At 35.2% G+C, this 72,089-nt stretch overlaps 4 protein-coding genes and 3 pseudogenes across 5 annotated transcripts in view; 2 read left to right on the forward strand and 5 right to left on the reverse strand.

The window, feature by feature from the left end:
* LOC147392328 (G-type lectin S-receptor-like serine/threonine-protein kinase SD2-5) overlaps positions 1–2,730 on the reverse strand; it is a 2,956-nt gene extending 226 nt beyond the window's left edge. Inside the window, exon 1 of the mRNA XM_086459408.1 lies at positions 1–2,730. This exon is cut by the window's left edge and continues 226 nt beyond it. Within this exon, the coding sequence (XP_086315534.1) occupies positions 13–2,580 (2,568 nt within the window). The 5' untranslated portion in view covers positions 2,581–2,730 and the 3' untranslated portion in view covers positions 1–12.
* A 3,949-nt stretch (positions 2,731–6,679) lies between these two features.
* Positions 6,680–9,547, reverse strand: LOC147392329 (G-type lectin S-receptor-like serine/threonine-protein kinase SD2-5). The gene has a single exon (XM_086460304.1). The coding sequence runs from the start codon at positions 9,471–9,473 to the stop codon at positions 6,897–6,899; it is 2,577 nt and encodes an 858-aa protein (XP_086316430.1). The 5' UTR covers positions 9,474–9,547; the 3' UTR covers positions 6,680–6,896.
* A 9,140-nt stretch (positions 9,548–18,687) lies between these two features.
* Positions 18,688–21,342, reverse strand: LOC147392330 (putative receptor-like protein kinase At5g20050). Of its 2 annotated transcripts, none has more exons than XM_086417397.1 (2): positions 20,837–21,342; positions 18,688–20,491 (listed from the first exon to the last, which is right to left on the reverse strand). In XM_086417397.1, the coding sequence occupies exons 1-2, from the start codon at positions 21,312–21,314 to the stop codon at positions 18,696–18,698; spliced, it is 2,274 nt and encodes a 757-aa protein (XP_086273523.1). In that variant the 5' UTR covers positions 21,315–21,342; the 3' UTR covers positions 18,688–18,695. The 2 variants fall into 2 exon arrangements, with proteins under 2 accessions (XP_086273523.1, XP_086273524.1); XM_086417398.1 differs by having other exon boundaries at positions 18,688–20,732; positions 20,837–20,965.
* A 16,846-nt stretch (positions 21,343–38,188) lies between these two features.
* Positions 38,189–38,554, forward strand: LOC147392331 (G-type lectin S-receptor-like serine/threonine-protein kinase SD2-5 pseudogene; annotated as a pseudogene).
* A 777-nt stretch (positions 38,555–39,331) lies between these two features.
* On the reverse strand, positions 39,332–41,875 carry LOC147392332 (G-type lectin S-receptor-like serine/threonine-protein kinase SD2-5; annotated as a pseudogene).
* Positions 41,876–53,133: 11,258 nt separating this feature from the next.
* Positions 53,134–54,932, forward strand: LOC147392333 (G-type lectin S-receptor-like serine/threonine-protein kinase SD2-5 pseudogene; annotated as a pseudogene).
* LOC147392334 (G-type lectin S-receptor-like serine/threonine-protein kinase SD2-5) lies at positions 54,799–57,674 on the reverse strand. The gene has a single exon (XM_086460180.1). It carries the CDS (start codon positions 57,495–57,497, stop codon positions 54,963–54,965), a length of 2,535 nt encoding a protein of 844 aa, XP_086316306.1. The 5' UTR covers positions 57,498–57,674; the 3' UTR covers positions 54,799–54,962.
* Positions 57,675–72,089: the final 14,415 nt, after the last annotated feature.

Raw genomic sequence — 72,089 nt, forward strand, 5'->3', positions numbered from 1 at the left:
AGTCCCTTTTTTTCATCTTGGACCGGATAGGATCGATGCAGACTGTGAAGTTAAAGCACTTGAATCAGATTCTCTTGCAGCTGCCACTGGTGGCAAAGTCAAGAAGGTAAAATCGGAGATAGGCTCCATAACCATTTCACCTTCTAAAACCTTCACCACCATTGACATGGATGGTCTTCTATTGCAATCATCCTGTAAACACCAAATGGCAATCCTTATCATCTTGACAGCTTCTTCTACATGTTGCATTTCATCGCTGTGTTTGTCTACTATATCAGACAATTGGTCTTCTTCTGCCTTCTTCTTCACTATATGAAGTAGCAATTCATTTTCTTCAGGTTGTGAGTAATCCAAATTCTTCCGCCCACAAATAATTTCCAGGACGACAACACCAAAGCTATATACGTCAACTTTCTCTGTAATCCTTCTATTCAACCACCACTCAGGGGCTAAGTAGCCTCGTGTTCCCCTCATTGTAGTCATCACATGGCTTTGATCCCTGTCAATCAACCTAGCTAGCCCAAAATCAGAAATCTTAGCACTGAAGTTGTCATCGAGGAGGATATTTTGAGGTTTAATATCCAGATGAGCTATTCTCATTCGACAACCCTCGTGGAGATATGCTATGCCTTTGGCTATATCAAGGATGATCTTTTGTCTGGTTTGCCAATCAAGAATGGGATCTTGATCTTTGCGGAAGATCCATTTATCCAAGGACCCATTGCACAAATACTCATAAGCTAAAAGTCTATGAGATTTCTCGGCACAGAATCCAACAAATCTTACCAATTTGAAATGGTGAATGCTGCCTATCGTCTTGACCTCTGCAAGAAATTCCTTTCTTCCTTGGCCAATATGATCCAAGCGCTTTACTGCAATTTTGGTTCCACAGTCGAGAATTCCTTCGAAAACAGATCCAAATCCTCCTCCTCCAATCCATTTGTGGAAATTTGCCGTGGCCGACTTCAAATCTTCATAAGAGAATCTCCTGGGCATTCCAGATACTTGAACTAACAAATCATCCTCCTCTCCCCCCTCTGCATCATTTTCCTTGGCTTCTTCCTCCACAATTTTTCTCTTACGAAAAATTACAAACCATATGCTAAAGACGAGGAAAGAAGCAAATAACGTTCCAAGAACAGAACCCAAAATAATTTTCATCCGACCATCCTTCTTTCTTGATGGTACTGATGGACTATTCTTCTGTGGTGCAACTGAGGACCTCTGTACCTTTAAAAATGTGGTGTAATTATACTTAACGATGTCCTCTCTGTTGTACATTAAAGAAAAGATCTGGGAAGGTAAGGAGCAATTACCATTTGAGACATTCCCATGGTGCCGGAACAGAGCCGCTTTGCAAGAACAATTGTTCAAACAGGCATTTTTGCAGCTCTGGACATCCGTGTTTCTAAGAATTGAACGAAAACTGAAATAAGAAACATGAACAAGCTCTAAAAAATCATGAAGCTGGGGAGATTCACAAGACAACGGGTTCATTTCGACACATCCAAGACTTGGTGTCGTAAAATTTAATTGCCTGAAATAGCTTGGATCGTTATCCGTTCCAATAGGACAACTACATTGTCCATTTGAGCAAATCCCATAACTTCCACAGGCTGTGGGATATGCACAGTCACCTAACCTGCTTGTCAAGATGTCGTCGACGACAATCATCCCACACGGATTCGCCTCATCCCATTGATAAACTCTTAGATGCCCATCTGAATCCAACTTTATATACCGAAAACAATCATTTGTATGAGTGGAATAATTCACTGAAATTAGACTGCTCGATTCTCTCTCGAAAATATCAAGCCTCACAGCTTTGAAAGAAACAGATTTTTCACCATGCCCAAAGACTCTACCATACATTTGAGGGGGACTAGACTCTATAAAAGCATACAACCCATCCTCCAGAACAGAAAGATAATATGAACCAAAAGTTAAATTTGATATGGAAACACTGGAAATTAGACGTTGCCCGACCTTCAACTTCTGCCCTGGAAGCCAAGTGTCGGTTGGGTGATCTAAAGATTGCCAAACAATTGAGTTCTTTGTATCAAAAAGCACAAGATTACCAGTTTCAGTGATCTTCATACCTGCAACAAACTTGTTGGATGTGTTGGTGGACCAAATTGGAGAATTATCTGCATCTCTCAAGACCAAATCTCCATCTAAGGTGAGTTGAAGTGTGGAGTTCTGTTTCACAGGTTTGTATCTATTTGCAGACCAGAGGATTCGAGGGAAACTTTCCACCGTGAAGGTAGAACGAGAGGATAATACAGAAATAAAGGTGACTAGAAAGAAGGAATCAAGAGTTCCATTGGTGAAGAAACCACAACCCATTGAAGGAAATTTGTTTTCAATGTTGATGTTATTGGTAAGGATTGGCATCAATCGAAACCCATTGCGATTTTGTGTCTTTAAAGGGTCGAGAGTCCATGTAGTAGTGAGGTTTGCAGTGGAATAATCACCATGAATGGCATGAATTAAGAAAGGAAAAGATGAAAGAAGGAGAGGGTGAAGTACACATTTGAAGGATTTAGTTTCCATGGTTGTTTCTGCTACAATTGAAGCCATTAATGAGTTGGTTGTTCGAAAGGTTTAAAAAGAGATTGAGAGAAAGAACCCTTCTTACTTCCCGTTCTACATTTCCTTCGTTGGACATTAGAATTAGATTCAACACTGCGCTTACGTGGCAGACCACAGATTTCTTTCCTCCGCGTACTGTTGCGGCAATGCAGGAGGAAAATATTGCTCATTGCATGAAGATACGACTGATTTTGGAAGAAAATCAACTTAACCGTAGAATTGTGAGAATCGCATTAAATCGATATGACTGATTTTGAAGAAAGAGGAATTTCAAATGTTCACCAATTGTTCTTTTGACTTCAGTCTTTTCTAATGGACTAATGAGATATGACCTCATCACCCTTGTATTCAATCTGAAATCTAAAACACTTTTAGTTCTCTTCTCAGAACCAATTGTATATAGTCTCATGCGTAAAAAAATGTTATCCTAGATGTCAATCTTAAAATTAATCTACTTTAATCTTTAAATCTAAAGAATAAGATAATTATTTTTTTTTTTTTTTGTAATAAAAGATGATGTGATATTTTGATAGAAAATTTTAGGATCTTTTACAAGGGATTAAGAAAATATTCAAAACAATGGATTGAACATGAGGTTCAAAGTAATTTAGTTAAGTCGAAGAACTTGAAAATGACTGATTTTATAAATAAAAATGATTGATTTTTTGGCTATAGGTTGAATATGAAGGTATTTAGGTTGTCGTTTTAGTCTTTTTGGAGGGGGCATTGAACTTTTTTTTCCACATTTCCTTTTGAGAGTTGCTATTACAACATTAACTTTTACTAATACCTCACCAGCTGCATGTAATTCTTTGGTGATTTATATAAGAATTGGTGTGGCAATAGTAACTCTCTTTCTTTTTTGGTTTGACCATGTTGAGGATACTAATTTTTTTAAATTTCCAATATCAAATGTAGGGCTGAAATGGATTGATAGTCCCACGGATTATCAAGAAAAATTGATCCTTCGTTTTGCACTCATAGATAACGTGTCTCAGACGTATCATGTCCCTCTTTTTCTATGGGCCCTCAGAATTAAAGATTGATATTTTTCAATCTAACCCTCATTTATGTGGGCCCCCAGTGATTGCTACACTTATATATCCATTCCATGCAATTATAAAGGAAAAAATAAGAAGAAGAAAATATCATAGGAGACCAAGTTAAAAGGGCAAAATTAGTTGTGATGGTCAAACACAGTTGCCACTTCAACCATTATTAGATATGTTAGAGTTTGCCCGTGTCATAGGGTTAAGGAGGTGAAGAGGAATGACAATAAAGTTGGTCAAAAATGTTTGGTGTCCCGTCATAGTAAAGAATGGTAACTACAGTACACTTTTTAGTTGAAATTTAAAATACTTTGAACGCCTAACTAAGTCATGCACACAGCCCAATGCATTTATTCTTTAAACAAAGTATGCCACATAGACGTGGACACCGTACTTGATCTCTAATAGAAAAGAGTCGCCATTCAGTAGAGTGTCTCATTTTTGTGCAAAAGAACGGTATTTACATGGCATGTTTTTTATTGAAGAATAAACACATTGGGCTCTGTGCAAGGCTTGACTATGAGTTGAGGTGTTTTAAATTCCAATTGAAGAGTGCCACATAGACATTGTTCCTATTTTATAGGAACGGGATACTATATTGGATCAAGTAATTGTTTGCTCACAGCATTGTAAGCAAATTTACTAACAGACCAACACTGTTGACATGTGGCGTTGATGACGTAAATAATAAAATGGAAATTTCTCTCTCGAAATCACACATCCATTGCACAGAAATGTATATTTTTAGATTTCAAATCTTAAAAAGTATTGTGAGATTCACATGGATTATCATATTGGCAATTGAACGCCACAACCTTCTAGATTTCATGATAATAAAAAAAATGAGCTTCATTGATGGTATTGAAAATAGACGACTACTAAGCACCCAAATTTAAAATTAAAATACAACAATAAAAATTTGTATTGGATCATATTTTTGAATGTGACAAGATGATCTTATTAGGAAATTTCGGTCTTTTAGCATGGGCAGGAGAGAGAAAATTTCTCTTATCATTGCTTATGACTTCAGTGCCACATGTCAAAACAGTGTTGGTTTGTGAGCAAATTTACTCACAGCGTAGTGAGCAAACAATCATTTGTGTTGGATCCTGATGAGTCTTTAAAAAAGGCTAGCACTAAATTTCTTGTCCAAGGCTTTGATGAGAATGATGTCTACATTGGCTATTGATACATTTTGTAGAGCCTAACATTACTGATCTATAGGCAGATAGTGTTAATCAAGCCACTGCTTCCATGAGTTAATATGGTATGATAATTCTAAGAGTCATGATAATATGACTTGCCAAATGGCATACTCAAATGACTTCATGACGTGGATAAGCTTGGGTACCGTAGATCTGAATGCCTTGAGATACATGATTGTACTTCTCCATATAAAAAAGTGTATCCCGAGGCATTCATATCTATGGTGCCGGAGCTTGTCCATGTCATGGAGTCATTTAAGTATGCCACCAAACTGAGTCATATTATCAAGACTCTAATTCTAATTTGTTAGGGGTATTTATAATTATTTTCTGTAAAAGAAAATTATAACTTTTTCCCTTTTTGAATGTAGTGAAATTGACGTGGCTCTGTAACTTTTTAGGGAAAATTACTTAAAGTACCCTCGTGGAAGGGTTTCTTTCTAAATAGTCCCTAAGTTTTGCATGTTAGCATGACAAGACATTTAGTATGCTTTTCTTAATGGTCCCTCTCGTACTATTGAGTTCATAATTTTTACCATTGAACTCGACACTTCTTTATTTACTGGTGAGTTCAAATTTTTTACTGCCGAACTCACCACTATTTACTATCGAGTTCACCATTTTTTAAAATAAAAAGTGGTGAACTCGACATTGATAAAACCCACCCATTTTCAATTTTTAAGTTTTTCTAACTAAAATACATCAAAAGTTGATCACTTTTTTGTAAAATTTTCATCAACATCTCTATATATATTTTTGTTTGCCGATTTTTTTTGTTAATTTGTAAATAACTTTTGATGGGGTTAGAAGTTTCAGGTCGGGCTGATTTTTTTGTGAGGATAAGCATATCGCCATAGAGATCATCCTCACAAAAAATCAGACAAATCTGAAATTTTTAAGTCATATAGGACAAATTTTGTCTCCCAACGTTGTCTCCCTATGATTGTTTGCCGATCACTACCTTATATATAAATATATATATATATATATATATATATATATATATATATATATATATATATATATATATTCAATTTATAGGAGAAGGAAAGACTTTTTCAATTTTAGGTTCAACAAAAAATCAACTACATCCAAAAACCTCCTCGATGATTTAATGGTGAACATATTATCTTACAGATTTTGATGCACTTTTCGATTGGGTTTAGACTTTAGAACTAGGAAATACTAACCTCCCATGCCCAAAAAAATCCCTCACAAAGTACTTTGTTGTGTAGAATTCGTCCTAGGGCAGCAAGGGGAATATCCTTAGACCCCCACTAGGTCTAAATTTTTCTTGTAAAGCCGAGAGATGATACCAAAAGCAATAAAACATTTGAGTCTTTTTATCATGCATACCTCAAATCCAAGTACAATTTATAGATACTCTCCTTCAACAGAGGATCCGCTCCATAACAAAGATGATGAAAATGTGTAGTTTCTTGGAACGTCCTTCTGGCCTTAGTCAAGATTTTAGGTTTCTCGATTTCTTTCATAAATCACTATCATGGACCCAAGTAACCTATAATAATGTCTCAAGACAAAAAATCTATATTGTGATATTGCAAAAATCAAATGCCTATATTATACAAGTATCGTATGTATCATACTATTTTTCTTATTATAGACTTTGAACTGTACCGAGTCTAAATAAATATCAAGCCTTACCTAATTCATGGATATTTAAAAATGTTTCAAACAAATAACTGACTTATGAGTTCAAGCATACTAATGGTGCTGTATAATGCCTAGCCTAAAAGAATTGCAAAAGAAAGAAGAACAAGAGCTACTCCTGGCTTTTGAAAATAAATGAATGATGGAGTATCCCATTGAACATCACAAGAAGACCATCAAACATAGCCATATAAGCTTCAATATAGTAGGTTTACATTACAGAAAAATACAACAAACTAAATGGCTAATAATAACCATAAGAAGTACTAATCTCCAAACATAAGCAAACAAAGAACAACAACAACAAAAAAGAAAAAGAAAAGAAAAGAAAAGAAGCTAGCTATACCATGGGGGACACATATTTGATAGTCCCTTTTTTTCATCTTGGACCGGATAGGATCGATGCAGACTGTGAAGTTAAAGCACTTGAATCAGCTTCTCTAGCAGCTGCCACTGTTGGCAAAGTCAAGAAGGAAAAGTCGGAGATAGGCTCCATTACGATTTCACCTTCTAAAACCTTCACCACCATTGACATGGATGGTCTTCTATTGCAATCATCCTGTAAACACCAAATGGCAATCCTTATCATCTGGACAGCTTCTTCTACGTGTCGTTTCATTTCATCACTGCGTTTGTCTACTATATCAGACAATTGGTCTTCTTCTGCCTTCTTCTTCACTATATGAAGTAGCAATTCATTTTCTTCAGGTTGTGAGTAATCCAAATTCTTCCGCCCACAAATAATTTCCAGGATGACAACACCAAAGCTATATACGTCAACTTTCTCTGTGATCCTTCTGCTCAACCACCACTCAGGGGCTAAATAGCCTCGTGTTCCCCTCAATGTAGTCATCACATGGCTTTGATCCCTGTCGATCAACCTAGCTAGCCCAAAATCAGAAATCTTAGCACTGAAGTTGTCATCGAGGAGGATATTTTGAGGTTTTATATCCAAATGAGCTATTCTCATTCGACAACCCTCATGGAGATATGCTATTCCTTTAGCAATATCAAGGATGATCTTTCGCCTGGTTTGCCAATCAAGAGTGGGATCTTGGTCTTTGTGAAAGATCCATTTATCCAAGGACCCATTGCACATGTACTCATAAGCTAAAAGTCTATGAGATTTCTCGGCACAGAATCCAACAAATTTTACCAATTTGACATGGTGAATGCTGCCTATTGTCCTGACCTCTGCTAGGAATTCCTTTCTTCCTTGGCCAATATGATCCAAGCGTTTTACTGCAAGTTGGGTCCCACAGTCGAGAATTCCTTCAAAAACAGATCCAAATCCTCCTCCTCCAAGCCGCTTGTGGAAATTCCCCGTGGCAGACTTCAAATCTTCATAAGAGAATCTCCTTGGCATTCCAGGTACTTGAACTAACAAATCATCCTCCTCTTCCCCCTCTGCATCATTTTCCTTAGCTTCTTCCTCTACAATTTTTCTGTTACGAAAAATTACAAACCATATGCTAAAAACAAGGAAAGAAGCAAATAATGTTCCAAGAACTGAACCAAAAATAATTTTCATCCGACCATCTTTCTTTCTTGATGGTACTGATGGACTATTATTCTGTGGTGCAACCGAAGGATTGAGACTTGGTGCAACAGAGGACCTCTGCACCTTTACAAATGTGGTGGAATTATAGCCAGTGATGTCCGCTCTATTGGTCATTAGAGACAAGAGCTGGGATGGTAAGGAACAATTGCCAATTAAGGTATTCCCATGGTACCAGAACAGAGCCGCTTCGCAAGAACAGTTGTTCAAACAGGCATTCTTGCATCTCTGAACATCAGTGTTTATAAGAATTGTGTCAAATTTGAAATAAGAAACATCGCTGAGCTCGAGAAAATGATGGTGCTGAGGAGATTCACAAGACAACTGGGTCATTTCCACACATCCAAGAGTTGGTGCCGTAGAATTTAACTGCCTAAAATAGCTTGGATCTCCATCTATTCCAATAGGACAACTACATTTTCCATTTGAGCAAATCCCATAATTTCCACATACTGCGGGATAATCACAATTACCTAAACTGCCTGTCAAGATGTCATCAACCACATTAGGCATACGCTGATCCCATAGATAAGCTCTTAGATGCCCATCTGAATCCAACTTCATATACTGAAACTTATCATTTGTATGAGCGGAATACTTCACTGAAATTAGATTGCTCGATTCTCCCTCGATAATATCAAGCGTCACAGCTTTGAAAGATGCAGATTTTTTTCCAGGACGAATGACTCTACGATACATTTGAGGGGGACTAGACTGTATAAAAGCATACAACCCATCATCCAAAACAGAAAGATAATACAAACCCGAAGTTAAATTCGATATGGAAACACTGGAAATTAGCGTTTGCCCGACCTTCAACTTCTGCTCAGGAAACCAAGTGTCGGTCGGGTGATCTAAAGATTGCCAAACAATTGAGTTATATGTATCAAAAAGCACAAGATTACCATTTTCAGTGAGGTTCATACCTTTAACAAATTGATTGGATGTGTTGGTGGACCAAACTAAAGAATTATCTACATCTCTCAAGACCAAATCTCCATCTGAGGTGAGTTGAAGTGTGGAGTTATGTTTCACAGGTTTGTCTCTATTTGCAGACCAGAGGACTTGAGGGTCACTTGCACCAGAGAAGAAAGGACTTTCCGAACCAGAGACAAAAATGACTAGAAAGAAGGAATCAAGAGCTCCATTGGCGAAGAAACCAAAACCAATTGTAGGAAAACCGGTGTTATTGATAAGGACTGGCATCCAATTAGACCCCCTGAGAAAGAATGATTCATTAGGGTCGAGAGTCCATGTGGTAGAGAGGTTTGCAGTGGGATAATAGCCATCAATGGCACGAATTAAGAAAGGAAAAGATGAAAGAAGGAGAAGGAGAAGTTGAAGTGCCCATTTCAAGGATTTAGTGTCCATGTTTGTTTCTCCTACAATTGAAGCCATTAGACTGATCAGAAAAGAATCCTTCTAATTTCCGGTTCAGTCGGTCAATCAGTGAACATTGTCTGAAACTTGTATTTTTTTTCTTTCTAATTCGTTAATTGGATGGTATTTCCGCTGTAATTAACCAATGAATTATGGTCCTTGCACATGCCACGTCAGTGAGTTAGTTGGGGGAGTTTAGTTATAAAATCATTATTCTTTCATGTAATCTTGGATGCCCATCCCATGAAGCCTTAGGATCGTAGTTTTGAAAAGAATAATGATTTTCTCACACCCGCTCTTACATATCCTCCCATCACAAAATTATAATTCATTTGCCTCGGGATATGCAAAATCATAAATCTTTTTCTAGAATATCCTGAGACAAATGATTTATTGTTCTGTCATGGGGGCATATGTCAAAAGGTGGTGTCAAAAAATTAGGCATTAATCTCTTGAATTGTGGCTACCGTGGCATGCATTGAGTCTGGGAGGAAAACTTCATTCCTCCTCCACGAGTGCATAAGATCTGGACTCACTTTTCAACAGAGTCATGATAATCTGATGCTCCCCACCCCCTGCGACATACCTTACTTTTTCATCACAAAATCGTAAATCATTTCCTCAGGATACACAAAAAAGATTTATGATTCTACATATCTCAAGGCAAATGATCTACGATTTTGTAATAGGGGGTGTATGTCAGAGGGGGGCTGTCAGAAAATCATTATTCTTTCAAATTTTCCTTGAATTGTGGCATGCATTGAAGCGTGGGAGGAGGATTTCCCTCCTCCACCCTAGGTGCATACAATGTTGACTCTTGAAAATTTGGGAATGCCCTCAATAAACATGGGTTCATGTGATTAGTCCATCGAAGATTCTATGAATTTCCAGACTAACTTTTCTATGAGCAAAATGTTTTTCATAGTTTCAAATCTTGGTTGGATGGGTTGATTCCACTCCAATTCAATTGGAATTTCATTCTATTATATAAAAGAATATTGAATTCCACATGGATAACAAAATAGATCATTTAGATTTCTAATACTAAATTTCTATATTTTAAAGAAAAAATTACTCAAAGGACCCTGGTGGAGGGCGTTATTTCAAATTAATCCCCAAGTTTCAGGACTTCTCTTAATAGTCTCTTTAGTAAAATTTTCTTTTGTAATCAGTCCATGAAGCCCATTCACTACATTTCTCATGATTGAATGTCTTAACTCCTTAATCTTCGTTGTTTTCGTAAAAAAAATAAATAATAATAAATAGATTTTCAACATCCCAATCAAATTTCGGAGACTCCATATCATCAGAAAGTATTTAAGAAGGAAGAAATCATTTCCAAGAGTTTTTCAAACTTTTTGAAGACGTGTATAAAAAATTAGGATTTTTTCAATTTGTTTGATTCATTTTTAGACAAAAATGGATCAAGGGTGGTTCTTTTAGTTTGAAATCATCTAGACAAGTCGTTTATCTCAAGTTTTATCGAGTTTTCCATATATTCTATTTGGAAAAGCTCAAAAAACAAAGACAACTGGATTTTACCACAGTTAAAAAATTGTTGAAATTTATAATAAAAAAGTGGTGAGCTCGACAATAATTTAAAAGTGGTGAGCTCAACAATAAAAATTGGTGAGTTCGCCAATAATGAGGGACCATTAAAAAATAACATGTTCACTAAATCAACTACCAAGCTATTCCCAAAACTTAATGATTATTGAGAAAGAAATCCTTCGGTCAGGTCCTGTAAGTAATTTTCCCTATTTTAAATGTGTCCTCTTAGAGGTATGGTTAATATGTAAATTAATGTCATAAAAATACCCTTGCTAGTTGGGCTAGACGTCAACACCCTCTAACAAAAAATAAAAATATATACAAAAATAAAATAAAATATATTTTTAGATTGTATCCATGGAGAAACAATTCATGGAGATGATGCATAATTGTACAATAACTGCAATCACTTTTGCACTCTTTGACTCATGAATTTTCGTCCCAATTATTTCAAACTACAATGCATTGAGCATGTATGCTATAGACATACTCAAAGGTGTCAGATGCCACTTGGACGTCCATAGACGTACATAACATATATATAATTGAGTCCCCCTATCCTTCCTAACTTCACGGTCACTAAGAGTCCTGAGGCTCATCTCCTGGCATCCAAAAAAATGATCTAATGCTTCAAGATTGTAGAGGACGGAATTCTATGAATTAAAAAAAAAAAAAAAAAATCCAAACATAAGGTTATTTTTCATCGTGGGATTTCATTTTTAAGTTTGGGAGTTATGTGGAAATTCGATAACCATCTATTTTCAAAACCTAAGATTTAGTTCAAAAGAAATTGTTTTTCAAATTTTTTTATTTTCTTTTAGATCTGAGTTTTTTTTATGAAACTTAAGAGGGGTGTGGTGTTGGATATCTGATGTGGTAATCCATTTGAGCAAAATGACCCTTGGTAAGGCTCAAAATCTTACTATGTTAGTAAGGAAAGGGTTTCACTATATAATTTGGAGGGGCCATTTAACTTTGTTTTTTTTCTTTTTCCTTTTTTCAAATTTTCTTTTGTTCTTTTATTCTTTTTCTATATATTTTTCCTTTTTGGAGCATGTGATGCTAATTTCCTGAAAAATTGCAATATCAAATGCGTGCATCAAGAGTAGGGCAAAAATGGGAAGCTATCCCCACGGATTGTCAAGAAAAATGGATCCTAGGAAATCTTTGTGATGGCCCATGCAAAGTTTAAAATTGATGTTATATTCTTGTTGGACTTAAGTTTTGCACTTGTAAATACCTAGTCTCGTATCATGTCTCCATCATTTTCTATGGGCCCTCGTAGAATGGAAGATTAAGTTGTTTCAATCTAACTCTCATTTCCGTGGGTCCTCACTGATTGCTACGCTTTTCCATTCCATGCAATTATAAAGGGGGGAAATAAAAAAATAATCAACAATGACCAAATTAAACGGCAAAAGCAATTGTGATGGTCAGACACGCGTGCCACTTCAATGCATTACTAGATATACTAGAGTTTGTTTGCCCGTGTTGTAGAGTTAAAGAGATGAAGCAACCCATCATAAAATGGGAATGTTGTCTTTGTTGCACTCTTTAGTTGGTGTTTACAACACCTTGGGTTCCTAACCTAGTCATGCACGCAATCCAATGCATTTATTCTTCAATCAAAGTGTGCCATGTAGACACCATTCCTAAAGATAGGAATGGGACACCGTACTCGATCTCTACTCTAGTAGAAAAGAGTCATCATCCAGAACATTGTCCTGTTCCTGTACAAAAAAACAGTCTCTATATGGCATGTTTTGAGTGAAGAGTACACATTGGGCTCCATGCACAGCTTGATTAGGAGCTGAGGTGTTTAAAACTCCAATTAAAAAGTGCCACATAGACATCGTTCCTATTTTATAGGAACAGGACACCATTTTGGATCCTGAATCGCTAGAAAATGCTAGCACTAAATTTCTTATCTAAGGCTTTGATGAGAATGACGTCAGCATTGGCTATTGTTACATTTTATTGAGCTTGATTAGGAGCTGAGGTGTTAATCAAGCCACAGCTTCCACAAGTTGAGTTGTAGTATATATGATGATAATTCTGATTTGTTAGCGGTATTTATAATTATTTTCTATCAAATCAAAATCATAATTTTTTTCCACTTTTGAACCTAGTGAAATTGATGTTGCTATGTAATTTTATATGATAGATGCTTTTCACATAAATTCATGTATTATAGTTGATTTTTCTTGTTAGTCCTCTTCAATTAATTTCACATCCTATGATTGTAGGTTGGAGATTTTTCAAGAGATATTCCATCTGATTTATTTGTCATCCAATGAAAAGAATCCTGTTAGTCAATGAGTCTGATGGGGCATTGGATATGAGAAAAAAAATGCATTGATGATGGTATACCTCAAGTCTTCGTAGGATTTCTCCTTTCTTTACTCTTAAGATATGTTTGATTGCATGAAAAATAAGGAAAAATTGAAGTTCCGTAAAAAATGATAATTTTTCAGTGTTTGACGTATCAAAAAACTTTAAATTTACATGGAAAACGATTTGCCAATACCCCCGATTTTCCTCTATTAGTGATAAATTATTATTTTCTTACTCCCCCCCTCCATTGAAAAATGACTTGCTGACATATGACAAATTCACACGGCAAATCAAACAAAATCAATATTCATTTTATAAATAAAATCATAATTTTATTTATAAAATAATTATTTAAATTGTTAAAAATTAATTATTTTTATCAAAAAAGTTTAAAATTATCTAAATCAATCCATCTTTTTATAAATTTCTGATTGAATAATTAATTTTAAATTATATCAATATTTCTTTTATAAAAGAAGTTAGAAAGTTGCTATTGGCACCCCAAATTTTCTTGATTACACCATAAATAGTAGAACAAGTGTTTATAATGTTGAGATTATAATTTTAGCCAAATCTTTGTAATGTTTAAAGAATGTGTTTTAATCTTTAAATGGGGTATGATAAATAATTTAAGAAATTGGAGTGAAATATCGTGTCCCTCTTTTTCTATGGGCCCTTTGAATTGAAGATTGACATTTTTCAATCTAACACTCATTTATGTGGGCCCCAATGATTGCTACACTTACATATCCATTCCATGCAATTATAACGGGAAAAATAAGAAGAAGAAGAAAATATCATAGATGACCAAGTTAAAAGGCAAAATTAGTTGTGATGGTCAAACACGGTTGCCACTTCAACCCATTATTAGATATGCTAGAGTTTGCCCGTGTCATTGGGTTAAGGAGGTGAAGAGGAACGATAATAAAATTAGCCAGAAAGGAATTATTAGAAAGACTCAGGATATAACATGGTGTCCTGTCCTAGCAAAATCAGAATGGTAACTACATGACACTTTTTAGTTGAAATTTAAAGTACCTTGGGCTCCTAATCAAGTCATGCACACAGCCCAATGCATTTATTCTTTAAACAAAGTATGTCACATAGACGCCATCCCTATCTATAGGAACGGGACACACTACTTGATCTCTAGTAGAAAAGAGTCGCCATTGAGTAGAGTGTCTCGTTCTTGTACAAAAGAATGGTATTTACATGGCATGTTTTTTATTGAAGAATAAACACATTGAGCTGAGATTCCAATTGAAGAGTGCCACATAAACATTGTTCCTATTTTATAGGAACGGGACACTATTGGATCAAGTAATTGTTTGCTCACAGCATTGTGAGCAACTTTGCTAACAGACCAACACTATTGACATGTGGTGTTGATAATGTAAATAATAAAATGGAAATTTCTCTTTCCTAACCACACATCCATTGCTTAGAAATCTTTATTTTTAGATTTCAAATCTTAAAAAGTATTGTGGGATTCACATGAATTATCATATTGGCAATTGAACGCCACAACCTTCTAGATTTCATGATAAAAAAAATTTCAAGCTTCATTAATGGTGTTGAAAATCGACGGCTACCAAGCACCCAAATTTAAATTTAAAATTAAAATACAGCAGTAAAAATTTGTATTGAATCATATTTTTGAATGTGACAAGATGATCTTATTAGGAAATTTCGGTCTTTTAGCATGGGCAGGAGAGAGAAAAATCATCTTATCATTGCTTATGACTTTAGTGCCACATGTCAAAACGGTGTTGGTCTGTGAGCAAACAATCACTCGTGTTGGATTCTGATGAGTCTTTAAAAAAGGCTAGCACTAAATTTCTTGTCTAAGGCTTTGACGAGAATGATGTATACATTGGCTATTGATACATTTTGTGGAGCCTGACGGTACTGATCTATAGGCAGGTAGTCTTAATCAAGCCACTACTTCCATGAGTTAATATGGTATGATAATTCTAAGAGTCCTGATAATATGACTTGCCAGATGGCATACTCAAATGACTTCATAACGTGGGTAAGCTCGAGTATTGTAGATCTGAATGCCTTGGGATACATGATTGCACTTCTCCATATAAAAAATGTGTATCCCGAGGCATTCATATCTATGGTGCCGGAGCTTGTGCACGTCATGGAGTCATTTAAGTATGCCACCTGACTGAGTCATATTATCAAGACTCTAATTCGAATTTGTTAAAGGTATTTATAATTATTTTCTGTAAAAGAAAAATTATAACTTTTTCCCTTTTTGAATATAGTAAAATTGATGTGGCTCTGTAACTTTTTAGGGAAAATTACTTAAAGGACCCTCGTGGAAGGATTTCTTTCTAAATAGTCCTTAAGTTTTGCATGTTAGCATGACAAGACATTTAGTAGGCTTTTCTTAATGGTCATTCTCGTACTATTGAGTTCATAATTTTTACCGTAGAACTCGACACTTTTTTATTTACTGGTGAGTTCAAATTTTTTACTGTCGAACTCACCACTATTTACTATCAAGTTCACCATTTTTTTAAATAAAAAGTGGTGAACTCGACATTAGTAAAACCCACCCATTTTCAATTTTTGAGTTTTTCTGACTAAAATACATGGAAAGATAGACTAAAAACTTGAGACAATGACTTATTTAAATGATTTCAACCCAAAAGAACTATTATTGATCGATTTTCATGAAAAAATCTTAGTTTTTTACATGCATCTTCAAAATGTTCGAAAAATCCTTTGAAAATGGTTTGTTCTTCTTTCTTAAATCCTTTTTTACGGAGTGTAATCTCCAAAATTTGATTGAGATGTCAAGAATCCAATTTTTGAAATGACAAAGATAAGTTCAAGCGGTTAGGTCATTCAATCGTGAGAAATGTGGGAGATGAGGTCTAGGGATCATTTAAAAAGAAAAAAAGTTTATTAAATATCCTGCCAAGCAACTATTGAAAACTTAGGGAATATTTAGAAAGAAGTCATTCCATGAGTGGTCCTTTAAGTAATTTTCCCAATTTTTTATGATGTAAGGTTTTCACATAAATTCATAATTATTTTCTATCAAAGAAAAATTATAATGTTTTTCCCTTTTGAACATAGGGAAATTGATGTGGCTCTATAATTTTTTATGATGTAAGGTTTTAACTATTCATGTCTTATAGGTGATTTTTCTTGTTCGTTCTCTTCAATTAATCTCACATCCTAAGATTGTAGGTTGGAGATTTTCCAAAAGATATTCTATCAAATAATTTTTTCTTTAAGTCCAATTACAATATTATTATTATTATTATTATTATTATTATTTTGATGAAGTTCCCAACCATGGCCCGACGACTAGGAGGGCAAAGAACATGCCTCTTGTAACACTATATCTCATCCAAATCCCATGGGTACATACAATGAACCCCACAAACCACATGTACATGGGGGGGGGGGGGGGGGGGGGGGGGGGGGGGGGGAAGTAGATTCTTTGTAGCACACAGCTCAGAATTAGTCATTTAAAAAACCTCCATATTCGTTATCATTCACGTTTTGGTAATTAAAATGAACAGTGACCTAGAATCGTAAATTCATCAAAAGTTGATCACTTTTTTGTAAAATTTTCATCAACATCTCTATATATATTTTTATTTGCTGATTTTTTTTGTTAATTTGTAAATAACTTTAGATGGGGTTAGAAGTTTCAAGTTGGGCTGATTTTTTTGTGAGGATAAGCACTCACCATAGAGATCATCCTCACAAAAAAACAGCCAAATTTAAAACTTTTAAGTCATATAGGATAAATTTTGTCTCCCAACATTGTCTCCCTATGATTGTTTGCCGAACACTACCTTATATATATATATATATATAAGTCAAGATCAAGGGATATGAAAAAACATATATAAAAATAATGTAACATTAATAAATTTTTAAAATATGGGTTAGAAGTTTCTGATTGAGCTGATTTTTTGTGAAAATAATCTCTATGATGGGAAGATCATCCGAAAAAGAAAAAAAAATCAATCAAATCTGAAACTTCTAACCTCATTAAAAGTGATTTAGAATGTGGACTATCGATTTTTTGCCAATTTTTTGTCAACAATTTGAAAATCACTTTTGATGGAATTAAAAGTTTCAGATTGAGCTGATTTTTTGTGAGAATGATCTTCTCATCATAGTGACCATCCTCGCAAAAAATCAGCTCAATCCAAAACCTCTAACCCATATTTTGAAAAACCATTGTTTTTATATATGTTCCTTGAACTGCCCCATATATATATATATATATTCAATTTATCAGAGAAGGAAAGACTTTTTCAATTTTAGGTTCAAGGAAAAATCAACTACATCCCCATACTTCCTTGATGATTTAATAGTGAACATATTATCTTACAGATTTTGATGCACTTTTCGATTGGGTTTAGACTTTAAAGCTAGGAATTACTAACCTCCCATGCCAAAAAAAATCCCTAACAAAGTACTTTGTTATGTAGAATTCGTCCTAGGGCAGCAAGGGGAATATCCTTAGACCCCCACTAGGTCTAAATTTTTCTTGTAAAGCCAAGAGTATAAGAGATGATACCAAAAGGAATAAAACGTTTAAGAGTCTATACCTCAAATCCAAGTAAAATTTATAGATACTCCCCTTCAACGGATGGATTTTGTTGTGTTTGCTGAGGGGCGCTCTCTCAATCCTTTACCGACACTATAGGAAACTACTGGAATAAAGAACTACAGACTACAGAGGATCCGCTCCATAACCAAGATCATGAAAATGAGTAGTTTCTTGGAACGTTCTTCTGGCCTTAGTCAAGAATTTAGGTTTCTCGATTTCTTTCATAAATTATCTATCATGGACCCAACTCACCTATAATAATGTCTCAAGACAAAAAATCTATATTGTGATATTGCAAAAATCAAATGGCTATATTATACAATTATCGTATGTATCATACTATTTTTCTTATTATAGACTTTTAACTGTACCTGGTCCAAATAAATCTCAAGCCTCACCTAATTCATGGGTATTTAAAAATGTTTCAAACAAATAACTGACTTATGAGTTTAAGCATACTAATGGTGCTATATAATGCCTAGCCTAAATGAATTGCAAAAGAAAAAAGAACAAGAGCTACTCAAGCTTTTGAAAACAAATGAATGATGGAGTATCCCATTGAACATCACAAGAAGACCATCAAACATAACCATATAAGCTTCAAATATAGTAAGTTTACATTACAGAAAAATACAACAAACTAAATGGCTAATAACAACCCAAAAGAAGTACCAATTTCCGAACATAAACAACGACAACAACAACCACCAAAAATAAAAAAAAAACAAAAAAATGAAAAAACAAAAAAAGGAAAAGAAAAGAAGCTAGCTACCATGGGGGACACATATCTGATAGTCCCTTTTTTTCATCTTGGACCAGATAGGATTGATGCAGACTGAAGTTGAAGCACTTGAATTGGCTTCTCTTGCAGCTGCCACTGGTGGCAAAGTCAAGAAGGTAAAGTCGGAGATAGGCTCCATAACCATTTCACCTTCTAAAACCTTCACCACCATTGACATGGATGGTCTTCTATTGCAATCATCCTGTAAACACCAAATGGCAATCCTCATCATCTTGACAGCTTCTTCTACATGTCGTTGCATTTCTTCACTGTGTTTGTCGACTATATCAGATAATTGGTCTTCTTCTGCCTTCTTCTTCACAATATGAAGTAGCAATTCATTTTCTTCAGGTTGTGAGTAATCCAAATTCTTCCGCCCACAAATAATTTCCAGGACAACACCACCAAAGCTATATACGTCAACTTTCTCTGTAATCCTTCTGTTCAACCACCACTCAGGGGCCAAATAGCCTCGTGTTCCCCTCATTGTAGTCATCACAGGGCTTTGATCCCTGTCGATCAACCTAGCTAGCCCAAAATCAGAAATCTTAGCACTGAAGTTGTCATCGAGGAGGATATTTTGAGGTTTAATATCCAAATGAGCTATTCTCCTTCGACTACCCTCGTGGAGATATGCTATTCCTTTCGCTATATCAAGGATGATCTTTCGCCTGGTTTGCCAATCAAGAGTGGGATCTTGGTCTTTGCGAAAGATCCATTTATCCAACGACCCATTGCACATGTACTCATAAGCTAAAAGTCTATGAGATTTCTCGGCACAGAATCCAACAAATTTTACCAATTTGACATAGTGAATGCTGCCTATTGTCCTGACCTCTGCTAGAAATTCCTTCCTTCCTTGGCCAATATGATCCAAGCGCTTTACTGCAATTTTGGTTCCACAGTTGAGAATTCCTTCAAAAACAGATCCAAATCCTCCTCCTCCAAGACGCTTGTGAAAATTCCCCGTGGCAGACTTCAAATCTTCATAAGAGAATCTCCTGGGCATTCCAGGTACTTGAACTAACAAATCATCCTCCTCTTCCCCCTCTGCATCATTTTCCTTAGCTTCTTCCTCTACAATTTTGCTCTTACGAAAAATTACAAACCATATACTAAAAACCAGGAAAGAAGCGAATAACGTTCCAAGAACAGAACCAAAAATAATTTTCATCCGACCATCTTTCTTTCTTGATGGTACTGATGGACCATTATTCTGTGGTGTTGAAGGATTGGGACTTGGTGCAACAGAGGACCTCTGCACCTTTACAAATGTGGTGGAATTATAGCCAACGATGTCCTCTCTATTGGTCATTAGAGAAAAGAGCTGGGATGGTAAGGAACAATTACCATATGAGACATTCCCATGATGCTGGAACAGAGCTGCTTTGCAAGAACAATTGTTCAAACAGGCATTTTTGCAGCTTTGAACATCTATGTTTCTAAGAATTACATCAAAATTGAAATAAGAAACATCATCAAGCTCTAGAAAATGATGAAGCCGAGGAGATTCACAAGACAACTGGGTCATTGCCACACATCCAAGATTTGGGGTCGTAGAATTTAATTTCCTAAAATAGCTTGGATCTCCATCTATTCCAATAGGACAACTACATTGTCCACTTGAGCAAAACCCATAATTTCCGCAGACTGTGGGGTAAGCACAGTCACCCAAATCGCTTAACAAGATGTCATCAATCACATTCACCATACCACCATTATATTGATAAACTCTTAGATGCCCATCTGTATCCAACTTCATATACTGAAACTTATCATCTGCATCAGAAGGATTAGTCAATGATATTAGAGTCCTTGACTCTCCCTTGATAGGATCCCACCCCATACTTTCCGCACCCCCAAAATATTTAGCAAGATCAAGGACTCTACCATACATTTGAGGGAGAGTAGACTCTATAAAAGCATACAACCCATCCTCCAGAAGAGAAAGATAATACGTACCAAAAGTTAAATTTGATATGGAAACACTGGAAATTAGACGTTGCCCGACCTTCAAGTCCTGCCAGGGAAGCAAAGTGTCGGTCGGGTGATCATAAGATTGCCAAATGATCGTGTTCTTTGTATCAAAAAGCACAAGATTACCAGTTTTAGTGATCTTCATACCTGCAACAAACTTATTGGCTGTGTTGGTGGACCAAACTAAAGAATTATCTGCATCTCTGAAGACCAAATCTCCATCTAAGGTGAGTTGAAGTGTGGAGTTCTGTTTCACAGGTTTGTCGCTATTTGCACACCAGAGCACTGTAGGGTCACTTTCGCAGATTGAAACAGTGGTTAATCTGCAGGCAAAGATTACAAGATAAAAGGAGGAATCAAGGTTTCCATTGATAAAGAAACCAAAACCGATTGTTGGAAGATGGGAAGAAGAGTTGTTCATGATATTGGCAAGGATTGGCATCAAACGAGACCCATTTACAGATTGTATCTTTAAAGGATCGAGAATCCATGCAGTCGAGAGGTTTGCACTTGAAGTGGGATAATCAACATACATGGCATGAATTAAGAAAGGAAAAGATGAAACAAGGAGAAGGTGAAGTACCCATTTCAAGGATTTAAAACTCTCTGCTACCATTGAAGCCATTAATTATGAGTTCTCCAAAGAGTAAAGACCTTCCTTTTATTACAAATTCCCAATTAGCAGTTTTCGATTATCTTTAATGCATAAATTACCCCATTTTGATGGATACATAGTCCGAGGTTGGACGTAAAATATCGAATACTATTAAAATATTATTTATATTTTAAAATATAAAAATGTCCTATTAGGACGGAAATGGGTTGGTTGAATCATTTGTGTCTTGTTGAGGTAAGGGTATTATATAAATTTACCGAACCCAAACCCGACCCACTTAACAATGTCAAAAGCTTAAATTTGAATTTCACATTTATTAAATAGATAAATTAACCTGCCCTGTGCAATCTGTTCCATAAAATTCTAACCTTATGTAGAAAAAATAAATTTCATTTCCACCAAAATTCCTTCTTAAAATTTGTCCTCTACATTCTTGTGTCGTCGGGTCATGTTTTCGGATATCACAAGTAGTAATAAAAGTTGTTTTCTTTTCCTAAAAGCTTAATACTTAACATTTAAAATATATCTTAAAATACCTTCTATATTTTATAAAATTTGAAAAAAAAAATTATATTATGAATTTTTTATTTTATGAAATTTTAAAAAAAAATTGATAATTTTAAAAAACTTTTATAATTGGTGGTATTGAGATATCTCATGTGTTTCATGATTTAAAATGATACAATAATCAAACATGTCAAAACAGGTTACGTGGGTTGATGTCCCTAACCTAGGCACAACTCATTTAATAATCGTGTTAGATAGGTTGACACTATTATGTTTCAAACCAAATTAGGTTTGTCTCAAACCCACTAATTTCGTGTAATTTTCAAATATCCAAATTTAAAATTAAAATTCAATAATGAAAAATAAAGTTTAAAAATAAAATAAAAATTCCTTACAATGTCGTCTTCTACAATCCCACTGCATCGGATCATGTTTTTGAATACCACAAGGTGATCCAATTAGGAAATTCCTGTTTTTCACCATGGGCAAGAGAAGAAAATTTCCTTTGTTGTTGATGTCATTTGTGTCACATGTCAAATGGTTGTTAGACTATGAGCAAAAGAGCACTTGTAGAGAGGTCGTGTTGAAAATTAAAATCTAACAAGCTAGCTGTGTCATGATCATGATTTATATTAGATTTGAAAAAAAAAGATAAAGTAAAAAAAACTCCTTTTTAAGTCTGATCTATGGCCTTGAAATTGAATGATCATTGAACTTTGATGTTTCAATGAAGGGATTTTGTTGTGTTTACCAAGTGACGCTCTCTCATCCGTTTAATAGCACTATAGATAATATGTGAATTAATGTCATAAAAATACCCTTGCTAGTCAGGCTAGACGTCGACACCCTATAATAAAAAATAAAAATATATATAAAAATAAAATAAAATATATTTTTAGATTGTATCCATAGAGAAACAATTCATGGAGACGATGCATAATTGTACAATAACCGCAAACACTTTTGCACTCTTAGACTCGTGAATTTTCATCCCAATTATTTCAAACTACAATGCATTAAGCATGTATGCTATAGATGGACTCGAAGGCGTCAGATGCCACTTGGACATCCTAGACATACATAACATATATATAATTGAGTCCCCCTATCCTTACTAACTTCACCCTTACTAAGAGTCCATGGGCTCATTTCTTGGTATCCAAAAAAATGATCTGATGCTTCAGGATTGTAGAGGATGTAATTCTATGAATTTTTTTTTTTTTTAAAAAAAAAGGTCATTTTTCATCATTGAATTGCATTTTTAAGTTTGGGAGTAATGTGAAAGTTCGATAACCATCTATTTTCAAAACCTTGGATTTAATTCAAAAGAAATTATTTTTTCACTTTTTTATGGAACTTAAGAGGGATGTGGTGTTGGATATCTGATGTGGTAATCCATTAGAGCAAAACAACTCTTAGTAAGACTCAAAATCTTACTATATTAGTAAGGAAAGGGTTTCACTGTATAATTTGGAGGGGCCATTGAACTCTTTTTTTTCCTCAAATTTTCATTATTTTATTCTTTTTCTATATATTTTTTCTTGTTGGAGCATCTGATGGATGCTAATTTCCGGAAAATTGCAATATCAAATGCGTGCATCAAGCTTAGGGCAGAAATGGGAAGATAGCCCCCACGGATTGTCAAGAAAAAACCTAGGAAATCTGTGCGATGGCCCATGCAAAGCTTAAAATAGATGTTATCTTCTTGTTGGACCTTAAGTTTTGCAGTCGTAAATACCTAGTCTTGGACGTATCAAGTCTCCCTCGTTTTCTATGGTCCCTCGTAGAATTGAAGATTGAGATGTTTCAATCTAACTCTCATTTCCGTGGGTCCTCACTGATTGCTATGCTTACCCATTCCATGCAATTATAAAGGGAAAAAACAATGAAATCAACAATGACCAAATTAAAGGGTAAAAGCATTTTTGATGGTCAGACATGCCTGCCACTTTAACGCATTATTAGATATATTAGAATTTGCCCGTGTTATAGAATTAAAGGAATGAAGAGGAATGACAATAACGTTAGAATGATATTATTAGAAAGACTTAGGATCCAACCCGTCATAACATGGGAATGGTGTCTTTGTGGCACTCTTTAGTTGGAGTTTAAAAAACACTGGGCTCCTAACCAAGTCATGCATGCAGTCCAATGCATTTATTCTTCAATTAAAATGTGCCACGTAGACACTGTTCCTAAAGATAGGAATGGGACACCGTACTCGATCTCTACTCTAGTAGAAAAGAAAAGAGTCACCATCCATTAGTGTCCTGTTCCTGTACAAAAAAAACTGTGTCTATATGATATGTTTTGATTGAAGAATACACATTGGGCTATGTGCACAGCTTGCTTAGGAGCTGAGGTGTTTAAAACTCCAATTAAAAAGTGCCACTTAGACATCGTTCCTATTTTATAAGAATAGGACACCGTATTGGATGAAAATGCTAGCACTAAATTTCTTGTCTAAGGCTTTGATGAGAATGACGTCAACATTGGCTATTGTTACATTTTATTGAGCCTGATGGTACTAATTTATAGGCTGGTAGTATTAATCTAGCCACAGCTTCCACAAGTTGGGTTGTAGTATATATGATGATAATTCTGATTTGTTAGGGGTATTTATAATTATTTTCTATCAAAGCAAAATCGTAATTTTTTCCCCCTTTTGAATATAGTGAAATTGATGTGGCTCTGTAATTCTATATGATAGAAGGATTTCACATAAATTGATGTATTATAGTTAATTTTTCTTGTTCGTTCTCTTCAATTAATTTCACAACCTAAAATTGAAGGTTGGAGATTTTTCAAGAGATATTCCATCTGATTTATTGGTAATCTTATGAAATGAATGCTATTAGTCAATGAGTTTGATGGGCCATTGGATATGAGAAAAAGAATGCATTGATGATGGTAGACCTCAAGTCTTCATAGGATTTCCCCTTTTTTCACTCTTAAGGTATGTTTGATTCATGAAAAATTAGGAAAAATTGAAGTTCCGTAGAAAATGGCAATGTTCCAATGTTTAACGTGTCAAAAACTCTAAATTTACGTGGAAAACGATTTGCCAATACTCCCGATTTTTCTCCATTAGTGATAAATCATTTTCTTAACTCCTCCCTCAAAAAATGATTTGTTGGCATACAACAAATTCACATAGCAAATAAAACAAAATCAATATTTATTTCATAAATAAATTAAATAAAATAAAAAAACAAACAAAAAAATGAAATCAAACAAATTATAAAATAAATATTTAAATTATTAAAAATTAATTATTTTTTATTAAAAAATTTAAAATTATCTAAATCAATCCGTCTTTTTGTAAATTTCTAATTGAATAATTAATTTTAAATTATATCAATATTTATTTTATAAATGAAGTTAGAGAGCTGCTATTAGTGCCCCAAATTTTATTGATTACACCCCAAATAAAAAATAATAATAAGTAAAAGTTGGGGTGTCAAAAGAAACTATCTCATTATTTTCTAGATTTGATCTATTTTTTTGTTTAGGATTTTATATGAGCCTAATCATAATCGTAAACAACTATTAAAATTGTTTAAAGGAGTGTTATAATGTTGAGATTGTAATTTTAGCCAAACCTTTGTAATGTTTGAAGACTGTGTTTTCATCTCTAGCTAATTGGAGTATGATAAATGATTTAAGAAATTGGAGTGGAATAATTAAAATGTAAGGTGCCAATAGTAGCTCTTTAAAAAATTTGGGGTGTCAATAGCAATTCTCTAATAATTTAAGAAATTGAGATGTAATAATTCAAATCTTTTATAATAAAAAAAAAAATGTGTACAATTAGGTTTTGGTGGTCGTGAAGTTGGGCTGAAGGAAGTAAGCAAAACATAAGAAGATGAGAAACTTCAAAACAACCTTCAAGGCCCATACATCAACCATTAGAAATGAAGATTCAAAGAAAGTTCTGTAGTCAAACAAAGGCTGTCGTATCAGACCCATATGCAATGCTATAGAAGTCAAGAACTCTCTTTGTGGAAGACTTCTGAGAGCGCCCCATCCATTGAAAGGTTGAATTGGCTCTATAACATTCTCTCCTCCTCACATTCTTAGCAATGCATAGTCTCTGTATAATGAAGGATCCTAGATTTCTCTCTGCCATATCGTCTAGTTCTGGACCATCTAGTGATTTAGTTAGAATAAAAATTTGTAATCTTTTTTTGTGTGCAAAAGAAGCAATCACTTCATTATATTGAAGAGGTCGCTTATTTAACTAAATCATTTGGTACAATGTATTCATTAGCTTGAGTGGGCCAAGCCCAAACTCACTGGATTGCACCTGACCTTGAGTTATGTTTGAACACATATATAAAGATTGAGACAAATGAATGAGATCCCTAGGAAACCTGCGTGATGCAAGGTTTGCCTTATTGATCAGATTGCTATGTTATCCTCAACTTCAAAATGGATGTTATATCCTTGCTGGACTCTTTGTTTTGCACTTACAAATATTGTGTCCCTAGCGTATCCTTCACTTGTTTATGTGGGTCTCACTGAATTAAAGATTGAGATTTTTTCTACGCAGCATGAAACAATAAAAGAATAAGAAAATTTGGAATTCACCAAAACAGAACTTTCAAAGAGAAATTTTATTAAATGGAAGATGTGAATCGATGATCCGGGATTCTATCTTCTATAACTAAATTTATTAACAAAATGTAACATTCTTGAAATAAGAAAATTGCCTAAAAAGGGGGTAAATGAAGGAATCATGCCTGAAAGTGCAAAATCCATGGTAAAGTATAGATCTTAAAGATCTCAATAATTCCATTCAAGAATGGGTCCCACTGAATGATTCGAACTCGGGAGGCTCATAATTTCTACTAGTGCCTTTTGGCTTTCTAATTTTGGTGATATCCACGCACTCCATGAAATCTTCTGCCACTTATTCTACCTCATGTTTCAATCTAACTCTTGTCTTTGTGGGCCCTCACTGATTGCTATACTTACACATTCCATTCAATTATAGGGGAACAAATTGAAGACGACCAAAGTAAATGGCACAAGCAGTAGTGATGGTCAAACATGGCCACATCAACGCGTTATTAGCATATATAAATTTGTGCCCATAATGCACGTATAAATACATATGTATCATGGGCCACATTATATGATGAGTCAGAGGTGCACAACTTACAACAAAGAAATCAGAACCATACAATCAACTTAGCTATGTTGGCTAGGTGTCCGGAGAGTTGGTCCTACGCCCTAGTTTCAAATCTCATTGAACCCACCTTCACGCTGAGCAATAAACCCTTGTTAGCCTAGCAAAAAAAAAAAAAATTGAGCCATATAATATTTCTTTAATTTGGTGAGGATATTGAGAGGGATGAATAGAGAAACAAAATTCATTCAGCCAGCGATAAATTTCTTGTCTATGGCTTTGAAGATAATGATAAGGTCCCAATAACTTGACTTTGGGACCGTAATTTCCCGGATTCTATCACATTATACATGCGTAATCACTATGTGAAAATACACAAAATTCGACGGCCCAAAACCGTCGAATTATGTAACTATTCGTCGGCCCCGACCGTCGAATTCATCTGTCGAATTTGGCCTTGTCGAAAAAAAAATTCGACGGTTAAGAACCATAGAAATTTTATAAATTCGATGGCCTAAAACCGTCGAATTTTATAAATTAGACAGCCCAAAATCGTTGAATTTTATAAATTAGACAGCCAAAAACCGTCGATTTAGTAAATTCGACGGTCCAAAACTGTCGAATTTGAATTTTTAAACAGAATTTCAACGGCTTTAGGCCGTCGAATACTATATTTACGACTGTCGACATAATTTAAAGACTAATGAAAACTCTTTTTTATGCATTTGTCTTCAACCCATACCTACGAAAAAAATCACACATTCATATCCATATCGACATTCACATCCCATCCACACCAATTTGCATTCAAGCATTCAATTCATAGTATCAAAGAATAATAAGATTTTAAAAAAAAAATCACTTATATAAATCAAAATTTTAATCTCACATATTATAAGAATTCCTGAGATCATGTTCACATACATCTATGTAATGAAGTCTAAAACCTAAAACAAGGTTTTACTATCCACTCTTGATGGCATGGACCTAAAACAACCAAGTTCAAGATGATCCCATAGAGCTGAAAAGACTACTCCAGTTTGGGAGACAGACACGCTTACTATGCCTTGGTACCATCCAGCCACTGCTCTCTGTTTCTAGCCCCAAAGGCACGTCCCGTCTCACCACGGGCTGAAGGACTTTAGACTTCTTCCTTGCCTTAGCAGCAACCTTGGAGACTTCTTCTGCACTCAAGCGTGCCAGTGCTCCTCACTGTTCCAAATCGTATTTTGTTCATCAAGGCAGTGCAATATTCTTATAAAATTATGTGAAAATATCTAATAAATTCATCTACCTCTCCTTGTGGTGTAAACACAAAAACACGACTCCCCAACAGCTCTCTTGTGATAGTGTCAACGAATTCTCTCGAGCTCATGTTCCCAACAAACTCCTCTTGCCATTCTCTAATAGCATTGAGCCAGCCAATCTATAGAAAACAAGATTTTATCCATAAAATAGAACTCAGGTCAGGAACTTTATTGGGTACTAAGAAACCCCTCCAATAAAGATAATCCACTATCACAACTTGATAAGTATGGTTTAACCAAATACCCTGAGAGAAATGTTTGCATTGTTCAGGCAGACTGTTTTCCCTCTTGAATTCCTCCCTTTAGGCATGACATGGCCAACTAAATCAGTAACACATACTCTCCCACTGTAGTGAGCAGCAATGCCTCTCTGGGCTATTAGATCCATCTTTTTAGTTCATATCTGTCAAAAAAAAATATATCCCACTATCATACCTTTAAAGCATAAAAAGAAAAAAAGACAAACAGTTGGCTCAAAATTGAGCATCGATAGAAAATTTTGGCAAACAGAGGCAAATTGTAGGTAAGGAATTAGACATAAACATGAAGAAATAAAAGGCAGTCATAAACTCACCTGAACTTCCAGCCGAAACATGCTCTCGTAGAGGAATGGTATCACTGTGGTATAGAGACTTTGATAGCCATTTGGCTTTGGGGTCGCAATATAGTCTTTCATCTGTTACATAATAAATCAACATTATTTACATAACTTTGATAAATGAAAAAAAAGATAAACAGGGAAAAAAAAAACAATACTTACAGATTGAGGAATGGGGTTCCAGATTCCGTGGACAAGCCCAAGAACGTGGTAGCAGATCTGCATAAAGCACGATTATGAGAACTGGTTAAACATCATGCATCATTAAGACCATAACCCAAAAGCATCAAGAATATAACCCAAAAATTCAGTGAAGGCAAGGATTCACCTGCTGAGCACTGCATAAAGGTCTAACACCAATACATGACTTTGGTGTTATAATAATACGAAGCTGGTACATGCAGCGGTAACAAAAACAAAATGAGATTTTGAATTTAAATGATGGATGTATGTGCTAATCAATGCATCCCCAAGCTATTTTAGGCCAAGTATCAAACCTGTACGATTTGGTTGAGTTCATTTATAGAGCCTTCAGATTTCAGCATGGCTTTATAGATACTGCAATAAACAATAACAATTATTATGACTGGTACTGCAAGATATCAATTTTACAACAGTTTAAACAAATCCATTAAATGAATCATCTGATTAACCATTTCAACTGGCATCGATATTTGTAAAATGGAATAGCTTGCCTTTACTACTAATAGAATAAAACTGCAAGTTCAGAACATGTTCGTTGTCGGGTTAAATAACCAAGGTGTTTGTGAATTACCATTTCCAACATTTGGTCCTTGCGTTTTTCAATTATTGACTTTCGAGCAAGAAGCCTCTTGTGTTCCTCATCTACAATCTCTGCCAAACCAGGAAGAGTCTCACCGAGTTTTGATGTTCTCTTTACTGAAGGATAAATCAGGCCTCTTGCTTTATCCAAAGATTCAGCAAAAGTGGTTAGGTGATCCTGAAGCCCGACAGATTCAAGATCCTGCAAAACAAAAACCAAAAAAATGCCAATCACATAAGATAAAACTGTAGAAGTGATGGTCTTACATGACTATGTCTACATGCCCCTGGCATATAAACACGGATATGGAAAACCTTAGCTGAATGCAGCTGAACTCAATGTAATCAGATGAAGGTTCAATATAGAAGGAAAAAAGACAACAAAAGTCCAAACACTCAATAGAAACACTATTCCTTCACACAACCAAAACATGTTTTGTAATTCAAAAAAGTAACAAAGGATGTTCCAGACAGAATTTAGCACTAGACCATAATGGCCAACACAGCCCAGATGCTTCCTTCGAAACTATTACCTTATGAGAGATGATCAGTCCAAAGATAAGGCCTTTTTTTTTTAATTATTATAAATGTGGACTGAAGGACTTGCTTCCTCATGTAAAATAGTTAATGCAATTGTTTAGCATGTCAGTGTGGCCAGCCATTTTATCAAAAATAGAAAATAGACGATTTCGTTAATAACATTTATACAACAGGGTCAGAAATTGGAATTTATATCCATCCTTTATGTGTTGATTTACATATATCTCTAAATTTATTGGAGAATTACTTGGACTAAGGTTTCTATGCTTATACAAACAATTTCTGATTATGACCTTTCTGAAAAACTTCATAGCTTACAGCAGTTGTTAGGATGATCTTCGTCATCCATCTCATCATTTGCAGTTCAGTTTTCACTAGCAGCACTATGGATGCTTTTTACACTATTATAGCCCTATAAAGGTTGGTTGCATATTAGAAATTATCCCAACATAAATGAGGATCCTAGACAACAACTATAGAAGACCTACGTGTGAATCTTACCAAATCAAAGCAATCTACAAGGGAAAAAAACGAGAACATCAAAAGAAAGAAACGCTAAAGATGCAATCAATGAAAAACCATTGATTGTGCTTGCTAAAATAATCAAGGTACCGTTGGTTAAAGTATAGAGCACTCATGCTGGAAGCTTGCTTCGATGCCAATTTGAACTGATCCAATTTTGAATGGCTAATCAACAATTTGGCTTTTCAACTGTTGAAAATTAGGATTGGGGATGTGGAGTGAAGTTCTACTAAACAGCATTTTGGCCTTCATTTGGAATATGTAAACTGTGATGGGGAAGAGACAAGGGTATCAACAGAATCACTATTATAGCTATATAATGGTTGGCTGCATACTAAAAATTATCCCAACATATATGAGGATCTAAGACAACAACTATAGAAGACCAATGTGTAAATCTTACCAAATCAAAGCAATCTAAAAGGGGAAAAAACAAGAACATCAAAAGAATGAAACACTTAAAATGCAATCAATGAAAGTGCATGTACCTGTGGGATTTGTAGTGAAGCTGAAGCTAGCCCAAGATTTATAGACTCCCAACATTCTTAAAGCCTAGGCACCCTTTCAAAACAAGTAGTTGAAAAAGTAAACTCAGCTAGAGTTTCCTTCCAACTATTTTCCACATGTTTTTATTTCTACAAACAAAAGAACAAAAAATTAAAAAATAAATAAAAAATGACAGAATTTTCAGAGATGAGTTTGTCTCTCTGTCTAAGTCTCTATATCCAACTTAATTAGTGGTATATTATACATATAAAATGTGGGTAGCTATCAACCCACGATTTGATATAGGTCCTACTCCTACATAGATCACAAGCACACAATTAATTTTATTTATTTTTAACTACTTTTTGATAAGAAACTATGCCTAACACTTAATTACTTCTTGAAATAAGAATGCAATATTAATCTTATTTCTGTAAAGTGCTCTTGTAATCATTTCAATTAGATACTCTGCTGCACACCCAAGTGCTGCCACATTGTGGACTGTTATCTCAAAGTTGGCATGCTGCATGATGAAGTGCTGCCACATTGTGTCAGGATTACTTGAAAGCAGTAACAAACTAAGAGGATGAATTCCACATAGCTTTAGAAACAAACAGATATAAAATCTTCATAGAATGAGTGTATAACAGATGTGAGGATAATTATTCAATTTGAAGGTTTAGAGAGAGGCTACAAATGCTTTTAACAGCTTGGATTTGGAGGTAAATAGAACAAGTGAGAGGGGATTACTATGAATAAGGAGAACATTAAAAATTGAACAATAAAATTTAAGGTCTTAAGCAAGAAATTCCTATATTATAAATTAAAAGTTAAAACTAGAGGAAATGGAAGTTTAAACTACCTTAATTCCACCTTTATCCTCTTCAATCTGGCCCTTAAATAGTGTTGTAAATGGTCTACCACCAACACCAACAACAGCAATGTCAGCATCCAACACTCTCCCATCCTTCAGTTTCACTGCCTTTACCTGAAATGTAGCAATACTTATTTATGAAAAACACTGTAAACAAAATTGAACGTTAATATAAATTGCTTGGATGCTGAGAAACTAACCTCTCCATTTGCATCAGAATCAAACCCTACAGCTACAGTTCCCTTAATAATTTTGATTCATTTATTAGCATAGTATCCTTCATAGAATGTAGCTATTCCAGGAGTGAAAGGCCGAGGCTCTACAAGAAAGTGATCTATGTCAGATATAAATTATCTTTTACAGATCATATAAGATATAACCTAGCAAATACACCTTAGAATAGAATTCCAAATCTTAACAAACTAAACTGGAAAACAAAAGAAACTCATTACACCCTATGAAGAAAGTTGAAAACTTTATACAAGGAAAGAAGGATACCATTAATTAAAGGAGTTTCAAAGTCCCAAACAAGAGAAAACAAAGGAACAAAAGGATCCCACATCTCCTTATTATGTAGAGCCTACCTCAATATCACCTACCATGTATAAATTGTACTGATAAGTGATCGATTGTAAAGCTTGCTATAAAGATGCAGAGATAGAGATTTAAGAGATAGAATTTGGTAAGTTGAATTCGTTCCACGGGGACAATTGGGATTCAAATGTTCAATCGGTTAAAACCAAAACAGATTCTCTAAAAAAACAAAACAGATTTGTTGCAAATTAGAAAATGAAAATTAACAATAGAAAAGAGAGATTGAAACTAGTAAGAAAGGGCTTACAGAGCTCAAGTCTACCATTGCAAGTCATCCAAAATGCTAATTAATTCTAAATATGACTCAATCCATGTAGCAAGTCATTGCTCGTAGATCGGAAGATGATTCAATAAATCCATTGATTGGAACCCAAAAGTATCCATGAAGATCTCTGATTTAGGCAAGATTATCCGACTTATGCTTCCATTCATCACAGAGCATGAGTGTTCTTGAACTTATCTAAGTAATACTCATCAAAGCTTGAATTAGAAGCATGAATTAGATGATCTTATCATGAAGAGATTCACAGATTTAACATTAAACACAAAAATATAAAATTGAAATAACATGAGTAGAATAAACTTGCTCCAGCATCCTTGATCTCTCTAAAGAGGATCTAGCCACTCATAGCAAGGGTCATGGTTGCAGCAATAAAAATAAAGAAGACAATAGATGGAGAGGAGAATGTAAAACAGAGCTGCAACTTGTGATTCCTACTTTAAATGGTTCTCCAACGAATTATAATAAGAACTAATGGGACAATGAAATAATACAATCAACTCTTGATCCTCTCACTACTACAAAACCCTCTCTAAAAGAAAAACTAGGAACTATGCAGAGAAATTAGGGAGAAGAAGAGGCTCAAGAGGGACCCAAGAGGGGACCCCTTCTTTGAAATCAACCCTCAAATTTATAGTGTTCGTATTCGGGTAATCGGGGTGATTTGGCGGATGATTTGATTCGAACGACCCATTCAGTTACAACCACCGAAGCAATTGAAAGCTTCTATGAAAATCTCGAGGACAAATTCCTCGAAATCACCACGGAGCACCAAAGCCTAACCGTGGCGCGGTAACGTGGCGCTCAAATCGATCGCGGTTTTTCTGGAAACTTCCTTTCGGCTCGCATATTGTAACCGTAGTTGTTTCGCGATTTGATAACTTCCACGTGCGCTTTATTTATCTACAATTAACAATAAAATCTCATTAGCTCTATTAATTTGGATAAATAATTTAATTTTATAATTATGTAAAGGAACTAGCATTTATAATGTGATAGAATCTGAGAAATTACGGTCCCAAAATCACATTATTGGGACCTTATCAATAAGTTTCTAGATAAGTTTCAAATCTTTTTAACAAGTAATTTTAGACAATACCAATAATAAGAAAGATCTAAGCTATGTTTGTCATGGATGTAGGATTTTGAAGAGCTAGTCAAGGACCATTTCCGGAGGCATGGTTTTTACATCCTTAAAGCATGTGATGCATCTATGAAGGGCTACTTAATTGGCTCTCTCACAAAAGATGCTTTTGTAAGTGATAAGAGCAATGCGAATTCAACATCAATTGGTTTCAAGTTGATGCTGGCTAAGATTATGCCCAAGCTAATCTCAGCTTTAAGTGAAGTTGGAGTTGATGTTCACCAATTCAAACACTTGCAACAGTCAGAATAGTGAAGTCAAGGAGGTCAATTCTGTTTCATGGTGTGTAAAAAAATGTTTTTTTTTTTTTTTTTGGCTTTTCATATATTTCTTCCTTATATTTATTTAAAAACTTTTGAGTTAAATATAATGAAACTTATATATTATAATATGTGTATAGGGACATGTCCACATTTTGGACTTCTCAAAGCCATCAATGTTAGAATCCTCGTATTGGTGTCGGTCACTGTCCACGTTACATAGGGCATAGAGCACTATGATTCCTAAATTACGTATCACATGAGATTCTATGCTTTGCTTGTCATCTCAAAAGAATTTGAGGCTTTATCATTCTAGAAACTCAACATAATACTTTTGACAATGTTACAGAACCAAGTCAGAAGTTACGTATGGTCAGTAGATGAAAAAATGAAAAGAAAAAAAAAAAACTTACACAAAGAACTGAAAGGCCAATTAAATAATCACAATTACATCCCTTTCACCCTTCCTTTGAAATGCGTTGATTTGAAAAGGAGGGTTAAGTCAGTTTTGAGACCTCTACTTGAAAAGGAACAAGATTCGCCATTTGCCCATGTCCATCTCCAGAAAGTCGCCTCAGCCTCAACAACAATAGCCACCAATGTAAACCTATCTAGAGAGAGAGAATTCCTCTCTTGCACATCCATTTCGAGTCTACCTCAAAAGGTGGACATCTAGTCATTGGAGAGACTCAATGATGATCTTAAGAAAGCCATTGGTTTTTGCTGAATTTGGAAAATCAAATAAAAATAAAGGATACACTTTAAGTGAGAAGGATTCATTCTTGGACACTATTAGCAAAGGGAACACATTCTTGCTCTTTGGGGTGCAAGAACCTGAAAGAAGTAAATTTAAAATTCATCTCTTTTCATTAAAATAAAATGGAACATCTCATGAACCAGAATTCTTCACATCCTACCAATATGGGGAAGGATATTATATAGAATAATTTACCAAAACGGTAGAGTTTTTGAAATTATTTACCAAAACGGTACACTATTCAAAATATTTCCGAAAACGGTAATTTTACCGTTTTCGGAATTAATTTTTTTTACCAAAACGGTAAAAACAGTAAAATGTATTTTTTTTATACTCAAAATGCCCTTTTTTTGTTTTACATATGTATTTATAATTTTAACCTTAAAAAAATGAAAATCCAACTTAAAAGATTCACTCTCTTTTGGTAATCCAACAATCATATGTATTTACAATTTTTTTTTTACCAAAATCAATTTTATTTTTGTAATTTAAGTCAAAAAATAAAAAAGGGTATTTTCGGTAAAAAAAAATACATTTTACTGTTTTTACCGTTTTGGTAAAAAAAATTAATTCTGAAAACGGTAAAATTACCGTTTTCGGAAATATTTTGAATAGTGTACCGTTTTGGTAAATAAACAAAAAGTTGTGCATGTTTTGGTAAATCTGCCTATTATATATGGGAAACTCAAGTTTATTAATATTCTTCCTTTTTATTATTGGTTTTAAGCATACTAAAGCCCAAATGAGAAGGTTAAACTCAACAATTGTAAAAGCAAACGCAGAATCCAGCCCCAAATTAGATACAGTTACCACTAACACAGTTTTTTCCCAAATTTGCTGTTTGACATCTTTTTCCTTGAGCCTCGACATGAGGCATCATCGACATAGCTGCAAAAGAGAAAAAATGCACAATACAAATAACCAAAACATATTCATCCACTACCCACTAGGCTACAAAGCACTTCAAAACAGCATCTACAATACAAATAACCAAAACACCTTCACGTTGAGGTGTAATGAAGTTCAACATTTTAGAAAACTTTCAAAAATTACACAGTCGAGCAAAACAGGGATGAAATTACATCATTTGGAAACAAACTAATAAACATTTTCAGGGATTTTTAGGGTTTTTGAGAGAGATGGACTTACAGATGAGATCTGGAGTGGTTTGATCGGTGTCACTGATGAGTGAGTTCAGTTCTTAGGGTTTTTTTTTACTTGAGATCTAATTTTTTCTTCGATTGGAGCTCTAAGAGATTACAAATCCATCGACGAAGTGACAAGAGCTCGTTCCGTGCTCTCGATCGATCCGAAATGGGAGATTGAGGGACGTGAGTAAGAGTGAGAGATCGTTCAGTGCTCTCGATTGCTTGGTGTTCTCGATCGCTCAGTGCTCTCAATCGAACCAAATCAAGAAGGATTTGTGAGTTTCTTCTTCAACAAATCTGGTTTTCTCTGAAATGGCAGAGAAAAAGAGTCAGTAAGAAGTTGAAGTTCTGTTTTTGTTATAAAAAAAATTTGTTGAGGTTATATTTTTGTTAAAAAAAAAATTTCGGTGGTTCGTTAGGCTTAAGCTGTCGAAATTTTTGTTTGAGCTAAATTGCAGGTTTTGGGTCGGTAAAAACAAACGACTGACTCAGGCTGCCGCTAAATAAGTGCAGAATTTGGGATTTTTTGACATAATGCTAGTTCCTTTAAATAATTATAAAATTAAATTATTTATCCAAATTAATAGAGCTAATGAGATTTTATTGTTAATTGTAGATAAATAAAGCGCACGTGGAAGTTATCAAATCGCGAAACAACTACGGTTACAATACGCGAGCCGAAAGGAAGTTTCCAGAAAAACCTCGATCGATTTGGGCGCCACGTCACCGTGCCGCGGTTAGGCTTTGGTGCTCCGCGGTGATTTCAAGGAATTTATCCTCGAGATTTTCACAGAAGCTTCCAATTGCTTCGGTGGTTGTAACTGAATGGGTCGTTCGAAGCGAATCATCCGAAAAGTTGACCCGATTACCCGAATACGAATGTTATAAATTGGAGGGTTGATTTTAAAGAAGGGGTTTCTCTTTGCTCTCTTCTTCTCTAATTTTTTGTTTTTCCTCTCTTTAATTCTCTGTAATTTTCTATTGAGAGAGCTCTTGAGTGTAGTGAGAACATCAAGGTGCTCAATTCTTTATCTTTGTAATTTGTTGGAGAGCTATAAATAAGGATTATAGATCGATCATCATCTTCTTCACCCATGTTCTTCATTTTTTTGTTATTTTCTGCAATTACGATTCTTGCGATGATCGGCTAGACTCTCCTTAGAGAGGTCAAGAATGCCAGAGCAATTTCATCCTACCAATGTTGTTTTGATTCTTTATTTCTGCTTTACATGTTAAATCTGAGAATCCTCTTAGGATAAGATTAGTAAACTTATACATTTCAAATCAAGCTTAGATGATTGTTACTTAGATAAGCTCAAGAACAATCATGCTATGTGAAGAATTGAAGTATAAATCAGCTACACTTATTTGAAGTTGGGATTCTCATGAATACTCTTTGGTTACCATCAATGTTTAACTCGATTTATCTTCCGATCCACGAGCAATGACTTGCTACGTGGATCAAGTTATAATTAGAACAAATCAGCATTTTGGATGAATTGCAAAGGTTGAATTGACCTCTCCAAGCCCTCTTTCTTATATCCTCAATCTCTATTTGTAGTTTCAATTTCATTTACAAATTAGTTGTTAATTTCTTCTCTATCTTTAAACAAATCAATTTTGTTTTTAAGAAAAATCTGTTTTCTAATTCTGTTTTGGTCTATTTATCCGAATGAGTTTTTGAATCCAAACTGTCTCTGTGGAACGAATTCGACTTGCCCAAAGTCTTAATTCACATCTCTATTTCTGCATTTATTTAGCAAGATTTACAATCGATCAGATAATAACATCGGCATTGCGTTGTAGTACCAAGTATGGTGATAATTCTAATGATCTTGGAATTAAGTCTCTCGATTTTTATTGTTGAAGTCCTCGTAATTGGAATATAGATTGTGAGTCGCAAGAAGAACAAAGATGCAAAAGGGTAGGATTATTTAGAACATGTGCCAGTAATGCCAATGAAATTCTCTTTCAAAGAACTAAAAGAAGCGATTGAGAATTTTCAAGAAAGATTGGAGAATGAGGGTTTGGGTCGGTTTATGCGAACATTGAGTAATGGAGTGAAAGTTGCAGTGAAGAGCCTCAATCGTTTCAGTCAAGGGAAGAAGGAATTCTTAGCCGAGGTCAATACTATAGGCAGCATCCACCATGTCAAACTTGCAAGACTGATCGGATTAAGTGCCATGAAGTCACATTGGCTTTTATTTTACAAGTACATGTGCAATGGGTCCTTGGACAAGCGGATCTTTAACAGAAACAAAAATTCAACTCTTGATTGGCAAACCAAACAGAAAATCATCATCAACATAGCCAAGTGACTAGCCTATCTCCATGAAGGATGTAAACAGAATAGTCCACTTGGATATGACGTCCCAAAATGTACACTTGGATGAGTACTTTGTCGCAAAGGTTTCTGATTTTGGGTTATTGAAACTACTTGATGATGGTGAAGATTTTAGAGTGTTCAATGGATGTTGAACCCAACCTAGATTACAGCTTCTCGGTGATACTATGGCCAACGGCAGTTCAAAGAGAAACAGATTTGTGCGTTTCAGAGCCAGTATTGCCATCTATTCTTTCAGGACCAAGGTGAAAGAAGGACTCTCAAAAACAAGTATCGAGAATTATTCATGTTTTCCTGTTTTTGTTTTCCTTCTTAATTTTTGGTTATTTTTTCCCCATTGCCCCTTGTTGATTAGTACCTGATGTTCCTATAACATATTCCAAACCACATAGATATTCGGGTGTCGTTATAAACAACTATAAAGTTAAAGTTAATGTTCAATGTGATGCATTTAAGATTCATAAATAAGTGTGTTTTACAACCCAAGGAGACATGTTAAAATCCTTCAAATTCTTGAGCAATTAGTCTTTCCACTTCTGTATTTTTTCCCTGCAACAAAAGATGTTGCTCTAGACTTTAGGATAAGGCATCCATAATAATTAGTCGTGTTTATTTTTGGATGAAGAATTGGATCTGTTTGTTACAAATACATTCATGATCAATGTATTTATAGATAAAACGAAGGAAAAAAGTATACAAAAAAAGGAGAAATACAGCATTTCATAAACAGTTGTCTCCTAATGGTTCCTTCTATCATCTCGGACCGGATAGAACTGATGGCAATAAGGGAGCTGAAGCACCAAATTCTGCTTCGCCATGAGCTGTCACTGTTGCCAATGGTGTACTTGAGAAGTTAAAATCTACGTTCGGCTCAACCACCATCACACCCTCTAAGACCTTCACCACCACTGACATGGAGGGCCTTCTTCTAAAATCACTTTGTAGACACCACGCTGCAGCTCTCATCATCTCCATGGCTTCTTTTCTATGTAATTGCATATCATCATTTTGTTTGTCAATCATATCAAACAACTGATCTTCCTGTGCTTTTCTTTTAAGTAAACCGAGCAAATGCATACTTTCGTCGGGCTGAGAGTGATCCAAATTCTTCCGCCCACACACAATCTCCATAACCACAACCCCAAAGCTATAGACATCTACTTTTTCCGTGATCACAGAACTCAACCACTCAGGAGCTAAATACCCTGGAGTTCCTCTCATTGTGGTCATAACTTTCCTTTGATCCTTTTCTATCAACTTAGATAACCCAAAATCAGAAACCTTAGCATTGAAGTTCTCATCAAGTAGGATGTTTTGGGGTTTTATATCCAAGTGGACTATTCGCGGCCTGCACTCTTCATGAAGATAGGCCAACCCTTTGGCTATATCGAGGACGACCTTGGATCTGGTTCGCCAATCAAGAGTGGGCTCCTGGCTTCTATGGAAGATCCATTTGTCCAAGGACCCATTGCACATGTATTCATAAACTAGGAGCATATGTGATTTATTGGCACAAAACCCGATTAATCTTACCAGGCTGACATGGTGAATGCTGCCTATAGTCTCAACTTCTGATAAAAAAGACTTCTTCAATTGGCCTAAACCACCAAGGCACTTCACAGCAATTTTGGTCCCATTGATCAAAGTTCCTTCAAAAACTGACCCAAATCCTCCTTCTCCAAGCTTTCTACAAAAATTCTGTCGCAAATTTCAAGTCTTTGTAAGAGTATCTTGTGATCATTCCTGGTACTTGATCTAAATAATCCTCCTCATCTTTCTCAAAATCTTTTTTCTTCCTAACAACCACCACCAAGATGGTAATTATAAGATATACACCAAACAAAGCTCCAAGACTAGACCCAACTATAATTGCAGTTCAAGTTATTTTCATTTCGGGAGGGGTAGTAGTAGTAGTAGTTGATGTAAAGATTTGTACCTTAATGAACGCGGACGAATTATAATGGGTCGTTTCTTTTTCATTGCTCATTAGCGAAAAGAGATGTGATGGCAAGAAGCAATCTCCATTTGAAACATTCCCACCATATGTAAACAGAGCAGCTTTGCAAGAACAATCCTTCAAACAGGACTGCTTGCACCTCTCCATATCTGTGTCTGTGATATTGGCTGGGCGATAGAAGTAAGTAATGTCCTCTAGATCAAGAAGGTTGTGATACTGAGAAGATTCACAAGACAATTGAGTAATTTCGGAACAGCCGAGATTGGGTTGTCTGTCGTTTAATTGCCTAAAATAGGTCGTTTCACTACTTGTTTCTCCGGGACAGCTACATTGCCCATTTGAGCAAATTCCATAATTCCCACAAACAGGAGGATAACTACAGTTGCCAAAAGGCGACGTCGTTAGGAGATCGGCCACCGGCTTCCACTCTGACACCCAATCTGACATCAATTCGTAGACTGTTAAATGCCTGTCTGGCCCCAACTTCATATACTGAGTAGACATCGCCAGCGAGACTGCAATCTCATCATCCGGCTGCTTGGGTTCAGCTGAAAGTACGAACATAGAAAGACTACCATTCACAAATCTCGCATATCTTGGTTCTTCGCTTTCTTTGGTGCCAAGAATACGTGATTGATAATAAAACTGTGGAGGATCAGACTCAATGAAAGCAAATAGGCCTTCTGTTGTAATCAAAAGAGAAAACAAACCAGCATCAGTCCAATTTGATGCATACGCACTAGCTGTGAGCCTTCGCCCATCCATTAACTTCTGCCCAAGGACTAATGTGTCTGTGGGATGATCAAAAGATTGCCAAATGGTACCATTGTTTCTGTCGAAGAGCACGAGATTTCCTATTTCAGTCATGTTTACGCCTATAACAGATTTACCAGTTGTGTTTGTAGACCAAACAAAAGTACCATCGACGTCTTGTAAGATCAAATTTCCTTCTGGAGTGAGTTGCAATGTTGCATTCTCTCTAACAAGATTGTTTCGATTAGCAGACCATACTACTTGTGGAAATCCTATATAATCAATAATGTCAGGTGCGCTATATGTTTGAACGATGAAGATGACAAATAGGAAAGAAGTGCAGTCTCCATTACAGTGGAAACCGCAAGCGAAACATGGGCCAGAGCTTCCTCGAAGAAGAATTGGTCTCACCATAGACCCATCATCCTACTTCACAGAATCTGTACTGGAGGGGTTGTTGATCCAAGAAGCGGAGAGGTTGGCAATCGGATAATCGAAAGGTTGAGCCTTGATTGAGTAAGAAGAAGAGGTCAGAAGAATCAGAAGGTGAAGAAGAACACAATTCAAATTCAAGTAGATACCCATTAATTCTTTTTCTAAGGAGATTGAGGTATCAGTGACATAAAGCTATAAGGAGAAGAAAGAGAAGAGATCTGGAAACACAGAGAGATGAGAGAACTTTAACAAAATAATACTGCAACTGGACATAAAGATTGAATTATATGATAGAACTTTAAGCCTTCAATCCAGTCAATAATTCTATTTTAATCCAATTTTCACGTGTGCATGAAAATTCAAAATCCTGTCCTACAAAGTGCAGACTCATTCAAAAGTTTTTTTGTTTTTTTTTTTTGTGTGGCTCTAATTTCCTTGTTGCATAGCTTATTGTGCACCGCCCACTCATCGTGTAACAGGACCCATGATACATATATATATATATGTTAACGTGATTGGTGGCATATGTTGATGTGGCAGCCGTGTTTGACCATCATAATCAATAAATTATCATTAGTCCCTAAAATCCAGTCCTTTAATTGCATGGAATGAGTAAGCATAGCAATCAGTGAGGGCCCACAGAAATGAGGGTTAAATTGTAACATCTCAATCTTCAATTCAGTGAGGGCCCACAGAAATGAGAGACAAGATACAGGGTTGGAGCCAGGATTCTTTGTCAGTGGGGCTTAAATGCAAACAATGGTTGATCGATAATCTTGAGTTCGTCATATTTTAATGTTAGACCCGTCACTATTTAATAAAAAAATAATGAATTTTTAATCAGTTGAATCTTAAAATATAAGAAACATAAGTCATTTCAAGATCACTCAATATTGAGGTAGATTGACTAGAAATATAGGTATTTAATACTAATTTCTATAATCCATTATTTATTTATTTATTTATTTTAATATTAATTTTATATATCGGTCTCTATAGAGCTTATTGGTTTTTTTTTTTTTTTTTGGATTGGTTTATTTAAGGTATATAGCGTCGGCAATATCCATCTCTATATACATACTTTGATTACAAAAAATTAACATTAGATAAATCTATGTTGTTAATTTATAACAATGATTTTGATATATATATATATATATATAGAGGTGGAAAAATCCGCCTCTATAAAACTTATTTCTTGTATAGAGTGAAACTTCAATTATTATTATTATTATTATTTTATTTTATCTGTCAAATTTAATGAGAGAACTTTATTATCAATTTAAGCAGTGTTTGTTTGCGTTATTTTTCAGCGTTTATTGCTGAAAAAAATTAAAGTCATCACTTTGGTCAAAATAGCACGTTTGTTTACTCTATATTTTCAACGCTTACTGTTGAAAATAAGTGAAAAAAATTCAACACTATTTTGATGCTGAAAAAAAAGTGCTGAAGCGGTGAGCACTTCGTTTTTTTCAACACGGACAAGTATGCCCTTTATTTTTTTGAGCATAGACAAGTCTGCCCTTATTCTTAAAATGATATTACCTCTTATATCCCATGGATAAGTATATAAACACCCCACAAATTAATAAACCCACACCATGGCTAAATTATTTTGTCTTATATGGGTTAAAAGTTTTGGAATGAGTTGATTTTTGGTGAGGATGATCTCTACAATGAGGAGATCATCCTCACCTAAAATCAGCACATCTTGAAACTTCTAACCCTATCAAAACAAGTTCAAGAGTCGTAAATCCTCCCTTTTTTAAAAAAAATTATTTTTGACGAATTAAAAGTTTCAAAATGGACTGATTTTTTGTGAGGATGATCTCTAGACCATATAGACCATCCTCACTAAAAATTTGCTCATTCCAAAAACTTTAACCCATATAAAACAAAAACAAAAAATGGCTATAATGTGGGTTACTCTTATTAATGCATAGGGTGCTTTTATAATTACACATCCTTCATTTTCATCGAAAATTATTCATCCAAAATTAAGTTCTTTTAAAGTTGATTCAAATTTTGATGACTTGAATAACATTATTATTTTTAATTTGAAATTTATGGGCTTTTATAAATAGAAATTATTATTTATAAATTGAAGATTTGAGTATTATTTATTATTTAAAAATAAATTATATTTTAATTTTATAAGAAATAATATATTTTATTGTGTTTGATACTAAATAAACATTTGAAACATGCAAACAATGTATAATATGATTGTAAGGGTAACAAAGACAATTTACCAGTTTCAGCAATGTGGAACAAACATGATTCAACATCTAAACAAACAACTTTTTCAACACTTAAATTCAGTACTTCTAAGTTTCAGCGCTTAATGCTATTCAGCACTTATTTTTTTCAATTTAACAAACAGCACCTTAGTTACCCAACAAATTTTAGAGTGGGATCCACATTATTTTTATTGATTAATACCTACCCTCAATTTTTAAATCAAATACATATTATATATTCTCTCCCCTCGACATCAATTATCTCTTCAAAATCATCCTTACGCCAACATGGTCGCATAGCAACATGGGTAATTCAACTGCATAATCTTCTAGATTTCATGATTAAACTTAGAGTTTTTTTTTTTTTTTTTAAACAAGATACTAAACATTTTTTTAGGTTTCATTTATTGTTTTTGGAGAAAATATATATTGAGAGGAGAGGATAGCAGAGAGGATATGTATTTGATCTAAATAGAGTTATTATTGCCTCCCCTAGTTTTACTTATTACACTCCAAGTTCTTCAATTATTGGATAATGCTGAAGTAACATTAAAATATACATCGAATGTACATTCTAACGTGGTGGTGCACACATAATCATAAATGCCTTTCATCGAGATACGAGTGAAAAGTATTTGTGGTTATGCATGTACCACTACATCAGAATTTCAGAATGAATGTACATTTCAATATTACTCCAACACATCTCTACATTATTTATCACACCCTAATTAAAAGATTAAAATACACCATTCAAAAATTACAAAAATTTGGTTCAAGTTACCACCTCAACATTACAAAGTATAATAACACATTTAGACAACTTCAACATTTGTTTATAATTAAGATTAGGTTCATACAAAACTCTAAATCTAACCAATAAAAATCTAAAGAGAGATTCTATTTGGCACCCCAACTTTTACTATTTTCCAATCATTCACTTATTTTTTTTTTGGATTTTTCTCAAAACAAACACAAATTATATTCAAATTCCAATTTTGATACACTGTTCATTTTAATTCCCAAAACATGGTTGGTTGGAGTTGAAACTAACATAGAGAAGCTCTAAAAGCACTTTATCATTAAAACTGATTTTTAAGTGCTCTAAAACAAGATCTCGGTTGGAGTTGGAGATGTTGTTAGAATCTTTTCTCGTACTTATCATTTTAGAAGATGAGAAAAATCAGTAATTAATCAAATTGTGTGAAGAACAAGTTGTGATTTCATCATCAAAACCAAAGGTTAAGGACAATCAGTTTTGGGGGTATTTGGATAAGTAGGGGTGTCTCAAATATTAACCAAAATATGAAAGGGTAGTTACAAAATCACCCAATTTTTCATATTTAGGGAAGGAGGTAAGTCTAATGTGCTGCTGCAATAAATAAATAAATAACTTGTACATGTACTTCACGCAGGACGAGCTTGATGGTACTGGTCAACGAGAAATTTTCCCAAGGGATCGTACTTATGGACATAGATTAAGCCACAAGCGAAAAAGGATCGTAAGTTTCTTTTAGGAGAACAATTCTCATTATTTTTGGATTATGACTATAGGGAGATGCTACTTGGATAACAGACATGTTGTTGTTAATCCATGAAGAAGGGACTTTCGCAGTACTGCGAAAATCATGAGGTACTTGAGCTGAAAGGAAGAAAGCAAAAGATGAGAAGATGAGAACCTTTAAAACCCATAAATCCATGGCCTTTACAAGGATTAACTAATTCAAAAAATTTGCTGAGCTATGTAAAGAATAAGAGAAATATGGTTGGTTCTCTCTGCAACCTTTACAAGTCTATAGCTACAAAGAAAGTTCTTATCTTCTCAAGTCAAAAATGGTGGGGAGAAATGTTATGGTTTGTGGGGCTGATAGTACTGGTCAACAAGGAGGTATTGTAAATCAAATCACAACTTCACGCAGGATGAGCTTGATGGTAGTGGTCAACGAGAAAGTTTTCCAAGGTTATTTTCATAATTTCACTAATATTAGGTAAAACCCTAGTTAGATTTTATTGGGTATTTATATTTCTCGTTCTTGGTGAAAGGTTAAAATTAGTAACTACGAGTTTTTCTCTGCATAGTGGAATCGATATGATCCGTTGACGTACCTCAATTTGGAGAGAATCACATAAAATCTTTGTTTTTCTTTTTGTAATTGCATCTTGCCTGGTGATTGTTTTTCAATTCGTTTTCTTGGTTCGATTGTTTTTGTTTTCTTAACAAGACATGCCACAAAAGGCTGTGGTATCCCACACATGTGCAATGTTAATCTTAGTTAAGTCAACAAAGAGTTGAGTGTAACACTTCTCGGCAGGGGCGGAGCCAGGATTTTGTATTCGTGGGGGCAAATTACAAATAGAAAAATTTTCTGATTTTCTATGGGGGCAAAGCAATAGAATGTTAAAATTTTGTGGGGGCAAATTACAAATAAAAAAAATTTCAAAACTTCTGTGGGGGCAAAGCAGTAGAATGTTAAAAAAAAATTTAAAATTATTAATACCTCCCTATAAATTTTAAAAATTCTTGTGGGGGCAATTGCCCCCACTGCCTCGGGTCCATGCTTTAAAAGGTTGATGAGGCATAATTAATACTGTCCCCTCTTCACATTCTTGAGGAACACTTTGTAAGATTGATTGGTTTATTCCAACAGAATGGTTTGAGCATTATTTCATCTTACATCCCTATAACGAATCTACGTGGACCTCTTCTTTTTTTTTTTTTCCAACAATTATGTCTGAAGAAACCTCCATATCTGTTCGTCGAGTTCTAGACCTTCCAGCAATTTTTTCAAGAATAAAAGTTTGTAATCTTTTTTGCTAATGAAGTGATTGCTTCATTATATAAAAAAGGTAGCTAATTTAATGAAATCATTCGCTACTATGCATTCATGAATGCGCACAATTCTGCTATGGACAACTCTGCCATGAATCTGTTGCTTCAGTACATAGAAATGCTCGTTTCAATATGGAAGTAATCACTGCCTCATCGAAACTTCACTACAATAGGAAGTAATCACTATAATATCACAGTGATCAATACACTATCGTAGTAATGACTACAATACCATAATGCACAGCTATCATCTTCGCGAATCACTACATTCTGACCAATCATCAATTATTTCTCAAAAAATAAAAATGACGCTTATATCATTCCAACATATCCTTTATATTTCATTTCCCATCAAAATCGTGAATGTTAATTATATGGTTCCGTCGAGATATGGACTCTGAAAATTTTCCATTTCTTCAAGCGGTTACTTTTGGCAGGGGCTGAAACTTAGGCAGGCCAAGTTGAACCCGACCATAGGTCATGTCTGGGCATGGATAGCTTGGGTTCGGTCTCAGGTTTGAGCAAAAAAAATAAATAATGACCGAAACAAATCGGGTTGGGTTCTGGCACAGAAATTGGATTGTCCAATTTGCCCAAACTCAAACTTAGTATGGTTATAATTTAAAAATATTTTTTTATTTATTTGTTTCTTTCTTATTAACAATTCACATTTTAGGCTTTAAATTTGCTTATAATTTCGTGTATGTAATTTTGAAACACATTTTTGCGATAAAAAATTGCAAATTTTCCATTGTTTTACATTTGACTTATCTTTATATAAACTTTTATAATTACTAAATTATCTAAGTATTAAATGAGGAATCAACCAATCTAATGAACCTGACTTGGGTTCGGCTCGGGTTGATCCCCAACCTGCCTGAGTTGCAGCCCCAGCTTCTGGGATTCCAATGGCAAAAACAACTATATTTCCAATGCCAAAATGTTCAGCACCAAACATTTTGGCAAAACATTTTTCAAAACATGGGTTAGAAGTTTTGGAAGGGGCTGATTTTTGGTGAGGATGATCTCTATGGCGAGGAGATCATCATCACCAAAAATCAGCCCATTCCAAAACTTCTAACCCCATCAAAAATGGTTTACAAAAAATGGACGCTCCACGATTTTTCAACTTGTAAACATGGGGCTAGAAGTTTTGGAATGGACCAATTTTTGGTGAGGATGATCTCCTCACCGTAGAGATCATCCTCACTAAAAATCAGCCCATTCCAAAACTTCTAACCCATGTAGGACAAAAATGGTTGGCCAAAATGTTTATATATATATATATATATATATATATATATATATGGGTCAGGTTCAAGGGCCGTCTGAGAAACCATCTAAGAAAACTTTCGACGGTAAATAAAATTTTAAAATATGGGTTAGAAATTTTGGATTGAGCTGATTTTTTGTGAGGATGATCTCTATGATGGGAAGATCATCCAAAAAAAAAATCAGCTCAATCTGAAACTTCTAACCCCGTTAAAAGTGATTTAGAATGTGGACCGTCGATTTTTTACCACTTTTTATCACTAATTTGTAAATCACTTTTGATGGATTTACAAGTTTCTGATTGAGCTGATTTTTTGTGAGGATGATCTTCTCATCATAGTGACCATCCTTGCAAAAAATCAGCTCAATCCAAAACCTCTAACCCTTATTTTGAAAAACGAAAGTTTTCTTAGACGGTTTCTCAGATGGCCCTTGAACCGCCCCCTATATATATATATATATATGGGAAATGTTCAGCACCCTAAGTTTTACCACACACTTTAAAAAACGTTTTTTGTCCTACATGGGTTAGAAGTTTTGGAATGGGCTGATTTTTGGTGAGGATGATCTCTATGATTAGAAGATCATCCTCCCCAAAAATCAGCCCATTCCGAAATGTTTAGCCCAATGTTTACAAGTTGAAAAATCGTGGACCGTCCATTTTTTGTAAATAATTTTTGATGGGGTTAGAAGTTTTGGAATGAGCTGATTTTTGGTGAGGATGATCTCCTCACCATAGAGACCATCCTCACCAAAAATCAGCCCATTCCGAAACTTCTAACCCATGTAGGACAAAACGCGTTTGTTAAAGTGTGTGGTAAAACTTAGGGTGCCGAACGGGACCCTATATATATATATATATATATATATATATATATATATATATATATATATATATATATATATATATATATGGGAAATGTTCAACACCCTAAGCTTTACTCTACACTTTAACAAACATGTTTTATCCTACATGGTTTAGAAGTTTTGGAATGGGCTGATTTTTGATGAGAATGATCTCTATGATTAGAAGATCAACGTCACCAAAAATCAGCCCATTCTGAAATTTTTAACCCCATGTTTACAAGTTGAAAAATCGTGGACTGTCCATTTTTTGTAAACCATTTTTGATGGGGTAAGAAGTTTTGGAATAAGCTGATTTTTGGTGAGGATCCTCACCATAGAGATCATCCTCACCAAAAATTAGCCCATTCCAAAACTTCTAACCCATGTAGGACAAAACACGTTTGTTAAAGTATAGGGTAAAGCTTAGGGTGGGGAACGAGATCCTATATATATATTAAAGTGTAGGGTAAAACTTAGGGTGGGGAACGGGACCCTATATATTTATATAGGGTCCCGTTCCCCACCCTAAGCTTTACCCTACACTTTAACAAACGTGTTTTGTCCTACATGGGTTAGAAGTATATATATATAGGTCTCGTTCCCCACCCTAAGCTTTACCCTACACTTTAACAAACGTGTTTTGTCCTACATGGGTTAGAAGTTTTGGAATGGACTGATTTTTTATGAGGATGATCTCTATGATGAGGAGATTATCCTCATCAAAAATCATCACATTCCAAAACTTCTAACCCCATAAAATATGGCTTACAAAAAATGGACGGTCCACGATTTTTTAACTTGTAAACATGAGACTAAAAATTTCGGAATGGGCTGATTTTTGGTGAGGATGATATTCCAATCATAGAGATCATCCTCACCAAAAATCAGCCCATTCCAAAACTTCTAACCCATGTAGGACAAAACACGTTTGTTAAAGTGTAGAGTAAAGCTTAGGGTGTTGAACATTCCCCGTATATATATACCGTTTAGCACCAAACATTTTAGCCAAACATTTTTGTCCTACATGGGTTAGAAGTTTTGGAATGGGCTGATTATATATATATATATATATATATATATATATATATATATATATAGGGGACGGTTCAACAATCCTAAAGTTTGCCAAGTTTGGTGCCAAACATTTTTCAAAATATGGGTTAGAAGCTTTGGAATGAGCTAATTTTCTGTGAGCATGATCTCTATGATGAGGAGATCATCCTCACCAAAAATCAGCCTATTCCAAAACTTCTAACCCCATCAAAAGTGATTTACAAAAATTGGACGGTCCATGATTCTTCAACTTGTAAACTAGGGTTAGAAGTTTCAAAATAAGCTGATTTTTTGTGAGGATGATCTCTTCACCGTAGAGATCATCCTCACAAAAAATCAGCCTATTCCAAAACTTCTAACCCCATCAAAAGTGATTTACAAAAAATGTTTAGCATCAAACTTGACAAACTTTAGGGCTGTCGAACCGCTACCATATATATATGGGAAATGTTCAACATCCTAAGCTTTACCCATACACTTTAACAAATGTGTTTTGTCCTACATGGGTTAGAAGTTTTGGAATGGGCTGATTTTTGGTGAGGATGATCTCTATGATTAGAAGATCATCCTCACCAAAAATCAGCCCATTCCAAAAATTTTAGTCCCATGTTTACAAGTTGAAAAATCGTGGACCGTCCATTTTTTGTAAATCATTTTTGATAAGGTTAGAAGTTTTGGAATGAGCTGATTTTTGGTGAGGATGATCTCCTCACCATAGAGATCATCCTCATCAAAAATCAACCCATTCCAAAACTTCTAACCCATGTAAGACAAAACACGTTTGTTAAAGTGTAGGGTAAAGCTTAGGGTGGGGAACGGGACCCTATATATATATATATATATATATATATATGGGAAATGTTCAACACCCTAAGCTTTACCCTACACTTTAACAAACGTGTTTTGTCCTACATAAGTTAAAAGTTTTGGAATGGGCTGATTTTTGGTGAGGATGATCTCTATGATTAGAAGATCATCCTCACAAAAAATCAGCTCATTTAGAAACTTCTAACCCTAGTTTACAAGTTGAAGAATTGTGGATCGTCCAATTTTTGTAAATTACTTTTGATGGGGTTAGAAGTTTTGGAATGGGCTGATTTTTGGTAAGGATGATCTTCTCACCATAGAGATCATCGTCACCAAAAATCAGCCTATTCCAAAACTTCTAACCCATGTAGGACAAAACACGTTTGTTAAAGTGTATGGTAAAGCCTAGGGTGGGGAACGGGACCATATATATATATGTGGGGACGGTTCAACAGCCCTAAAGTTTGTCAAGTTTGGTGCCAAACATTTTTCAAAATATGGGTTAGAAGCTTTGGAATGAGCTGATTTTTTGTGAGGAGATCATCCTCACCAAAATTCAGTCTATTCCAAAACTTATAACCCCATCAAAAGTAATTTACAAAAATTGGACGGTCCACAATTCTTCAACTTGTAAACTAGGGTTAGAAGTTTCTAAATGAACTGATTTTTTGTGAGGATGATCTCTCTATCGTAGAGATCATCTTCACAAAAAATCAGCCTATTCCAAAACTTGTAACTCCATCAAAAGTGACTTACAAAAAATGTTTGGCACCAAACTTGGCAAACTTTAGGGCTGCCAAACCGCTCCCTATATATATATATATATATATAGGGTCACGTTCCTAAGACTCATATTGAGACTCACATTGCGACACACCGTTTTGTCTTATATGGGCAAAAATGTTTGGAATGAGCTGATTTTTTGTGAGGATGATCTCTGTGATGAGGGGATCATCCTGACAAAAAATCATCCCATTCCAAAACTTCTAACCCCATCAAAATTGATTTACAAAAATTGGACGGTCTATAATTTTTTAACAAAAATTGGACGGTCTATAAGTTTCATAATGAGCTGATTTTTGGCAAGGATGATCTCCTCATCGTAGAGATCATCCTCACAAAAAATCAGCCCATTCCAAATATTTTTGCCTATATAAGACAAAACGGTGTGTCGCAATGTGAGTCCCAATATGAGTCTTAGGAACGCTATTCATATATATATATATATATATATATATACCGTTCAGCACCAAACATTTTGGCCAACATTTTATCCAACCATTTTTGTCCGACATGGGTTAGAAGTTTTGGAATGGGCTGATTTTTGGTGACCAAAAATTGGCCCATTCCAAAACTTCTAGCTCCATGTTTACAAGTTGAAAAATCGTGGACCGTCCATTTTTTGTAAACCATTTTTGACGGGGTTAGAAGTTTTGGAATGGACTGATTTTTGGTGATGATGATATCCTCGCCGTAGAGATCATCCTCACCAAAAATCAACTAATTCCAAAACTTCTAACCTATGTTTTGAAAAATGTTTGCCAAAATGTTTGGTGTTGAACATTTCCCCATATATATATATATATATATATATGGGATCCCGTTCAACACCAAACATTTTTAGCCAACCATTTTTGTCCTACATGGGTTAGAAGTTTTTGAATGGACTGATTTTTTGTGAGGATGATCTCTACGGTGAGGAGATCATCCTTACCAAAAATCAGCCCATTCCAAAACTTCTACCCCCATGTTTACAAGTTGAAAAATCGTGAACCATCCATTTTTTGTAAATCATTTTTTATGGGGTTAGAAGTTTTGGAATGGGTTGATTTTTGGGGATGATGATCTCCTCACTGTAGAGATCATCATCACCAAATATCAGTCTATTCCAAAACTTCTAACCCATGTTTTGAAAAATGTTTTGCTAAAATGTTTGGAACTAAACATTTCCCATATATATATTTATTCAACTTGAATAAATCAGCTCAATCCCAAACTTTTAAACCATATAGGACAAATTTTGTCTCCCAATGTTTTCTCCCTAACGTTGTCTACTGAACGGTCATATATATATATATATATGTGTGTGTGTGTGTGTGTGTATGCCATCAACCTTTCAAAGCATGGACCCCAGAATGTAACGCTAATCATTCTTGACTTAACTAACATTGCACATGTGGGATACCACAGCCTTTTGTAGCATTTCTCCCCACCAGTTTTGACTTGAGAAGATCAGAAGTTTCTTTATATCCATACATTTCTAAAGGTTGCAAAACCAACTATATTTCTATTAGTACTTTTGGAAACATTTAATCGTTGTAAAGGCCATGGATTTATTGGTTTTAAAGGTTCTCATCTTCTTATCTTTTGCTTACTTCATGATTTTCTCATTACTGCAAAAGTCCCTTCTTCATGGAGTGACAACAACATCTCAGTTAACCAAGTAGCATCTCCCTATGATCATGATGCAAAAATTATGCGAATTATTCTCCTAAAAGAAACTTACAATACTCTTTTTGCGTGTGGCTTCATCTATGTTGATAAGTACAATCCCTCTAATCCACAGATAAACATGTATAGGTCCTATGTCTTTTCCATTGGAGTACTTCCATTTGAGTTAGACTTTAGTTCTGGCATTTCTTACGGCCTTAATCACCTTGAAGTGGTTTGGTTTGCAAAAAGAAACTATCTCATTGGTGAGAATGCTACTCTGCAATTTACCCCAAGAAGGAGATTTGATCCTAAAGGATGTTGATGGTACCCTGGTTGGTCTACCACACATCTAACAAGTCTCTTGTAGGCATTAACATGACAGAGACTGGAAACCTTGTGCTTTTCGATTGTCTCAATTCAACTGTTTGGCTATCTTTCAATCATCCAACAGACACATTGCTTCCCGGGCAGAAACTGATAGCAGGGCAAAGGCTACAATTGCTAACGTTCCAACAACAAATAGGACTGAAGGTCGCTTTACCAACCATCTCCTGTTTTCTCATTAATAAGTGATGAAAATAAAAGAAGTAATTATAAGTCGTCCTCTTTCATTAAAATGCAACTTCTCTCCACTGATCAAACGGATGCTTCTCCCACATCGAGTGGAAGGAAAACTCGGACCACAATTATATTGGGATTAAGTCTCTCGATTTTTATTGTTGAGTGTCCTCGTAATTGGAATATAGATTGTGCATCGCTAGAAGAACAAAGATGCAGAAGGGGAGGATTATTTAGAACATGTGCCAGTAATGCCAATGAGATTCTCTTTCAAAGAACTAAAAGCAGTGACTGTGAATCTTCAAGAAGGATTGGAGAAGGAGGGTTTGGGTCGGTTTACGAAGGAACTTTGAGTAATGGAGTGAAAGCTGCAGGGAAGCACCTCGATCGTTTCAGTCAAGGGAAGAAGGAATTCTTAGCCGAGGTCAATACTGTAGGCAGCATCCATCATGTCAAACTTGCAAAACTGATCGGATTAAGTGCCGTGAAGTCACATTGTCTTTTAGGTTACGAGTACACATGCAATGGGTCCTTGGATAAATGGATCTTTAACAGAAACCAAAACCCAACTCTTGATTGGCAAACCAGACAGAAAATCATCATTGACATAACCAAGGCTAGCCTATCTCCACGAAGGATGTAGACAGAGAATAGTCCACTTAGATATTAAGTCCCAAAATGTACACTTGGATGAGAACTTCATTGTAAAGGTTTCTGACTTGGGATATTGAAACAGCTTCTCGACAATACTACAGCCAACGGTAGTTCAAAGAGAAATGGATTTGGGCGTTTCAGAGCCAGTATTGCTATCTATTCTTTCGGGTGTTGCAATAAACAATTATAAAGCTAAAGTTAATCTTCAATGTGATGCATTTAAGATTTATAAATTAGTGTGTTTTACAACCCAAGGAGACATGTTAGCATCCTTCAAATTCTTGAGCAACAAGTCTTTCCACTTCTGTATTTTTTTTCCTACAACAAAAGATGTGGCTCTGAACAGAATTGAATGGAGGAACTTTAGGATAAGGCGTCGATGATAAGTAGTGGTGTTTATTTTTGGATGAAGAATTGGATCTGTTTGTTACAAATACATTCATGATCAATGTATATATATAGATAAAATGAAGGGAAAAAGTATACAAAAAAAAAGGAGAAATATATTAATTCATGAACAGTTGTCTCCTAATGGTTCCTTCCATCATCTTGGACCTGATAGAACCGATGGCAATAAGGGAGCTGAAGCACCAAATTCTGCTTCGCTGTGAGCTGTCACTGTTGCCGATGGTGTACTTGAGAAGTAATCTACATTCGGTTCAACCACCATCACACCCTCTAAGACCTTCACCACCACTGACATGGAGGGCCTTCTACTAAAATCACTTTGTAGACACCACGCTGCAACTCTCATCATCTCCATGGCTTCTTTTCTATGTAATTGCATATCATCATTTTGTTTGTCGATCATATCAAACAACTGATCTTCCTGTGCTTTTCTTTTAAGTAAACCGAGCAAATGCATACTTTCGTCGGGCTGAGAGTGATCCAAATTCTTCCGCCCACACACAATCTCCATAACCACAACCCCAAAGCTATAGACATCTACTTTTTCCGTGATCACAGAACTCAACCACTCAGGAGCTAAATACCCCGGAGTTCCTCTCATTGTGGTCATAACTTTGCTTTGATCCTTTTCTATCAACTTAGATAACCCGAAATCAGAAACCTTAGCATTGAAGTTCTCATCAAGTAGGATGTTTTGGGGTTTTATATCCAAGTGGACTATTCGCTGCCTGCACTCTTCATGGAGATAGGCCAACCCTTTGGCTACATCGAGGACGACCTTGGATCTGGTTCGCCAATCAAGAGTGGGCTCCTGGTTTCTATGGAAGATCCATTTGTCCAAGGACCCATTGCACATGTATTCATAAACTAGGAGCATATGTGATTTATCAGCACAAAACCCGATTAATCTTACCAGGTTGACATGATGAATGCTGCCTATAGTCTCAACTTCTGCTAAAAAAGACTTCTTCAATTGGCCTAAACCACCAAGGCACTTCACAGCAATTTTGGTGCCATTGATCAAAGTTCCTTCAAAAACTGACCCAAATGCTCCTTCTCCAAGCTTTCTACAAAAATTCTCTGTCGCAAATTTCAAGTCTTCGTAAGAGAATCTTGTGATCATTCCTGGTACTTGATCTAAATAATCCTCCTCGTCTTTCTCAAAATCTTTTTTCTTCCTAACAACCACCACCAAGATGGTAATTATAAGAAATATAACACCAAAGAAAGCTCCGAGACTAGACCCAACTATAATTGCAGTTCGAGTTGTTTTTGTTTTGGGAGGGGTAGGAGTAGTGGTAGATGTAGAGTTTTGTACCTTAATGAACGCAGACGAATTATAATGGGTCTTTTCTTTTTCATTGCTCATTAGCGAAAAGATATGTGATGGCAAGAAGCAATCTCCATTTGAAACATTCCCACCATATGTAAACAGAGCAGCTTTGCAAGAACAATCGTTCAAACAGGACTGCTTGCAGCTCTCCATATCTGTGTCTGTGATATTGGCTGGGCGATAGAAGTAAGTAATGTCCTCTAGTTCAAGAAGGTGGTGATACTGAGAAGATTCACAAGACAATTGAGTAATTTCGGAACAGCCAAGATTAGGATGTCTGTCGTTTAATTGCCTAAAATAGCTCGTTTCACTACTTGTTACTCCGGGACAGCTACATTGCCCATTTGAGCAAATTCCATAATTCCCACAAACAAGAGGATAACTACAGTCGCCTAAAGGCGACTTGGTTAGGAGATCGGCCACCGACTTCCACTCTGACAACCATTCGTAGACTCTTAAATGCCCGTCCATTTCCAACTTCATGTGCTGAGTAGATGTCGCTGCCAGCGGGACTGAAATCACATAATCCGGCTGCTTGGGTTCTGCTGAAAGTACAAACATAGAAAGACTACCATTCACGAATCTCACATAGCTTGGTTCTTTGCTCTCTTTGGTGCCTTGAACATTTGATTCAAAATAAAACTGTGGAGGAACAGACTCAATGAAAGCAAATAGGCCTTTTGTTGTAACAGAAAGAGAAAACAGACCTGCATCAGTCCAATTCGATGCAGACGCATTAGCTGTGAGCCTTTGCCCATCCATTAACTTCTGCCCAAGGACTAATGTGTCTGTGGGATGTTCAAAAGATTGCCAAACGGTACCATTGTTTCTATCGAAGAGCACGAGATTTCCTATTTCAGTCATGTTTAGGCCTACAACAGATTTACCAGTTGTGTTTGTAGACCAAACAAAAGTACCATCCACGTCTCGTAAGATCAAATTTCCTTTTTGAGTGAGTTCCAATATTGCATTCTCTCTAACAAGATTGTTTCGATTAGCAGACCATACTACTTTTGGAAATCCTATAGAAGGAGAAGTAATGTAAGATGCGCTATTTGTTTGAACGATGAAGATGGCAAATAGGAAAGAAGTGCAGTCTCCATTACAGTAGAAACCGCAAGCGAAACGTGGGCCAAAGCTTCCTCGAAGAAGAATTGATCTCACCATAGACCCATCATTGAACTTCACAGAATGTCTAATGGAGGGGTTGTTGATCCATGAAGTGGAGAGGTTGGCAATCGGATAATCATAAGGTTGAGCCTTGATTGAGTAAGAAGAAGAGGTTACAAGAATCAGTAGGTGAACAAGAACACAATTCAAATTCAAGTAGATACCCATTAATTTTGTTTCTAAGGAGATTGAGGTATCAGTGAAATAAAGCTACAAGGAGAAGAAAGAGGAAAGGTCTCGAAACACAGAGAGATGAGAGAACTTTAACAAAATAATTCTATAATAATTGGACATAAAGATTGAATTATTTGTTATAACCTCAAGTCTTCAATCCAGCCAATAATTATATTTTAATCCAATTTTCATGTGTGCGTGAAACTTCTAAGTCCTGTCCTACAAAGTCCAAACTCATTTAAATGTTTTTTTTTTGTGTGTGTGTGGTTCTAATTTCTTTATTGTATGGGTTATCGTGCTCCGACTCATCGTGTAACGGGGCCCATGATGCATATATATTTTAAGGTGAATTGTAGGCACAAATTTATATCTTGTATCTAATAACGCGTTGATGTGGCAGCCGTGTTTGACCATCTATACTGCATGTGGCCTTTAATTTTTGATTTGGTCGTCTTTGAATTTTTTTTACCACTTTAATTGCATGGAATGAGTAAGCATAGCAATCAGTGAGGGCCCACAGAAAAGAGGGTTAGATGGAAATATCTCAATCTTCAATTCAGTGAGAGCCCACAGAGATGAGAGATAAGATACAGGGTTGGAATCAGGATTTTCTGTTAGTGGAGATAAAATGCTAACGTTGGTTGATCGATAATCTTGAGTTTGTTATATGTTTATGTTGGACATGTTACTATTTAATCGTAAAGTAATGAATTTTTAGTCTGTTGAATCTTAAAATATAAGAAACATAAGAAATATGGCAATTTAATACGAATTTCTATAATCCATTATTTATTTATTTTAATATTAATTTTATATATCCGTCTCTACATAGCCTTTTTTTTTTAATATGTAAGTTTTTTTTTTTTATTGATTTATTTAAGGTATATAGTGTCGGTAATATCCACCTCCATAAACATACTTCGATTAAAAAAAATTAACATCAGATGAGTTTGTGTTGTAGATTTATAACAATGATTTTAATGTATATAAAGGTGGAAAAGTCGGTCTCTATAAAATTTAATTTCTTGTATAGAAAGAAATTTCAATTATTATTATTTTTTAATTTTTATTTTTATAAAAAATTGAATGAGGAAACTTACCATCAAATTTGTTACCTAACAAATTTTGGAGTGGTGCCCACATTTTTTTAAATGGTTAATACTCACTCTCATTTCTTAAATCAAATACATATTATATATTCTCTGCCCTTGAATTCAACTCTCTCTCTAACATCATCATTGAACCCACATGGTCACATAGTAACATGGGTAATTTAACAACACAACCTCAACATTACAAAGAATAATAACAAATTTAGACAACTTCAACGATTGTTTATAATTCAGATTAGGTTCATACAAAATCTTAAATATAAGAGAGAGATTCTATTTGACACCCCAACTTTTACTATTTTTCAATCGTTCACTTATTTTTTATTTGATTTTTCTCAAAACAAGTGCAACTTATGTTCAAATTCCAATTTCAGTAGACTGTTCATTTTAATTCTCAAAACATGGTGGTTAGAGTTGAAATTAATATTGAGATGCTCTAAAAGCTCTTTATCATTAAAAATGATTTTTAAGTGCTCTAAACCAAGATCTCGGTTGGAGTTGGAGATGTTAAAGTCTTTTTTCTTACTCATCTAGAAGGTGAGAAAAATCAGTAGTTAATCAAATTGTGTGAAGGATAAGTTGTGATTTCATCATCAAAACCAAAGGTTAAAGACAATCAGTTTTGGGGGGAAATAATCAAAGAGTAATGGGCAATCAGTTGAAGATGAGGGTATTTTAGTCATTTTCTGTTAAAAAAAATCCGATATGAAAAGTTGGGGTGTCTCAAATATTAACCAAAATATGAAAGGGTAGTTACAAAATCATCCAATCTTGTTCTTCATATTTTGGGCGCATCTCCAAGCTATTGTATCCTGGGGGCAGCATCGATTAATATACTTACATCAGACGGCCGAACACCTTAGAAAGGGCGACATTGTCCGCGTCTAATCCTGTAATTATTCTATAGAAGGCTTGGAATAGCAATTGGAGGTATTTATTTTTCAGTTTTGTTTTAATTGCCAATATATATATATATATACTCTAGACAGTAAAATACATGTATTGATTGCAGTGGATTAAATTGTAAACTTCTAAAATTGTAGCCATTTAATTTTATTATTATTATTATTTATTTTATTTTATTTTATTTTATTTTATTTTTAGTGGGAGTGGGGGTTTGTGTTTCTAGATCATGAGTTTATTTATTTATGATAAATAATTATTCAATTGTTGAAGGTTCAAGTTTACTAAGTCGGTATAATATTCTAAGTATTGAGACTGTGGTTCTAAATCTTGATGAGTCACCGTGAAACATTGTCGAATCAACTCGAACAGATGAAACTAACTCATAAAGGGTCAGTTATAATCAAATTGAATCAGAAACCTAAAAAATTAAAGATATGATTTTGGTAAAACAATCAATCTAAAAACAATATTTAAGAATTAATAAATAAACAAAAATGCAAGCACATAAAGAGACAGTTTTATGTAGTTCCTCTTTTATTACATAGTATACCTTCTCACCCAATTAAATGAAAATATCAAACAGCCCCCACATACCAGCCCACCTATCACATATATAATATTAAATAATCATCTTTTTTGTAGAGGGGCTTATAGAAATTCAAAAGCATAACCTGGGGAACAAACTTAATAAGTCTTACCATTTCAACTAACCCTTGGTAGGTAAGAGAAATATCAACCTACATGAAACAGTTCAAAATATCACTAGTTAAATTATGAAAATAACATTAGAAAATTTTGAGTCAATGTGAATCCTCACTTTCAAGCATGGGGGCCAGTGGCCCCCTTACGACCCCACAATGAGCCTAGCATTAAGCTCGGCCGTCCAAAGCTATGGAATGATCAATAGTAACCCTTGTTGTGGTGCCATCACACTCCACATATCATAATAGTTTTTAAGAAAGGTTAAAGATACGAGGTGTTCAAAAAGAAAAATATTGGGATTTTGTCATGGTTTATGGTGCCTGATGGTATAGGTCAATTACGAGGTACTATTAATCAATCCATGTGTTTCCCGAATTGATTTATTCAGTTAATCAATCAACTTGTTAAGGGTATTTATAGTAGTTTTCTTTGAGAGAAACAATAGTATCTTTTGTGACCTTTGAGCATGTAAAATCGGCATGAATCCATTTTTTTTCATCAATTTAAAGTGTTACATGTAAATCTTGCATTGTGATTGATTGTTCTTGTTTATCTCTTTCTTGGTCTTTCTCTTCAATTATTTCCTATTGCCTTTTTCCAAGAGATTGAAGATGAGGGTTGAAGAGAAGGCGGTGTAAAGTGGTTCACCAAAATTTGAAAGACCACAATTATCCCAAAAATTGCATTTAGCCTTATTATTCTGAAGGTCATTTTTGTCAAAGTGAGAATTACAATCGCATGATTCCCTTTTCCTCTTTTTTTTTTTTTTTTTTAAAGATTATAATATATATTATTTATCATATTATCTTAAAAAATACCTTTAGTATTTTAAGTTGTTAAAAGTCCCTTATAATTAACCACAACCCTATAGGATAAAACGTTGTCTAGAATGTTGTCTACGGAACATTGTCCACATATATATATGGGTAGTGTTTCGTAGACAACATTCTAGACAACGTTTTATCTTATATGGCAAAGAAGTTTCGGAATGGACTGATTTTTTGTGAGGATGATCTCTATGATGATAAGATCATCCTCACAAAAAATCAGCCGATTCTAAAACTTCTAACACTATGAAAAGTTATTACAAACTAACGGTTAAAATGAACGGTCCACGATTCTTCAACTTGTAAAGTGTGGCTAGCAATTTCAGAATGAGTGAGTTTTTAGCGATGATGGTCCCCCTCACCATAGAGATCATCCTCACAAAAAATTAACCCATTCCAAAACTTTTTTCCCATATAGGACAAAACACGTTGTCTAAAATGTTGTCTATGGAACCCAATCCTAGAATGTTATATATATATATATGCGGCGGTTCAGCAACCCTAAAGTTTGCCAAGTTTGGTGCCAAATATTTTTCAAAATATGGGTTAGAAGCTTTGGAATGAGTTGATTTTCTGTGAGGATGATCTCTATGATGAGGAGATCATCCTCACCAAAAATCAGTCTATTCCAAAACTTCTAACCCCATCAAAAGTGATTTACAAAAATTGGACGATCCACGATTCTTCAACTTGTAAACTAGGGTTAGAAGTTTCAAAATGAGCTGATTTTTTGTGAGGATGATCTTTTCACTGTAAAGATCATCCTTACAAAAAATCAGCCTATTCCAAAACTTTTAACCCCATCAAAAGTGATTTACAAAAAATGTTTGGCACAAAACTTGGCAAACTTTAGGGCTACCGAACCGCTCCCATATATATATATATGGGAAATGTTCAGCAACAAACATTTTGGCAAAACATTTTTCAAAATATGGGTTAGAGGTTTTGGAATGGGCTGATTTTTGGTGAAGATGATCTCTACGGTGAGAAGATCATCATCACCAAAAATCAGCCCATTCCAAAACTTCTAACCCATCAAAAATTGTTTACAAAAAATGGACGGTTCACGATTTTTCAACTTGTAAACATGGGGCTAGAAGTTTTGGAATGGGTTGATTTTTGGTGAGGATGATCTCTACGGTGAGGAGATCATCATCACCAAAAATCAGCCCATTCCAAAACTTCTAACCCCATCAAAAATAGTTTACAAAAAATGGACGGTCCACGATTTTTCAACTTGTAAACATGGGTTAGAAGTTTTGGAATGGGCTGATTTTTGGTGAGGATGATCTCCTCACCGTAGAGATCATCCTCACTAAAAATCAGCCCATTCCAAAACTTCTAACTCGTGTTTTGCCAAAAAGTTAGCCATGGAATGCTACCCATATATATTATATATAGGGAAATGTTCAGCAACAAACATTTTGGCAAAACATTTTTCAAAACATGGGTTAGAGGTTTTGGAATGGGCTGATTTTTTGTGAGGATGATCTCTACGGTGAGGAGATCATCATCACCAAAAGTTAGCTCATTCCAAAACTTCTAACCCCATCAAAAATGGTTTACAAAAAATGGACAGTCCACGATTTTTCAACTTGTAAACTGGGGCTAGAAGTTTTGGAATGGGCTGATTTTTGGTGAGGATGATCTCTAGGAGATCATCCTCACCAAAAATCAGGCCATTCCAAAACCTCTAACCCATGTTTTGAAAAATGTTTGTTGCTGTACGGGACCCATATATATATATATATATATGGGAGTCGTTCGGCATCAACTTATTTATCTTACATTTCACCCTACAAAAAAGAGCCATATGATCTTGGACAATCCAACAGCTCAAAGCGTCCCAAAATCCAAAACAATGTGCTCACTTATAGTTGTTCAAAAATTGCAGAGACGTCCCTGTGACCACCCCCGCGTCTTAACAAAAATTGAAACCTTTCTTCTTTAACGAAATAAAGGTCTACAACTCTTTCTCCCTGTCTCGCATTCTCCTTCCAACTACAATGAACTCTCTCTTTCTCTCGCATTCTCCTATTGACCATAAGCTATGGTTTCTTTTCTATGGACCAGCTTAGTACAACGACAAGTCAACGTACATTGGCGTGAAACATAAATCTATGTTGATGAGGTGCTTGATTGCCCTCCACAACTGATAATTATTGTTAACATTTGCATATCTCATGATTCCTTAATAAATGGGTCAAAACTTTTTCATCCCCAGAAAGTACTGCAAAATATTGAAAAGTTTGAAAGTGCAAAAAATTTGAATTCAGAACATTGCTCTAATAATTTCCAACTTTATACAGCATACAAGCAAGGCCTATAAGAGATAAAGCATAAGGATAGACAACATACTAGTAGGGCCTATAAGAGATAAGGCATAAAGAAGGGGACACACCAAGTAGGGTCTTTAAGATACTAAAGCATAAAGAGGGAGAAAAGAAAACTGAATAAAATTACTTACACGCCATTGTCCAAGACAATTCCACAGTGCAGAAAACTCATTCGGTCCTGTTGCTGAAAAAGAACTGAAATAAATAAATAAAAATAAAAAACTATAAAACTTTGAAGGTTTTTTCCAATGAAATTAAGAAAATGAAATCGAAGTTGAACGATCGTACAATGTAAGTTATGAATCATGTGTGTTTTAAAGAGGGCAATCCATATTATCCCAAAACATGTAAAATTAGATTAAAGTTGATATGGGGTTCCTTCTAAAAAATTTCTAAGATGAAAACCCAAATCCAATTACTTAAAACATACGTAGAAATCCCAATGAAGAAAAAGTAAAAGTCCATGGTTTTTAGTAAAAATACAAATTAAATCATATAAAACATGGAAGAATTTTTTAGAGAGAGAGGCTAGAGAGAATGCGAGAGAAAGAGAGAGCTCATTGCAGTTGGAGGGAGAATGCGAGAAAGGGAGAAAGAGTTGCAGACCTGTCTTTCGTTGAAGAAGAAAGGTTTCGATTTTTTATAAGACGTAGGGAGGTCACAACAATTTTTGATAAAACTGTAGCGAGGTCTCTGAAATTTTTGAATAACTATACGTGAGCACGTGTTTTGAATTTTGGAACGCTTTGAGCCATTAGATTGTCCAAGATCGTGTAGCTCTTCTTTGTAGGGTGAAATGTAGGATAAATAAGTTAATGCCGAACAACTCCCTCTATATATATATATATAGGGTCACGTTCAATGGCTAACTTTTTGGCAAAACATTTTTCAAAACATGAGTTAGAAGTTTTGGAATGGGCTGATTTTTGGTGAGGATGATCTCTACGGTGAGGAGATCATCATCACCAAAAATCAGCCCATTCCAAAACTTCTAACTCATGATTTGAAAAATGCTTTGCCAAAAAGTTAGCCATTGAACGCTACCCATATATATATATGGGAAATGTTCAGCAACAAACATTTTGACAAACATTTTGGCAAAACATTTTTCAAAATATGGGTTAGAGGTTTTGGAATGGGCTGATTTTTGGTGAGGATGATCTCTATGGTGAGGAGATCATCATCACCAAAAATCAGCCCATTCTAAAACTTCTAAACCATCAAAAATGGTTTACAAAAATTGGACGGTCCAGGATTTTTTAACTTGTAAACATGGGGCTAGAAGTTTTGGAATGGGCTGATTTTTGGAGAGGGTGATCTCCTCACCATAGAGATCATCCTCACCAAAAATCAGCCCATTCCAAAACCTCTAACCCATGTTTTGAAAAATGTTTTGCCAAAATGTTTGTCAAAATGTTTGTTGCTGAAAGGGACCCTATATATATATATATATATATATATATATATGGGGATGATTCAGCAACCCTAAAGTTTGCCAAGTTTGGTGCCAAACATTTTTCAAAATATGGGTTAGAAGTTTTGGAATGAGTTGATTTTTTGTGAGGATGATCTCTATGATGAGGAGATCATCCTCATCAAAAATCAGCCTATTCCAAAACTTCTAACCCCATCAAAAGTGATTTATAAAAATTGAACGGTCCACGATTCTTCAACTTGTAAACTAGGGTTAGAAGTTTCAAAATGAGCTGCTTTTTTGTGAGAATGATCTCTTCACCGTAGAGATCATCCTCACAAAAAATCAGCCTATTCCAAAACTTCTAACCCCATCAAAAGTGATTTACAAAAAATGTTTGGCACCAAACTTGGCAAATTTTAGGGCTGCCGAACCGCTCCCTATATATATATATGGGGACGGTTCGGCAGCCCTAAAGTTTGCCAAGTTTTGTGTCAAACATTTTTCAAAATATGGGTTAGAAGCTTTGGAATGAGCTGATTTTTTGTGAGGATGATCTTTATGATGAAGAGATCATCCTCACCAAAAATCAGCCTATTCCAAAACTTCTAACCCCATCAAAAGTGATTTACAAAAATTGGACGGTCCACAATTCTTCAACATGTAAACTAGGGTTAGAAGTTTCAAAATGAGCTGATTTTTTGTGAGGATGATCTCTTCACTGTAGAGATCATCCTCGCAAAAAATCAGCCTATTCCAAAATTTCTAACCCTATCAAAAATGATTTACAAAAAATGTTTGGCACCAAACTTGGCAAACTTTAGGGCTGTCGAACCGCTCCCTATATATATAGGGTCCCATTCAGCAACAAACATTTTGGCAAAACATTTTTCAAAACATGGGTTAGAGGTTTTGGAATGGGCTGATTTTTGGTGAGGATGATCTCTACGGTGAGGAGATCATCCTCACCAAAAATCAGCCCATTCCAAAACTTCTAACCCCAGTTTATAAGTTGAAAAATCGTGGACCGTCCAATTTTTGTAAACCATTTTTTATGTGATTAGAAGTTTTGGAATGAGCTGATTTTTGGTGATGATGATCTCCTCACCGTAGAGATCATCCTCACCCAAAATCAGCCCATTCCAGAACCTCTAACCCATGTTTTGAAAAATGTTTTGCCAAAATGTTTGTTGCTGAACATTTCCCATATATATATATACACATGTGTGTGTGTGTGTGTGTGTGTGTGTGTGTGTGTGTGTGTGCATGTGAAAGAAATGACTCGTATAGAAAAATGAATATTTACATGAACGGTAAGGGAGGTTTTAAAGTGGCAATTTCATAGGTTTAAAGTGACTATCTGACAAGTTTTGCATTTTTTAGCAAGATAGTCACTTTAAAACCTCCGAATTTGTTATCATTCATGTTTTAGTAATTAAAATGAACGGTGAGCCGAGTCAAATCATAAATTCGTCAAATTCAGCTCATGAAATAGTAAGACGCCCCCCCACCCCCACACGCAAAATCCATAGAAGTATTCTTTTATTTTATTTTTGTTCCCTTAGATTTTTTTTTTATTTTTTTTTTTTTGGCCCTTGTAGGTAATCTTCTGCAATTTATTTTTTTCCAATCAGCAGAGAAGTACGTGGGAAAGAAGTTCACGATGGACATGTTGCGAAGAATATCCATGGAAATCGCACCTATGCTGTGGAAAACCACCATGGCAGTCTTTGGACATATGGCAAATCCTCAGACTAAAACTATTCACGTCCTTGGTTGGTACGATAATATTGGGAGCGCAAGTATAGCAAAGCATGCAGAAAAGATAGCAATGGAATTCGGTCTCTTTGACATCTTTATATGGATCAAGGTTCCAAGAGTAGATTCTTCTTCTTCAAGTATGAAGAAATTCCAAATGCAAATAGCTGAGGAATTACAAGTTGTGGTTCCTTCTTCTAACAATGACAACAACGATGATGACGAGGATAATGGGGATGTGGATGAAGTTGTAGCAAGTAGAATCCTCGAATGTTTGGAGAAACAAAAATTTTATTGGTGCATAATGGCGTTTGGGGTCCCAATGATTTGAAAAGAATGGGTGTTCCGAGTGCTGGTGTGGTTGTGTTCACGTCCACCATTGTCCGACAGGACTACCACAATGGATCATAATCTGTTCAGTTGGAGGTTGAGGATCTTTGGGGTTTTCTTGGTGAAGAATCTGCTGAGATAGCTGACTCCCCAAATCTAAGAAGCCGTATTACTCAAAAGGCGGTCATGGAGTGCATAATGTATTTTTCATTATTTGAACAACGTCCTAAAGATATTGAAATCGAAAGTCTGTTAAGATATTGGGTGGGAGAGGGATTTTTGGGGAGCATCCAAACTTAGATCTAGAGGCAACATTCAAAGTAGGGATGGAGTTGTTGGAAGAGCTCCAAGATCATTGCTTAATATTAATTAGTGACAAAATGGTGTGAAAATTGAAGAACCATTGCTGTGGAAAATAAAAGAAATGGTCACATAATTAGGAAAATGTCCTCGTTTATTCCTACTCATACCTCCTGTGCCTTCCAATAATATTTCTCCTGAATTCCCTGTAGAGAGTTTGTCCAATATCACTACAATTATTTTTACGATAGAGATACATTATTGCTTACAGAAAATGATTTGGAAGTGGTGAAGAATGTTCGAGTTCTTAGCATCAGTCATACAGATATCTTCTCTCTGCCTCCTTTGCCCAACACCCTTAAAATGCTCAAATTACGAAATATAAAGAGACTCAAAATTTCTAAGTTGCAAGCTCTAGTGAAACTCGAGGTTTTAGAGATTTCAAACACACCTTTACAAGATATGCCAGATGAATTCTTTGAAGAATTTCAGAACCTTCGCCTTCTCAGTCTTTCCAAATGTTACAATATATCCACATTGCCATCATCAATATCTTGCCTACCCAACCTTGAGCACCTCTTGCTTCCAAGTTGTACTGATCTAAGCATCCTACCATCTTGTGTTCCACCATTGGAGAAACTCCTCGTACTAGATCTTTCTAATACCAAGTTAATCAAAATCCCAGGGTCATTTTTCCAACATATGCATAAACTTCAATACTTCAATCTCTCGTTCTCCCAATTTTTGACATCCCTACCAATGTCCAACTCCAATCTTGTCAATCTCAAGAAACTAAACCTTGGGTCTTGCACTAGCTTAATGAATGTGGCTCCTAGTTTGCAACAACTCTCATCATCACTCAAGGAGCTTGACCTCTCTAATTGCACATCCCTACAAGACATCAAAAATGTTTCATCTTCTTTTGGGGATATCCTGCCAAACCTTCAGTCTCTTAACTTTTCTTCTCCCAAGATTAACTTCTTCTCCATCAGAGGTTGTCCGAGCTTGGAAACCTTAACCTTGGAAAAACACAAGGATCTGGAGGTGCTTGATCTTTCTGGTACCAAAATCAAGCGGCTCCCGTTGGAGGATGCTCAAGATCTAACTAGCTTGAGGCGCATGGACCTACTCGGTGTGAAGCATATTCGCTCAGTTAACTGGGGGAGTATAATTCGGCTACCTCAAGAGGTGAATTGGGATCAATGTGGTGATGGCAACACCTCTCATTTGCATTTTCCAGTAACCGAACAAAGCAGAGATGGAAACAGAGGTGAAGTTTTTATATCTGCATGTAATGCCAGAATTTTCGAATCTCTAACATCTTTATCTCAATTTTGGGAAGATTGCTTGAATCATTTCCATGTTTACATTTTTCCTTGCAATGAACAAGACAAGCAAAAAGAATTACCAATCCAAAAGGTAGGAGGATTTCTCTACCAGAACATCCACTCCAGATTCAAAACTATAGTTCCTTGTTACAAAAGGTGTTTGGAGATTGAGGAAGTTAAGAAGCTTCCAAAGGGTATCGCTGGAGTTCTCAGCCACACAGAGTTTTTATCTCTACACGATGAAAGTGTTGTTGCAAGCTTGTCAGATTTGGGTATCGAAAATATGGCAGAACTGAGAGATTCAGATCAAAAGATGCCATGCCATGAAAGTCGTCTTTGATATACCAGCCGATGATCACTTAGTTAAATATCAGCCATGGCTGAGGTGCCTTCTGAAACTATAAATCTCCCATCTCATGAGATTGAAGCACATGTGCCTGAGTGAGAAAATGCTTGGAAGTGAAAGCTTTAGCCACCTCAAAGACTTGCATTTGGAGTACTGCCCCCAGCTTGTGAATGTTTTCTCTTCTGGAGTGTGCTTGAAAAGCCTAGAGGTGCTCGTTATCAAGTTCTGCGGTAGATTGGAAGAAGTCTTGTCGGGTGAAGCAAATGAAGAACAAAAACTCAATCGGTTGCAAACTTTATGTCTTTTAGAGCTCCCGAACTTAAAGAGCATCATACAATCCGTTTTCTTGCCATCCTTAAGAAGCACCAAAGTAAAAGGATGTCCAAAGCTACATAAGCTCCCTCTTCACGGCGGCAAATCTAACAACATTGTTTCGGTAGAGCGGCAAATCTAACAATATTGTTTCTGTGGCATCAGCAATAGTAGTTGGTGTGGCAATAGCATCTATCAACAATAGTTGGTGTGGCAATAGCACATCTCTCTCTATTATAAATACAGTAGCTATCTTGTGGTAGAATAAGAGAGATAGAAAATCTGTAAAATTAGAGAGAGGGCTAGGAGAGATTACAAAGGAAGAGGTTGATCTTCTCTTTGATTAAAAATCAAGCTTTCTTCTTGAGACGAACTTGCGGGTTGTGCAAGTCGTTGGTTTCTTCTTATAGTGGATTCTCCCTTCACCCCCGTGGACGTAGGCACATCGCCGAATCACGTAAATATTGTGTGAGCATCTCTTTAATTGCTATTTACGTTCGTAGTTAGTTTTACTTTACTTTGATTGCTTGTAGTGTTGGCCATTGCTTGTTGGTGTGTTTTGGAACTTGGTATAAGTTTCGACAAAGGGTTTCTCTCTAGGTGGTTTGCTTCCGCGGTTTCACTCCTAACAGTTTCGGTAGAGGTGAAAGGCGAATCTGAATGGTGGGAACAAAAATGCCAAGGAGATGATCTGTTTCAAAAGTTCGCAGCCATTTAAACATCCAAGAAGCACTTGAAGGAAGGTTTAATTATTGAGATTTATTTTACTGTATTAATATAAGAAAAGTTCATGCTTATGTATTTATAGTTGATTTTATATTTCATAAATTTGTTTTATCGTCGCTTCATGAAAAGAATAATACTTAATTTGCCGACACTTTAAAGGACCATTTATTTTATACATTTTTCTGTTTAATTATGAGTCGAATTAGAATTAGTAGTGAGGTCGAGTGAAGCTTAAGACCTGCTAAGGGAGTTTATGATACATATCAAAGCGGCAGGTTATAGATCAACAACATAGTTGATTATGTGATCAAATAATAAAACATTCAATCAGGAAGTACATAAAAGAACTCGATAGAATTCAAAAGCATCGTTGTTTTACATAATAATATCCAATTTCAGAAAATGTTGCTTGTTTTTACTTTTTCTCTGTATCTGGAAGAGATCTTCCGATGGTTCTTGCATACATATATATAATGGAGCTCTGACTTGGAGCAATTAAATTTATGGGCAATAGAAACACAACGCTTTAAAAGAAATCATTCAAGCTATTAAGTGAAAATAAAATAATATTTGGCCTTGGTAATTAGAAATCACTAAACATCATTTTTTCTTCTGTTTTTTTCAATCTTTTTTGAAGGAGTAAGCTATATTATAATTATATATCCAATCTCAAGGCAAGAATTCTTTTGTTTGTGATCTCCTTTACTTACTTTTCTTCATTTCTGCACTTTCTTTTACTTTTATGTTGAGAAGGAAGGGATATATTTCTATTTTATTGTATTCATCTTGTTCACTTGGACAAATACAAAGTTAAGCATCTCCTCTATTCATTAATCCTTTTTTTTTTTTTTTAATTTTCTTTCATTTATTTGTCCCTCCAGATTCTTTCATCCTTCACGAAGATAAATTAAAGAAACGAAGGCGAGGAAATTAATGATCTCTTCTAGTCCTCGATCTTTACTTTTTTTCTTTTTTCCTCGTCTTTGATCTATTTAGATATTCTTTCCTTCTACCCCTCTCCATTCCTTTAATTTCATTAGTCCCAAATATAGGTAATATATACATATATTCTCCTCTGAAGTTCAAAAACGCTCTCCATATCTAACTTGGTCAATTTTGGAGGGAATTGCTTCAACTTTAAGGAAGAATATGTAAATAGTACTTGACTTTGGTGTCTGCCCTGTAAAAGGAATAAATAAATTTGTGGGATCCAATTTGTAATGAAATTGCTAGAGTTGGTCCATTAGAGCATTAAAAATCAAATTGTTGGTGACAGTTTTCGTTCTATAAAGGAAAATGCTGGAATGACACAGACTCAAAACATATATACAAACCAAAACCAAAGACTCAAAACATACCAACTGAAAGACCCAAACCAAAGACTCAAAACATATATACAAACCAAAACTTTGATTCCTTTTTGTCTCTCTATTGTTTCTGCTCACAGATCTATCTCCCTACTTCTCCTCCACTCACATTATTGCCTCCTTCTTGTCCTTCATCTTTTGGGCGCATGGTGGAGCTATTGTATATTGGGGGGAAGCATTGATTTATATACTTGCATCAGAAGGGCCGAACACCTTAAAAAGAGTGACTTTGTCTACTGTAATTATTCCATAGAAGGTTTGGAATAACGATTGGATGTATTTATTTATTTAGTTCTGTATTAATTGCTAGGATAATTAGCATATATACTCTAGACAGCAAAAATATGAATCGGTTGCAGTGGACTATATAAACTAATAAAAATCATATCTGTTCTTTTTTTCTTTTTTGTGGGTTCTAGATCAATAAATCACGAATCTATTTATTATGGATAATAAAAAATTAATTGTCTTAAAACTATTATAAGGTGGTATAATATTAAATCCAAATCCAACAAACACACTCTTATTGAGAATTTACCTTCTCTATCTATCTATCTATCTATCTATCCAGGCTCTTACGGTTATTTGTTGTTCATCTCTACTTGCAATTGGATTGGTTCGGTTTTGGATTGGAAGAAACCTAAATTGGATCGGATTTGGCTCAAAGGTTTATTTATTGGATCTGGATCCTAAGCTAAAGATTTCAGATTGGTAGCGATTTGATATTTATCCAGAACCAAACCGATTCTGAGAAGTGAGAACACAGAATAACTTCAATACTTCTCTTGAAGGAATTTTGACAAGAGTTTGAAGAGAAGTACA

This window comes from Akebia trifoliata, chromosome 11 (assembly GCF_017979445.1).
Source record: "Akebia trifoliata isolate Shusen 1 chromosome 11, ASM1797944v1, whole genome shotgun sequence".
Taxonomy (NCBI): Eukaryota; Viridiplantae; Streptophyta; class Magnoliopsida; order Ranunculales; family Lardizabalaceae; genus Akebia; species Akebia trifoliata.

Bases quoted from the DNA above. Each gene is read 5' to 3' on its own strand.
- LOC147392329 (XM_086460304.1), bottom strand. From the start codon at position 9,473: ATGGCTTCAATTGTAGGAGAAACAAACATGGACACTAAATCCTTGAAA.
- LOC147392330 (XM_086417397.1), bottom strand. From the start codon at position 21,314: ATGGCTTCAATGGTAGCAGAGAGTTTTAAATCCTTGAAATGGGTACTT. The intron at 20,492-20,836 runs GTATGAAGATCA...CTTCTGATGCAG, and splicing joins AGCCAATAAGTTTGTTGCAG to ATGATAAGTTTCAGTATATG.
- LOC147392334 (XM_086460180.1), bottom strand. From the start codon at position 57,497: ATGGGTATCTACTTGAATTTGAATTGTGTTCTTGTTCACCTACTGATT.